General features: G+C 46.6%; 3 protein-coding genes and 1 pseudogene across 7 annotated transcripts in view; 3 read left to right on the top strand and 1 right to left on the bottom strand.

Annotated features, from left to right (window-relative positions):
* The first annotated feature begins 13,366 nt into the window (after window positions 1-13,366).
* XAF1 (XIAP associated factor 1) lies at window positions 13,367-24,292 on the top strand. 3 transcript variants are annotated; one of them, XM_027130774.1, is made up of 10 exons: window positions 13,367-13,474; window positions 13,794-13,867; window positions 16,439-16,559; window positions 16,754-16,798; window positions 17,099-17,155; window positions 17,516-17,711; window positions 18,880-18,965; window positions 21,821-22,162; window positions 23,909-23,981; window positions 24,095-24,292. In XM_027130774.1, exons 2-9 carry the CDS (start codon window positions 13,836-13,838, stop codon window positions 23,963-23,965), a joined length of 936 nt encoding a protein of 311 aa, XP_026986575.1. In that variant the 5' UTR covers window positions 13,367-13,474; window positions 13,794-13,835; the 3' UTR covers window positions 23,966-23,981; window positions 24,095-24,292. The 3 variants fall into 3 exon arrangements, with proteins under 3 accessions (XP_026986575.1, XP_026986574.1, XP_026986576.1); XM_027130773.1 differs by having other exon boundaries at window positions 16,754-16,882; XM_027130775.1 differs by lacking the exon at window positions 16,754-16,798.
* Window positions 23,910-31,151, top strand: FBXO39 (F-box protein 39). Of its 3 annotated transcripts, none has more exons than XM_027130771.1 (4): window positions 23,910-23,981; window positions 28,292-29,397; window positions 30,273-30,449; window positions 30,811-31,151. In XM_027130771.1, the coding sequence occupies exons 2-4, from the start codon at window positions 28,372-28,374 to the stop codon at window positions 30,937-30,939; spliced, it is 1,332 nt and encodes a 443-aa protein (XP_026986572.1). In that variant the 5' UTR covers window positions 23,910-23,981; window positions 28,292-28,371; the 3' UTR covers window positions 30,940-31,151. The 3 variants fall into 3 exon arrangements, with proteins under 3 accessions (XP_026986572.1, XP_026986573.1, XP_026986571.1); XM_027130772.1 differs by having other exon boundaries at window positions 30,831-30,947; XM_027130770.1 differs by lacking the exon at window positions 30,811-31,151 and having other exon boundaries at window positions 30,273-30,801.
* Window positions 31,152-41,868: 10,717 nt separating this feature from the next.
* LOC113632740 (proteasome maturation protein pseudogene) lies at window positions 41,869-44,217 on the bottom strand (annotated as a pseudogene).
* A 16,437-nt stretch (window positions 44,218-60,654) lies between these two features.
* Window positions 60,655-61,329, top strand: part of SMTNL2 (smoothelin like 2) — a 24,169-nt gene continuing 23,494 nt past the window's right edge. The window contains exon 1 of the mRNA XM_027130758.1: window positions 60,655-61,329. This exon is cut by the window's right edge and continues 517 nt beyond it. The gene's annotated coding sequence lies outside the window, so the exon portion shown is untranslated.

Below are 61,329 nucleotides of genomic sequence, written 5' to 3'. Positions count from 1 at the left end.
CTAAAGTTCAAACTTTTGCAAGGAGCCTAGAATAGATAAGACACTTCTGAGGAGAGGGGGGGAAATTAGTCTTATCAGAATAAGACTCACTAAGTGATAGTAACTGACGTAACCGTTAGCTATTGGCATGAAGATAGAAAAATAGATGAGTAGCGTAAAATGAAGAGCCTAGAAGTAGACCCAGGCTTAGATGGAAACTTGCTACGCAAGAAAGATTACATGGACTAACCAGTGCCTACTGGCAGCTGCTAAACTAATTAGTTTTTAGCAGTAGAGGCATTTTTCTTTCACTAAATATGTTAAACACATAACAAAAGTTTGATCATAATATGTAACAAATTAATAAAGTTATTTCTGATTTTTTAATCCACGAGTCATTCAGTTTTTCCCGATTCTCATCAATTGAAATGGGAATTCAATTGATAACGTGCAAATTTATTTACCAGAAAATACTGACAAAGTACTGATGAGGACGTGTAGCAACCGCGTCTCTCATTCATTGCTGGTGGGAATATAAAATAGTGCAAACACTCTGAAAAATAGTTTGGCGGTTTCTTATAGAGTCAAACATACATTTACCATAAAACCCAGCATCACACACCTGGGAATTTATGCTAGAGAAATGAAAACTCATGTTCACACAAAAACCTATATGTGAATGTTCAGAGGAATTTTATTTACGATAGCTCCAAGCTAGAAACAATCCATGTGCCCTTCAGCGGGTGAGTGGTAAAGAAGCTGCACTTTATCCACGCAGCTGGAATACTACTCAGCAGTATAAAACAAGAAAGAAGAAAGAAAGAAAAAGAACGTACTTGGATGGATCTTAAGGGCATTATGCGGAGAGTAAAAAGCCAATCACAAAATGTTACGTACAGCATTCCATTTATATAACATTCCGCAAGTGAAAAAAACTAGAGGGAGGTGGGACAGACCAGTAGATGCCAGGGGTCAGGGTTGGGGGAGAATGTGGCTATAAAAAGGTGACTGAGCAGTTTTATATCCTAACTGTAGTGATGGACATACTAATCTATCCACGTGATAACGTTTCATGGAACTACACCCACACCCGCATACACACACACACACACACACACACACACACACACACACACACACACACACACACACTGCATGTAAACATCATTAAAACCAAATAAAGTCTGTAGTTGAGTTGTTAGGATTGTACCAATGTCAGTTTCCTGCTTTTAATAACATGCTGTGTCTGTATGGAATGCTGTGGTGGGGCAGTCTGCAGAATGGGAACTCTCTGTACTCTTTTTGCAACTCCTTATAAATTAAACTATGTTAAAATTTAAAAACCCTTTTAAAATTGCAGTAGGTAAAAAATAAACTTTAGACTAATGAATCCCATCCCTCCCAATTCATATTTTTATGGCTGATATTGTAGCAAAGAGAATGGCATTACTGTTGAGAGGGTGACATGCATAAAACATGCCTAGGAATGCAATTGGTGAATAGTTTTTCTTAAACTTTAGATACTTTTATTCGAGTCTATTTGTGTCTATTTGGGCAGGGTGTGTAAGTATTTCTATGGATAGAGCAGCTACAAGGACTGGTCACTGCTACTAAAAGCAGGCATCGCTTGTCTCCAGGCTTTAACTTGGGAACACTGTTTTATTTGTAAACAAGTTTTGGTTGCTAAAAATTCAGCAACCAAAATTCAGCTTGATTCGCTCAGAGTATAGGATGTTGCCATTAGAAGAGAGCGTTGGTCAGCTTTCGCCAGGTTCAGCTTGCAACAGCAAATATTTACTCCAGAGCTGCAAGTCGGCTGGGAGTCTGCGGTTTTCCAACTCTGCTCCCGGCTGTGGGTAGATTGTGGGCAGCTCCACACTCTTCTCATTTCTGAACTGTGGGTCTGCTTCACTTGCTCTCTCATTCCGAGACCCAGACTGAGGAAGAGGACGCTCTCAGGACACGCTGTTCCCAAGGCGGAGAGCAGGAGCAAGAGTGCTGGTGGGAACTCGCAGCACCTCTAGAGCTTCTGCTCAGGTACAGCGTACCTCATCTCCCCGCTTCCACTAGCCAAAGCAAGTCCCATGGCCAAGTCCAAAGTCAACAGGGTGGGAATTGTACTCTGTCTGCAGGGAAGGATTGCAAAGATGGGAAGGGAATTAATAATTGTGCACAAATAATCTGACCTACCACACGTGATAAATGTTAAGTCCAGGGCACTACACTTAACATCTTTTAGAAGTGGTGTGTGTGGAAATGGGATCAACTTATTTGAGTTATATGAGCTTGGTTACTTGAGTTACAAGAATTCAGAAGTGAGATGGTTGTTACAGGGATATAAATTAACATAGCTCTTCAAACTGGAAAGTGAAATCAGACTTTTTTTCATACAAAATAAGTCTTATTTGTATGATTACTTTGACAATAAATACTGACTTTGCCAATTAGGTTATATAGAGGATGTTTCCCATAAGCCAACTGTGCTAAATTTGTAGCTTCAATATTTTGACACATGTATAGTTGAATCTCATGATAACAGAAAATAACTGTCCATTGTAACAGATGTATTGAAATTGTAAGATGTATTACAATTAACAATATTTTCATTTTCCCAAGTCTTTCTGAGTATATTGAGTCTTAAGAGATGCTTCTATGGTGAAAGAGGTATTTAATTATCATTTGAAAATCCTAATACAGACTTTTTGGTGGAATTCTTGAAAGTTGAACAGGAAAATGACCCTAAAAGTCTGAGCAGCAAATGCTTTTCTGAGCCAGGTGCTTTCCAGTTCTTTGCTGTCAGTGAAATTGAGTGAGAACCAAATCAGGCTGCCAAACGATACAGCATCCAAAACAATTTTCTATGATAGATCATTATGCGATTTTTAGTGAATTTGGTGCAACTTGGGAAAGTTCATTGAAGTAAGAAACTCTGCTCTTAAAAATCTTCTATTCCTATCTATTTACCTCAGCAAAGTTGCTCAGAGCCTACATCTATAACAGAAAATGAGGATAGAATTGATGCTGAATCTTGCCTCCACCAGGTAATAAGTAACATTCATCCATGGCTAACCGCTAACAAATTAAGCGCCATCGACCTTATTGAACTGCCTTTGCAAACAAATTTCACTTTTTATATATAATAATTATTTATAAAAATCTCTTATATTTATGTTGCTTTGGTTAAGTATATACTAATAATTACTGTCATAACTTAAAGCAGAAGAAAATTTTAACTCTTAGAGCCTTACTTTCATAAAAAATTTTGAAACATGAGTATTTCAATTTGTACACATATTTTTATTGTGGAAAAATATGGTTGGGAGAGCAGTAGAAGACTTCAAATAAAAAATATGTTAACAGAGATTTTATTAACTAAATGGAATGGAAATATAAGATAAATGAGAAACATAACTAGATAAAATTTTGGTCTGTCAAGGAAGAGTTTATTTGAGTAATTTTAAAGTGGAGGGCTTCCCTAGTGGCTCAGTGGTTAAGAATCCACCTGTCAATGCAGGGGACACGGGTTCTTGCCCTGGTCCGGGAAGATCCCACATGCCGCGGAGCAACTACGCCCGTGCACCACAACTACTGAAGCCCGTGTGCCTGGAGCCTGTACTCCACAACAAGAAAAGCCGCCGCAGTGAGAACCCCACGTGCACCGCAACAAAGAGCAGCCCCCGCTCGCCGCAACTAGAGAAAGCCCGAACGCAGCAACGACGACCCAACGCAGCCAAAAATAAATTTAAAAAAATAAATAAAGTGGATAATAGCATGTATCAAATTACTATGATATTTAGATTCCATTGGATACATGTCGAAAAGTGAAGTAACAATTTTATTTTTAAATGATATTTATAATAACCAGACATGACGTTCTTTGCAACTATCAGTTTGAACTATATGAAATTGTTAATATTCAACCATTTTCAACCTACAAATATGGCAGATTCATATGGCTCAAATTAGTATTTAAACTTATGCTATAATAACCTAAATGAGAAAAGAACTTGAAAAAGAATAGATACATGTATATGTATAACTGAATCACTTTGCTGTACACCTGAAACTAACAAAACATTGTTAATCAACTATACTCCAATATAAAATAAAATTTTTTTAAATAAATAAAAAATATATACATAAAAACATTTTTTAATAAACTTATGATAAAAAATTTAGATGACAACTTAAAATGTGGAAAGAGATACATAATTTTTTCAAAATTACCTTAGGGTAATTTTGGGTAATTTTAGGGTAATGAGTGCACAAGAAGTTCAAAGATCATTGTCCTAGGGAAAAAAATCTGCACATATGTACAGGAGACATATAAAAGAAAGTTAGAGTAATAGTGTTTTCAAGAACAAAAAATTTGAAAAATCCAATAACAAGAGAATAAATAAATAAATTGGGATATTTTCATGCCAGATTTTTATATAGCACGAAAAATGAAGGAATTAGAGGTATACACATAAATATAAATGAAACTTATAAGTATTTGGTGAAAACTTTATAATATTTGGTGAAAGAAGTAAGTTACAGAAGGAGACTTACAGAGTGATAATGCTTATAACATTTTAAATATGCAATATTATACTATATTTTGCTTAAGGATACAAACAGAAATAGTAGAAGTATAAAGACTAGAGGGATAAATGAACACCATATTCAGTCTGGTTTTAACCTGGTAGGGAGGAGGCCTGTGATAGAGAGGAGAGCTCCAACTATATCTGAAATGTTTTATCATTTTAACTGTGTGTGAATACAGAGATGTTTATCATATTTTCCTTTATAGTTTTTAACGTATTTTAAATATTGCAAAATAAATGCTCATAATATTTTTAAAGGGGCCTGCATATATTTAACACTAGAAAAACATTCGTGATGTTCCAGGTATAAAATAAAGGAAAAAAAAATATTTCAGACAAAGAAGAATAGCTAATGTCCCACTTGTTGAATATTTAGTCTCCAAAGGTCATCTTTGGGGGGAGGGGTATAGAGGGATAGTTAGGGCAGCATAGGGATGAAAAAGAACTGGGTGTTTTTAAGTTAGGGATCTTTTTATCACTGTGTATACAAGGGAGGTCTGAATGAAAATGTGAACTTTGATCCCTTTTCCAAATGGATGCTGGGTCCAAAGTTTTGTGCCATGAAATAGTAATGGTGGCCTTGATTGGCAAATCTGAAAACACAGATTTGCTGAGTGAGGATTCAAAATTTCCCCTTTGCTCTAATTATTCAGTTCCCTTCTTGCTGAATGGCAAGTCCTTTTTTGCCCCCTCTCTCTTTCTTTCAGATACATCCATCAATAGAAAAGATAAAAATATTTGTTGGGAGGGTCCTCCCTTTAGTAAAATGCGCCCCTTTTATAGCACATTGCATTTCGTTGTTAAAGATGCCGTATAGAGTGCTTCCCTGGTGGCGCAGTGGTTGAGAGTCCGCCTGCCGATGCAGGGGACACGGGTTCGTGCCCTGGTCCGGGAAGATCCCACATGCCTCAGAGCGGCTAGGCCTGTGAGCCATGGCCGCTGAGCCTGCGCGTCCGGAGCCTGTGCTCCGCAACGGGAGAGGCCACAGCAGTGGGAGGCCCGCGTACCGGAAAAAAAAAAAAAAAAAAAAAGATGCCGTATAGAGTTCTATCCCTCTGAATTAAGTTGTATAATTCTTTTTATATAAAGTTGTTCAGAATCCCCACAGTGCAGATTGTCAAGTGGACAATAAGGTAACTGTAGATGGAATGGGGTTCAGCAGAGGCAGAAGCCAGACTGCAGTAGGGTAAGGAGAGGACGGGAGATGACGCATGGAAACAAGCAAGATGAGACTTCTCTTTACAGAAGTTCAACTGTAAAAAAAAAAAAGAGATTTACTTGAAAGGGCTAGAGGGTCAAAGGAGTTTTTAATTTGTTTATTTGTAGTATTATATACATTTTAACTCGACTTATACAAGGTTTAGCAGTATGCAAAAACAATATTATGTGTTGTTTATGGGTCCAAACATACGTAGTAAATGTCTAAAGGCCATGCCAAGGAATAATAAGCTCCAAATTTAGGAGAGTAGTTATATATGGGAATGCAGGGCAACAGACCTGGAGGACACAGGGGACTTCAACTATTATTTCTAATATTTTCTTAAGCTGAGTAGTGGGTGAACAGATTTTTTTTTTTACTTTGACATTTTAAAATATTAATAATAATGCTTTTACTTATACAAAATAAGTGAGGGGATTATTTCAAAAAATAAACAAAATTTATAGAAAAATCAAATTTTATTTAAAGTAGAAATAGGAAACTGGAAAGTCAGGTCTTTGCTTAGAAATTTCAGAAAAGAAGAAAAAAATAGAGGGATAGCAGAGAAGATATCAACAGAACCCCAGCTGTCATTTACAATATGTAAGTAAATAATCTAGTGTTGCTTAACTCCAACCAAAAAGGGACAGAGACTGGAATATAACAGTTAAAAAAAAAAAATCAAGAGGAATGCAACAGAAGGGAAATTGCGCAAGCAGAAGGGAAGGTTTCCCAGTAGGCCTAAACGACTTCCCTTACTATATTTGCAAAAGGTGGTTATATGGACCTAATCTGGAAGTCTGTATGTGTGGTTCTTTTCATCTGCCCTGAGGATGGTACAGCCGTCCCTCCAAGTATGGGCGGAGGAGGAAGGAGACAGAGGTGGAGCTTTGGATTGTATATAAATGTGAGTGTTCTCCCAACTGTGTGCCCTAGAATTTCTTGATTACCCTGAATATCTGGTGTTTCTTCCTGCCAAGCAGGCTACTGTTGAGGTCAAATCAGCCAGTGTGGTCTGATCTGCATTGCCTTACTTGCTCTTCCCATCAGCGGCCATACATGGAAGTGGCCCTGGAATGAAGGATAACAGAGTTCATTTTCCTAATGACATTTCCATCTGGCTGTTGACGGTCATCATTGAGGCAACCTGTTATCTCTTTGGCTCTCCCAGCGCCCTCGTACCACTAGAAAGGGCCAAGATGGCGACAAGAAGGAATTAAAGGGGCTTCCCTGGTGGCGCAGTGGTTGGGAATCTGCCTGCCAATGCAGCGGACGTGGGTTGGTTCCCTGGTCCGAGAAGATCCCACATGATGCGGAGCAGCTAGGCCCGTGCACCACAACTACTGAGCCTGTGCTCTGGAGCCCATGAGCCACAACTACTGAGCCCACATGCCACAACTACTGAAGCCTGTGTGCCTAGAGCCCATGCTGCACAACAAGGGAAGCCACTGCAATGAGAAGCCCGCGCACCACAATGAAGAGTAGCCCCCTCTCGCTGCAACTAGAGAAGGCCCGCGCGCAGCAACGAAGACCCAACACAGCCAAAAATAAATAAAATAAAAAGAAGGAACTAAAGCAAGATGTTCAACAGCACTAAACAGATATTTCAACAACCAATTAATCACCCTACCTACCCCACCTCTTCCCATCCCCCAGAGGTACACACTTGCAACACTACTTCTAGCACTTTATTCCAGTATTTACCTCTATATTTCTTTTCTTTTCTTTTCTTTGGCCTGCGCCATGCAGCACGTGGGATCTTAGTTCCCCGACCAGGGGTGGAACGCGTGCCCCCTGCAGTGGAAGGGTGGAGTCCTAACCACTGGACCACCAGGGAATTCCCCATATTTCTGAGTAAAATAAACTGCGATTTTGCGACTTCCCAAGTTTATAAAATATTTCTTGACTTCCTATCATAAAAGATGAGCATGCAGCCCTCTTACACAAATCCTACCACATCACTGCCAGCCATTTCTCCTTTCCCTCCCCAGGTCTTCTCAACATTTTATATATCAACGTTCTAACTGGTTATCATACACCTGCCCGCTGCGTGGGTGGCTCATCCCTAAGGACATGAAAGCTCTTCGTCTGGGAGCCTCCAGACCTCATCCTGTGCGTCTCTTCATTTGGCTGGGCCGGGTTTGTATCCTTTATGATACACTGTCATCGTAAGTATAGCACTTTCCTGAGTTCTATGATTCATTCTAGTGGATTCTCGTACCTGAGGGAGTCGTGGGAACTCCCAGACTTGTAGCCAGCTGATAAGAAGTGAGGGTAACCTGGGGACCCCCAAGCTTGTGGCTGGTATCCTTAGTAGCTAGTGGGAACCCCAGGATTTGTAGCCAGTCAGGAGTGTGGGAGGGTTTGGAGTCTCTGAACTTGCAACTAGTGACTGAAGTGATGTGGGGCTCAAGGGGAATGTGCCTTTATCCGGTCAAATTTGATCTAACTCTGGTAGTTAGGCTTAGAATTGTATTGTGTATGGATAAATACAAAAGACCATTCTTCTCCCTCTTGATTTCTTTAGAATTCCTATGGCTTTTTAATGCACAATTTACAACATTGTCAGATGGTGTCAGGACTGAATTGTATCCTCTCAAATTCATATTTTGAAGCTCTAACCCCCAAAGTGTCTGTATCTGGAGACAAGATTCTTAGGAGATAATTAATGTTAAATGAGGTCGTAAGGGGGGGGGTCCATTTTTAAAAACTAAAAGACACTAATTATTCTCTAAAACGAGTGGCTGTTCGTCAGCATGACTTATACGAAGTAAGCTTTTCTGATAGCAGAAAGATGCTCAGGGTCTAAATTTTTTCTCTTTCATTTCCCCGCCCGCCCCCCCAGAAAAGTGACAATAAAAGATTTAATGTACGTGGTCATTTGTCCTGGGTCACATGAGATTTGGCAGCAACTAAGGTGGCCATTCCGTGATTGAGATTTAGAAAGTCACCAGCAAGAGGCAGAAAACCCCAGAACACTGACCCTGAGATGTGCCTTTGGGGCACTGAAGCAATGACCATCTGGAGACAAAGAGGAGAGCTGGGATTGCCGATTGCATGGGGATGGGTAGGGGGAGAAGGTGAGGAGGTGCTTTGACCAGGAAAAGAGCTGAGAATGTGTGGAAACAGACCTCCGAAGGAATGGAAGGGAAAAATACTTGGGACCACAATTGCAGACAGAATGCGATGAAGTTGCTGTTTCTTGCCCATGAGTTTAATGACAAGCTTCCTCCCCTTTGGATGCCAACTAAGCAGGAGCCGGCAGGGCATCCCCTGACTTTGCAGCCCAGCCAGGCCTGGAATCTGCCCCAAACACAATCACAGATATTCCCAAGGCTTGAAGTCCATCCAGAGACTAGTCATTTGATGCAATTGCCTGTGGTCTGAAAAACAAACTCCCACCCAAACATATTGTACCTGGGGAGACTGCAATCTCAATGATCATGTCTCCCAGGACCCAGGCCCACTCTGACCACAGGATCTTTCTAAAGGCGTGACCGACAGAAGTGTGCACAATTCCACCATGTAATTTTTGTCTGGGAGGTAAAATACGTGTGTCGTTACATCATTTTCCTTAGCGTAGCGATCCCTTAAGAGAAGAAAGCCTGACCAAATCCCTTCTCAAAGTCAACCACAGAAATAACGTTTTAATATTCTCTCCTGTCTTCCGTGACCTCGTACAGCTTTCACACACAATTTCTCATTTTATCCTCAAAACAACGCATCGAGGTATGTACTGTTATTCCTGCTTCCTGGGCCAGCCTAGAATTTCTGCTTCCCCCTTTCCGTCCTCCCGTTGGAAGGTCACGCTGGGCAACCCAGCCAAGTCACGTCGGAGGGATTAGTTCCCTGTGACACCCCTTCCCCCACTCCCCTGACCCACAGGCCGGACACAAAAGAGGCTGCCGGAAACTCCTGACCGCTGCCAAGCCGGTAGCCGCAGTGCCCTGGAGAGGAGTTCTCAGCTCACAACAGAGCATTTCTCATCTAGTTTTTTTATGGGTTTGGGGTTGGGGAGGGGTTGGTGACCAGCCAAAGACGGGTGGCAGAATGATGAAATCAGGCAAGCCCGCAGCACTGATTCATGTAACGGTGGGAACGGGGACAGGCTTTTGTGCCAACCAGAATGTGCCTTGGTTACACACTCCAGTTAAAAATAGTGGTGGCTCAGGATCGGCCATGGTGGTCCAAAAGAAATTTTCCTTCGTCCGTAATATTCTAACTGCTTTCAAAGCAAACATATTTCTGCATTAGTTACAGAATATAAGTTATCTTTAAAATTCAGAAGGAAATGGCCTCCGCTTCTCTTTGGAGGGCCCTCAGGTTCTGGGGTGGGGTGGGGTGGAGGTGAGGGTGCAGGGAGATTTCTAACTTCTGCTCTGATTATCTCAGACCCGCACCGTGCACACCCGTTCAGCTCAGCCAGCGTTTACCTGCCCACTACTGCACAGCCCAGGGCTTCACGGCCTACCAGGCACAAGCACATGGGACCCTCTGGAAGAAGGTGATGAATCAGAAAGAGTCTGATGAAAGAGGTGATGAATCTCAAATCACCTACACCCGTGGTTGGCTGAGGGCAAGTTGGGGCAACAGACAGACAAGCAGCCAACCATAACCAGAGACAGAGGAGGTAGGTCCTGTATCAGTCATAATGTCAGAGTTGGCCTTGAAGAACTTGTGGAATTTTGAGATGTAAGGAAGGGATGGTGCAGGGGTGGGCCAGCCCGGGAAGAGGAAACATCTTGGAAGACAATTAGGATGTAGATGAAAAAACTCATGGTCATTTCCAATTCCACCGCCATAGCCCCCATCACTGATCCTTGTGCCCCTGGAACATCTCACCTGTGCAGCCCTCTTTGACATCTCTACCACCCCCTCCATTCTGGGGGATCTCAACAGGAGACAATGTGTGTGAAAGCACAGTTGTTTCCACTGTTGTTGCTATTCATAAAACTGCCTGGAGATAGACAGAAGTGGGAAGCAAAGGTCAGAGGGATTAAAGAATTTGCCCAGGGCTTCCCTGGTGGCGCAGTGGTTGAGAGTCCGCCTGCCGATGCAGGGGATGCGGGTTCGTGCCCCGGTCTGGGAAGATCCCACGTGCCGCGGAGCGGCTGGGCCCGTGAGCCATGGCCGCTGAGCCTGCGCGTCCAGAGCCTGTGCTCCGCAACGGGAGAGGCCACAACAGTGAGAGGCCCATGTACCGCAAAAAAAAAAAAAAAAAAAAGAATTTGCCCAGCTGGTGAGGAAGGGAATCAGGAAGTTAACCCGGGTCACCCCCATCCCCGCCAGCTGTCAAATAAGGTAGATGGTGTCTGGGTTTATAGACCCCTAAGTGAGATCACCCTGGTTTCAATCCCAGTTCTGACATCACTGTGTGACCTTGAGCAAAGTACTTAACCTCTCTGTGCCTCCATTTCCATTGGTACAAAATGGGGTAATAATCCTTACACCAGAGCCATCGGGCAGATTAAAAAGGATCCTGCCTGTAAAATGTTTAGTATAATGTCTGGAACACAGGAAATGTTTAAGCATTCATTTGCCACTGCTATCTCCTATCACTGATAGTTATTGTCCCCACCCACTGTCTCTCATTCGGTACCTGAATTTTGGAGGCTGGTAGTTGGCTGGAGACCACGTCTGAACCCTTTCCTTAATCCCACTATCCTCCTCAGAAAAGCTGCTCTCACTCCATTTGCAGACTTCACAAGAATTCTCTCAGCCTGCTTGTGCCATCACTCAGTATGGTGCTTTGGAATCCTTCTGTTAGCACAGCTGTGTCTGGGGTCTGGGAAAGCTCTGAGGACCCCGGGGGTGGGAGATGCACATGAGAGAGGGTCTCTCGAGCAAGTGGAGGTGGGGGGTATGTAAGCAGCCTCCCATCCTGTTCCTCTGTCTGGCAGGCCGGCACCCCTTCTCTTCCTGTGTGCTACCCAGGGCTGGCCCGGACGAAGAGCTTGTCTGCACCTTGGCTTAGATGGGCTTTCTTGCAAGCTCACCCGCAGGGGAACATGAGAGCTGCATGCTCACTGAATCCTAGACCCTCCCGGCCTCACTGCTGGGGCCAGGTCCCCTCCATCCCTGACAGGTTCATCCAGGGACTGGGTCATAACCAGGAGGAAGTTCGGGGCCTCCTGGGACTTCCACCCACAGATCCCCGCTCTCCTCCTGCAGAAACCCAGCCCCGTCTTTCTTCCATGGTGGGTCCCACACTTCTGGAATCTTGAGTGAAGCTCATGTGCCCCATCCTCTTATTGTTCATATGAGAAGGCAAAGGGCCAAGGCTAGAACTCAGAGCCAGCCCTTTCCCCCTGCATCAGTGGCTCCCAACTTCTTTCCACGTTAGAATCACCTGGGACCTTTCAAAAACTCCAAAGTCACAGCCACATGCCAGACCAGGGAAATCACGCTCTCTGGAGTTGGGCAGGTAAGTTTCCCAAGTGATTCCAATATGTGGGCAAGTTTTGGAGCTACCGTCCTTGCAGCCCCAAGAATCCCGATAAATGGCCACACGTCAGGCTAAGTGCCCTGAGTCAGGATTACCCATTACCTCAGTGGTCCCTTTTCGATTGCTGACCTTCTGAACATCAGGAGGGACTTACTCATGTGTTAGTGAGAAGCTGCTACACGTTGCGCAAGTACTGTAGAGTTATGTAGTCGGCATGCTCACTAAAGTTTAAATAAATTAATATGCTTAGACAAATGTGCAAAGCCACGATCAAAATTCTCCAATTATTCACTAATATCTTAATCGTGTTTATAAAAAATAAAGGTGAATATTGAAGCTAATTAAATCTCCTTAAAAATGCCAAGGTGAAGTATATAAAATCCAAATGTCTCTGATGAGGTTGCAATTATTTGCAAATTTTTCAATTCCCACTGAGCGATTAGATACAGTTTTATCATTTTTATTTATCTAACTAATTACATCCTGCTTCTCCCCCTGAAAAGAACACAAGTAGACAAACAACTGTTCTATATTCACTTGATCCAATTATGTGTGTATAATTTTGGACACGTGTTGCCTTTAGCAGAGTTTGATTTCTTTGAATCTCAAATTTTGGGGTCAATTAGTCCAGTCATTTATAACTGTCTGGGTCCTGGACTCCTTTTGAGTCCACGTACTCTGATGAAAACACAGTTTCTGGGAGCACCTGGACTCCCAAAGTCCCCCAGGTCCCCAGCTGAGTCCAGAAAAATGAGGAAACAAGCCCAGAGGCTAAAGTGACTCAAGCTGCCAGTCAGTTCCACTCTCAGGATTGGAACTCCCATCTCCCGACCCTCTGGCCATTCTGGGAGAGACAAGCCTAGGGCCTCCTTGCCTGGGTTCAAAGCCTGATTCTTCTGCCTGTTAGCTGGCGATGTGTGCAAGTTATATCACCCCTCAGTGCAGTGGTTTCTGTGTCTGAAGACGTCCTCATTTGCCTGCCCGCTTGTTGTGTTTGCTGTAATTATTTACAAGCGAGAAAAGAGGCGCTCGGGGGATAGGCAGTTGCCCTAGGTCACCAAGCTGCTAAGCGATGTGTCTCCAAAGCCTGTAGTCTTGGCACATACCACGCTGCATCCCCAATTTCTCCCGGCCCTGACCGGGACGGAGTAGGATGCAGGAAGTCCAGGAGCCACTCTCAGGGAACAGCCTTCAAGTTCAACAGGGCACGCCAGCTCTCTCCCCGGCAGAGAAAGGACCAGCAAGAGGACCAGGAAGGAGAGGGAGGTCAGTGTTTTATGCAAGGGGATGGAGAGACATGCACGCAGTGAGGCCAGCCTGGGTGAGGGGAGGGGCTGCTGCCCAGTGGGAGGCCTGGCCTCTGGCTCCCACCCCAGGGGTCGTAGAAACAGCTGGTGGCAGCAGCACAGGCTGAGGGAGGCGGCAGGGGCCGGCTGGGCTGGCCGAGCTACAGAGGGGTTTCCTGGAGTATCCAGCCACAGGTACCTTGGAGCAGCCCTGGGCTGAGAAATCTGAAAACCCCTCCCTTCCTGGGCTGTGGGCCGGGTTGTTGGAACACTTTCAGTTTTGTTTCTCTGCCCTCAAGAACCGAAACTCCTCGAAACAGAAAGACTCCGCAGACCAGAACATGGAGGGAAACTTCCAGGCGTGCAGGAACTGGTAAGAAGTTGCTTTCCCAGCGGCCGACCTGAGGCTGGCTAGTGAGAGGGGCAGACGGGATAAGGCTGCTTCTGAAGTTAAGAGAAAAGGGCCCTTGTACCCAGGAGGGCTAGGGTGGAAGATTTAAACTCAGGAGATGTAGGAAGATGATGAGAGATGGTCAGGGTTGGCTAACACCCCACCCCAGATATTTCAGTCTTTCTGGGACAGTTCTAAAGCCAAACAGCCAGGCTAACTGTCCCTGCTGGGCTATTCATATTTTTCAGAACTTGGGTCCTAACTTGGAGTTCTGATCATATGCTCTTCACACCAGTCTTAGACAGAAAGGGGCCCACGGAGGTTGTCCGGGACCACACCCGCCCTCACCTTGAGAGGGTGCTGTGGAGCAGGGTGAGGGGATAGAGCAGGGGTCCCAGACCACACGTCTAACTCGGGGAGACCTGGCCCCTTGAAGTACCTCACTCTCGAAGCTCCCTACCTGTGGTGGGAACCAGGGGGATCCCTCCCAGAGAGCTTCCTCCAGGCAGACCCTCCTGGCTGGACCAGCTCAGGAAGAAGAGCTGAAGGGCCAGGCCGGACAGAAGGAGAAAGGGGCCAGGCCGGGCAGAGGGGCAAGAATAGAGGAAGGGAGTGGGAAGCAGCTTTTGTGCCACCTGCTTGGGCTCTGCAGAAGCCAAGACCTTGTTCAGACCAAGCAGAGTGAGGCTCTGGCTACTCCCCTCTGGCCACATCCCACGTGCCCAGGACATGGGCGGGCAGCTCTCATCATCCTTTAGGCCTTCAGAGCTGTGGCCACTACGTGTCCTCTCTCCCAAGCTGCCACGAGCAAGAGCTGGTTGACATGAAAGGAGGAGTATTAAGAAACGCCCTGCCTGGGAACTGGGAGGGTCAGAAGCTTGTGTTTTTCGGGGTCTCCAAGGAGGGTCTCAACCTCTCTGTGGGTCGCACAGGTGAGCCTTAAGGCAGGGAAAGGTAGATGGCTTCTCGTTCTGGGAGACCTGGGAAGCTCTCCCTATGGGGATTCTGAAAGTTGGCATTGCCCTTGCAAGGCTCTGAGTGGGCATGCAGGCCTGGATTTCCAACTGGCTGTGGGCCAAGCAGGGGAGTGCTTGAAAATAGACAAAATATTTGAAAGAATTTGAGATTTGTTATTTCATTTTAAAAACAGCTTTACCAAGGTATAATTGACATAAACTGCATTTATGGTACCTTTTAAAAAATATTTATTTTATTTATTTAGTTGGTTGCACCAGGTCTTAGTCGAGGCAGGTGGCCTCCTTAGTTGCCGCTCACCGGCTCCTTAGTTGTGGCATGTGAACTCTTAGTTGTGGCATGCATGTGGGATCTAGTTCCCTGACCAGGGGTTGAACCAGGGCCTTCTGCATTGAGAGTGCGGAGTCTTAACCACTGCGCCACCAGGGAACTCCCTGTGGTACACTTTTAAAGTGCGCCATTTGACATGTTTGACATAGATATATACCCATGAAACCATCACCGTGACTACTAAAATTCAATAAGCTATCAAGTTAGGAAGAACAAAAGGGAATTTTATTCAAGCCACGCTGAGAATGATGACCCAGGAAGCAGATTCTCAGAAAGCTCTGAGAACAGTCCCACCAGTTAAAAGTCGAAGGCACAGTCATGTACATTTTTGAGACAAAGGATCATACATAAAAATGACATACTGGGGCTTCCCTGGTGGCGCAGTGGTTGAGAGTCCGCCTGACGACGCATGGGACGCGGGTTCGTGCCCCGGTCCGGGAGGATCCCACATGCAGCGGAGCGGCTGGGCCCGTGAGCCATGGCCGCTGAGCCTGCGCGTCCAGAGCCTGTGCTCCGCAACGGGAGAGGCCACAGCAGTGAGAGGCCCGCGAACCGCAAAAAAAAAAAAAAAAAAAAAAAAAGATATACTGATATTTCACAAAAAATTCACCAAGGATACATAGTCCAAGTAAGCACGTACAAAGTGTACGAAGCAAACAGCGAGTCACGGTCACTAGGACCCCGTACGGAGCTGGGAAAGAACCCTATTCTTTTATAAAGTTCCATTGCTAGCTTCAGAAGAAAGAAAGAAAAAATTGATCTTTACCATCGAGCAGGCACTCCCATCTTTGAGGAGCTCTGGTTAATGTGTAATACAGATGCACACCGTACATTAGGGAGGGAGGAGGCCCAAACAAACACAGAGAGAATTTTATGTTTAATTTTTTCTTGTCCTGCCTCAAAATATAAATTATATTTCATCAAATCACAATCAAGATGATGAACGTATCCATTCCCCCCAAAAGTTTCCTCCGGCCGCTTTGTAATGTCTGCCTCCCGCCCCTCCTTGCCCACCCCCTCTCACCCCAGGCAGTAGAAGAGTTTACAGAGCATCCTTACACTTATTTTATGATTTTGCACTGTTCTGATCTAGGACCAACATGGGGAAGGGGGGCAGGTGGTATCGTCGTCATATTTTCAGTGCTTGAGGCCTTGAATGATCTTAATCCAGCAGCTGTGGAGATGAAATACGGCTCCATGCTTTCTACCATGAAATAAGCCTGTTTTTCCTCCCTCTTGATCCTGCAGCAAAAGAAGCGGGGCCCCTGGCCACTTGGCCCTCCCTGGGGCCCACTGTCTGCACTTCAAGGTCCTCTGTCCGGAGTGCAAGGAACCGATGGAAGAGCACAGCGGGGGCGGGCACCAGCAGGTGGGGAGGCGGAAGCAGGGATGGGGGTGGGGGCACCAGGTGGCCAGCCGGAGCCCGGCCCGCACTGCAGCCCGTCTCAGGTGGGCACCCCGCGCCCAGCACCCCCTGTGAAGTGGAAAGGGTAGTTAAATCTGCCTTTCTTATACTGCACTGAGTCAACCCTGGTTTTCCCATCCCCTATCCTTTCCCTACAGGCGAATGGGTCCAGCCAAGGCAAGGGAGTCCCTGTTTCAGGAAAGGTAAAATTTTCCCTCGAGATGTGTCAAGAGGAGAAACAGGAAAGGAGAGCTCTAGAAGGCACTCATGGCCAAGGCTGGTCAAAGGTTAACCTTTCTCTCCTGCTGTTTCTGGAGATACTCAAGCTCAGGCATCCATTTCAACTCAGCGGGTCCCACAGATGCGCCTTGAGCACAGGGCTGGTGCTGCAGGGAGACGAGGGAACCTGACTCCTGCCCCCAGGCGCTCACAGACCCGCACCTGACACACACAGCCAGGGCCACTGAGCTGGGTGGGACTCCAGCGTCTCCCTCCGTGTTTAGGTGGGGTGCGCAGCGTGTCAGCAGAGCCTGCCGAAGCACTTGCTGGAGATTCAAGAGGTGAGAGTCAGCTGTGATTTCTTCTCCCAAGCCCAGGAGGAGGGGAAGGGGCCAGTAATAAAGATTTCCCCCCCTCCTCCTCCCCCAGCTCTCTCTTCTTGCCCAAGGAGGCCTGGGGCACAATGGGGAACTAGCTCATCACAGGGCCTCCTGCCCCCAGATGCCCGTCAGAAGGGCCTGCCATGGTCCACAAGCCCAAGAGAGCTCGTGTTTGCCAAGGAGAGTCCCCCCACCCCCTGGCCTTTCCCACCTGCTTTCTCTTACTGGCTTCAGTCCCCCAGGGAAATAAGCTCATATCCCCAACGTGACTGCAGTCACTGCAGGCCAGTGACCATGCCTGTCCCGCCTGCTTCCCCGCAGGCCAAGGAATGCCAGGAGCGCCCCGTTGAGTGCCAGTTCTGTGAGCTGGCCGTGCGCCTCAACAAGGTGGACATCCACGAGCACCCCTGCGGCAGGCGGACGGAGGTCTGCCCAGACTGCGGCCAGCGCATCGTGCTCCACATGCTGGCCCGGCACAGAGACGAGTGCTGCGGTGAGCAGACCCGGCTCCAGAAAGGTGAGCAGGGGTGGCAAGGAATGTAAGCTCTCAGCAGGACAGGTGACATGTGTGATGACAGATACACGTGTCTCAAATTCATCTGGCTACTCTGGACCACATACTAGAGTGGCCTTCTTGTGTGTCTGCTGTGGTCTCTAAATGACTGGTCCAGGGACACCAAGACGCCAGGAGCTGCGGGCCTGGGAGCTACACAGATGAGTGCAGAGGCAATGGGGGCCCGACAAAATGGGAGGCTTCCTTGGAACCCCTCAAGCACAATCCCAGCCTGGCAGAGACCCACCTGCATCCTTTTACAGATGAGAAACCTATGCATAGAATGAAACAGGGGCTTGCTAGAGGCACAAACCAGACAGGACATCCGAGTTCCCTGACACCAAATCAGGAGATTTCACCACCATCAGCAGCGGACAGAAGGGATCTAGTTGTAACTCCTGACCTTCGAGCCTATGTGTTGGCCGCCTGGTAGCACTGTGTGTTGTCTTGACCTGGTTACCTCTTCATGAGATGTGTTTACGGAGGACAGCAATGTGACAGGTCTTGTGTTCACTGGTTGTTTTAGTAACACAGTAACACATGGAGAGAGCCTAAAATGCTTTGTGTGGTAAGTCTCTCCTGGTAAACGATTTTATTAAAATCGGCAAATGAAAAACTGGAGCGCTTGAGATGCGTGGACATTTCCAGCATGGCTGGGCTTCAACACAGCCCACAAACGGCTCTTCAGCACAACTTCACCAACACAACACAACTTCAACAAGACAACACAACACAGCTTCAACACAGTCAACAAAGATGTGTGCAAGAACTCCTCGTTTGATCACAGAGCTCAGAGACTGGTGAAATGAAAGAGCAGTCAGACCGGACGGGGCTGGCATCTGTGGTAACGGCTCCTTCTGTCTCCTTAGAAACCAGTCCTGCGCCAGGAAAATGTCTCTTCATCAGGGCTGTGTGCTGCCCCGAGTGCACTTTTGCAGCTTAAAGGAAATGATGTGGGTGATTCCTGCTGTGGGTGGCCTGTGTGGCCAAGGACCCTGGCCGTGCAGGACACTCACGGCAGGCCGGGGACAGTTCATCATCAGGACTGCAGGCCATGTACGCGGTTGTGGGACAGTCGGGCTAGCCATTGTCAAGGGCAATCATTTGTGCTGTTGTTTCCATGCTTTTTCAGGGAAGAGAATTCCAGCTCCTGAAAGCAACATCTGCTGTCATTATTGCAACCAAATGATCCCAGGAAATAAGTATTTCCACCATGTGGTGAGTAGAAATTAGTTATTTTCTAATGGTGCCAATAGCTAGTCCATATTCCAAAAAGAGTGATATGAAAGGTAGATTCTGGGTCCAATTTTACACAGCATGGATAACAGAGGTTCCCATATTTAGTTTTGCTTTGTTCAAAAAGGGATGTTGTGAATTGGTGTAGGCTAATTTAGCACACATAATTGGTCTCCCATCATGCCAGCCCTTCAAGGAGCCTCCCTGACCAGTCCAGCTATCGTTGATCACCTCCAAACATCTTCAGCCTTCAGGGCCTGGCCATGGCAATTTGGTCCTTAATAGGACCTGCCTTATTATTTTCTGTCCCATGTGGGAGTCTTCTCAATTAGACTGTGAGCTCCCTCGAAAAAGTTAACAACTTTCTCCATCTTCCCACAGTGAAACTGGTATCAGGGCTAGGTACCAAAAGGGGGACTCTGTAAAGATGTCACGATGTGATTGATTGCTTTTGCCTGGGAACATTCACAGTCTCCTCCCTCCATCACTTGGAGCACGTTTTAGTGCATTAGCCCGTGCCAAGCTGCTCCCTTCTTTTGCAGGATGGAGCATTTTCTTTCTGGGGAAACTTCCTAAGGCTTCTCTCCAAAGAACTCATTTCCTTCTGCTTCGATGGAGCGCTGTTTGTTCTTTCTTTACCCTTCAATTCAGACAAACATGAATATCAGAACTAAAGAGACCCTAGGGATGATCTAGACCTTTTTGTTTATTGTGGGACAATACATATAAAGTTTACCATTAGTGACATTTAGTGCATTTTAATAGGAATACTTGACTTAATAAAGTCTAAATTAATCATATTCCCTACCCTCCTTACAAACAATATATGGATTTGAGAACACGTTGACTCCGATTCTCTTTTCCCGCCTTATATGTAAATGCTATGGAATTTAGTTTCACCTTGGTTTTTTTTTTTTTTTTTTTTTTTTTTTGCGGTTGCCGGCCCCTCCTTTTTTTTGCCTCTCCCGCTCCGGAGCACAGGCTCCGGACACGCAGGCTCAGCGGCCATGGCTCACAGGCCCAGCCGCTCCGCGGCATGTGGGACCCTCCCAGACCGGGGCACGAACCCGTGTCCCCTGCATCGGCAGGCGGACTCTCAACCACTGCGCCACCAGGGAAGCCCCTCACCTTGTTTTCATACTATCCCTCTTTAGTCATTATTATCGTTGTCATTTTATGCAATTCATGCCTGCTTGGATATACTCACACATTCACCTTTCTCTTTGCTCACGTTCTTTCTTAAATCCCAAGCTTTCCGTCTGGGTAGGATTTCTCTCTTCCTGAAATACACGTCTAGGTAGTTCCCTCAGCAAGAAGCTGTGAGGAGTAAATTTTTAGTTGCCTGCACAGGTACTTTTTTCCTGCATTACTGAATGGTAGTTTAACTGGGTGTCCAATTCTACGTTAACCGTTATGTTCTCTTAGCGTTTTGAAGTTTATTCCACCGTCTTCCCACCTCCATGATTGCTGTTGATAAGTCTGCTCTCAGTGTAACTGCCATTCTTTTGTGGATAACCCTTTTTCTTTGGTTGATTTCAAGATCCTCTTTGCCTTTGATCTTCCTGGTTCCACTGCAATGCATCCAAGAGAAGATGTATTTTTATTCATCCTGCTTAAAACAATATGCTCAAGTGTGTTTATTTTTTTCTTTCTTCTTCAGAATTTCTCCTGCCCAAATCTAAAGATTTAGTTCTGCCTTAATCAGTTCTGAAAAGTCTCAGCTCTAATCTCTTGGAATCCCCAGTCTTCCCTAACCCCTCCATGTTCTCCCAACTCTTTCTGTGGAACATATTAGATGTACATCAGGCCTTCTCGTTCTATCCTCGTGTCCCTTAACCTTTCACATTTTCTCTTCCTCTCTCCTATGTTCTGAATAATTTCCTCAAATCCTATTTTCAAGTTCATTCTTTCTTGGCCAAATCTAACTTGCTATTTTTAAGCCTATCCATTGAGGTTCAGTGTCTGTATTTTTCATTTCAAGAAGTTCTGTTTATCTCTCTTTCAAATTCACCTACTCTTTTTTTCATAGGGTCATATTCTTTTCTCTTGTTTGAATCATTTTTAATTAATGTATTTTATAGTCTCTCTCCTATAGTTCTGTTATCTGAACTCCTTGGAGTCTAATCCTGCTAATGGTTGTGTCTGTGACTCTTACCCAAGGTAGAGTGTTTCCTTGTGTGTACATCTGAATCACGAGCTTCTATTTGGTGAGACTCTATCTGTGAGAATCCTGTGTGACCTAGTTTGGGATTATGTAACCTCCAGAGGGATTTTGTGATTGCTTCTGCCATACATCCCAAATTTTACATGAATTCTTCTGCTTGGGTATTCCCAGAGCCTGAGGATTTTGTAAATCTGAACCCCAAATACAAGAATGGCATGAGCCTTGGATTTTGAGTTTTCAGGAGTGTCAGTTTCGCTTCTGCACCCTCAATTTCTAGTCCAAGGTAGACAAGCTCTCTTGCCACTTTCCTTTTCCAATTAGCCGATTCTTTTCTCTTAGCCACCACAGGTTTGCCTTCAAGGTTCCCAGCTTTACGCAGGGAAAGGGGAATCTTACTTCCAATTCCACATCTTGTGTGGGACTCTTCTCTTATCCAAGCTCTTAGATACAAGATTGGCCCCACATCTCCTCCTGAAGTGTCAGCTCATGTGCTTAACAGGTCAGGTCTTCATCCTGGAACACGGAGCTTGCTTGCTTGCAAAGTCAGCTCAGTGAACGTCATATTTTATCCAGCATTTCAGAGTGGGAATATTTCAGGTTATCTTGCCTATTGTACTGTCCACCATTAAAGCTGAGGTCATTTTAATATTTGAAGTATGACTCATAATTGCAGGACAGATGCCGTCCAATCTCAGACTCTGTGACATATTCTCCAGTTGGGAAACCAGATATTCCTCCTTCATCCCTTTCAAGTCAGGCTGCTGAAGATCAAACTTCCACAGCAGAGAAAGACGTCCGTCCAAAGACGAAAAATACAAGCAGATTTCGCCTTCTTTCTGAAAAGTCAACGCGGCAAGCACCAAGAGGCACAAACAAAACCACGGATCTGCCTTTGAAGTCTGATGGCAAGCTCAGGGGCTCCTCTCCTGTAGAAGACGAGACAGCCTATGACATTCTGAGGAGGTGTTCTCAGTGTGGCATCGTACTTCCCCTGCCAACCCTAACCCAACATCAGGTACCCAGCCTCTATTCTCTCCTCATCCGGCTGGGAGCCATCTGGACAGTGTTTAAAGAAATCCAAGACCTGCAGGATATTCTCAGACATCTTTATCTCCCCTTTCTCTGTGTGTCCAAATCCATTCTCATAGCACCTATCACCTGGTTATATATGTGCATCATCTCCCACCTCTGAAGGCAGAGCCAGATCTTTCATCTCTGTATCTCCAGTTCGCAGCCCAGGGAATAACCACAGCAAATGCCCCAAAACTGTGGAGCAAACAAATGGACAGAGCATACCCAATCTAGCTGTCTAGCTCATAGCGTAGATAAGGCAATCCAGGCCCAGAGATGAGAGCCTTGGTCAAGATACTAAGTCAGTTGGTATCTTACCTCCAGCAGATCAGGATTTGCAGCCTCAAAAGCCTGATTTTTTACATCCTAGATTATTTTCCAGTAATAATAAGAATTAGTATGAGGTAGTTAACCATTATGCGCCAGTTACAATGCAAAGCTCTTTACAAATGGTTAATCATTATAAAAAACATGCAGGTATTTTATCCCTATCTTACAGATAAGGAAGCCAGACAGAAAGGTTGAGTAGCTTCCCCAGGATTATACAACTAGAGAGTGGCAGAATCCAGCCTAAAATACATGTGTATATAGTTCCAAAGCTTATGCTTTGGAACTTATGCCCCAAACAGGATGCCTCACTCAAAAAAAAAAAGAGCTTTCATTATTTGATGTTTTTCAAAATACAAAAGTACTAGATACTACTAAATACTAGATTTTGTCGTAACCAGTTGACATGATACCATACAAACAAATAGAAAGATAAAGCTCATCCTCCCCCCCCCCCCCCCCCCTTCCCCAGTCCCACGCCCTGAGATACTAGTTTCAGTATCCTGGTGGGTGTCCTTCCAAAGCTTTAACTCCGTTCACACAAACGCGAACAAGCCTCTATGGGGTTTGAATTGTTTTTTCTTTTCCCCTATGTATCATCTTCCTATATCCATTACTCTGCCATTTGCCTTTTTCACTGAATATATGATGCACACTCCTTACAAAAAAGTAGACCTAGATCTTGTTTTTTCTAACTTCTTCTCTATATGCACACAGCACCTGATTTTACAAAGCTGAGTGAATTTCATACTTGCTGGGGGTGTTATTAGTGCCATATTTCCTTGCCCCCCACACTTTGAAATTTCCTTCCATACTTCCCTCCATCCTTACATAATAGGGTCGCCGAATTTAGCAAATAAAAATTCATTACTTGGGACAAAAATAACTACAAAATAATTGCATGAGACATACAAAAAAAATTCTTTGTTTCTCTGAAATTAACTGGACATCTTGTATTTTATCTGGCAACTCTGTTGTATAACCAGTCACACACATACACATTTGGAGTCCAATTATACACATTTCTTTGCATCTTAATGTTATGATTCATCAATACCCAAGGACATCCCTCCAAGTCAAATGATGTTGCCCCCCGCTTTTTAATGGCATAAGAGTCCATGGTGTGGGTATCCTCTAAACTGTTCATCCACCCGCCTCATGGTGATAGATAGGCCTCTATTAAACATTGTCCCAAGCCTCCCATAGACCCCTCATGGCTCACTGGGCTCCATACATTTTCTATGCCATCTGTAGCTCAGGGTTCCTGCTCCGGGAACTGGGGATAGGATTGCCCAGAGATATCCTAGGAACTAACACTCCCCACTTTAAACACACTGAACTTTTTTAATGTCCATTTCTTTAGGAGAAATGCTGGTGGTTAGCTTCATCAAAAGGAAAACAAGCGAGAAGTTCCAGCTAGCTTTGGAAAAGAAAAGGTACAACGGATTTAGAAGATTTTGTTTTTACACTGGTTTTTCTGCTTGCTTTCTGTGCTAGTCTTTCCTTGTGAAAAGAGATGGGTTTTATTCACTGGGTTTCTTTCTTGTAGAAGAAAAGGTTTGGATTCTGTTTTCCTCCTTTTGAGCCGAGATGTTGGTTTCCCCAAGAGCTCCAGATAAACCAGAAGAAAAAAGGGCTCTGACTCTTCTGCCTGAGAATTCTGATCAAGCGTCTAGGCTCCACACAGCCTGGACACCTTAGGGAACCCAGCTTTGTCCCCGAAGAATAAAAAAGCCCTCCCTGAAAACTTGTCCTCCACCTTTTTGTAGATTTTTCATTGGTTTTCCAGGGCCACAGATGGCAGCGGCTAGCACGGCAAGGAAAGGGGAGTGGCAGCAAAGAAGAAAGGGGAGAAAGGAAGAGAAAAATGAGGCTGGGTGGCAGGGGAGAGCCAGAAAGCACAAAGACGTGCTAGTGAGGGCTGTTAGTTGGGAGACACCTAGAGATGCAGCCCACCTCCCAGCAAACAGCACACCCTACCTTTCTGCCTGGCCCGTGGGGAGACCCCAGACCCCACCAGGGAAGGAAGGGCCCAGGACACCCCACCCTCCCGAAACTGGAAAAGTGGGGCATTTCTCAAGCTTTGTCAAGTTGTCGAAGTCAGGTTTGCTTAAGACTTTCCTTAGGTCGGCAGCGACAGTGGTTTCCCGAAGAGAGGCCCCGCACGCTGGGTCCCCGGGACTGGACAGGACCCCGAGGATGGGTCAGGACAGGAAAGGTGGCGACTGCGCGGGCCTGCGCCCCAAGTCTGGGGGCAGAACCTCTTCCTCGCAAGAGGAGGGACGGGCAGGGGTCGCGGGGCCCAGCCTTCCGCCTCTGGTCCCCCGCGGCCAGGGCGCCTTCCCGGGCCACCTGCGCGGGGACCCGTCTTGCCCCGCACGCGCACGATCGGTTGAGCTGGCAGCCCCAGGTTTGGGCCCCGCGGCCGCGGGCTTGAGCAGAGCCCGGCAAGTGGGGGCGCGTCACAAAGGCGGCCGGCCCCTCGGCCTCTAGCCCCTGCGGGGCCGGGCGCGGAGCCCACCGCCGGTGGCGTCGGAGCCGAGGCGGCGCGGGCGCAGCAGGCCGGCGCTCGAGGTCCCAGCAGCCCGAGCAGCGAGCGGCGGGTAAGGCGACGCGAGCGGGCGCAGGCCGGGAACGCCCCGAGGCCAGCGCGGGGGTGCGGGGCTGCCCTCCTCACCTGCCGCCCACGCAAGGCTCCTGGGCCACCTCCCCTCCCCGGGTGATCGGACACGTAGGTTTCCTCCCAGGCTCGGCAGCTGTGTGACGTGGTAAACCCAGCCTAGGTTCCAGCGTCCTTAGGCTGGGTTGGAATCCCGCTCCCCACCTAGCACGCCATCTCACCGGGACACTTTCCTAACCTCCCATTTGTAAATACCTTCCCTACAGGGATGTTTTGGAAGCACCTTGCCACCCACATTCTGATGGCAGCAAACACTTGTATAACATTTACTGTGTGCCAGGCACTGTTCTGGTGCTTTCAGTATATCAGCCCGTTTAATCCCCCCAACGCTAGGAGAAAGGTACTATTATTACCCATATTTACAGATGTGGAGACTGAGGCATAAATAAATTAATTAACTTGCCTAAGGTCACATACCGCAGTTGACAGAACCAAGATCCAATCCACTAAGCTACAGAGGGGAGGTTCCAGGCGGTGACATGACTTTTGGACCACTTGCAACACCTTTTCCAGCCCACCAAAGATGTTCTTCCAATCCCCCTGCCCCCCATGGCTTAAAGTGTCGTATAATTCTTCAGACCCTGTGACCTTGCTGGGTCAAAGGGCTTCGATTAGCTTTCTAACTGGTTTAGCTTTTTTCTTTTCTTTTCTTTTCTTTTCTTTTTTCTTTTCTTTTCTTTTCTTTTCTTTTCTTTTCCCTTGACCGCTCTGGGAGGCTTGTGGGATCTTAGTTCCCTGAACAGGGATCTAACTGGTGCCGCCTGCAGTGGAAGTGAGGAGTCCTAACCATTAGACCGCCAGGGAAGTCCCTGGTTTAGCTTTTCTTGAGCATCTCTTAGGTGCCTTGCTCCTTACTAAGTGCCGTGGAGTCCCCTAGCCCCGGGCAGTTTATATGTGATTGAAGACACAATCTTATTTCTTCATTAGTTAAATGTTTAAGAACTTCCTCAAAAGAAGAATGAGGCTGTCCCTAGTCTCAAGGAGTGTGTGGGTTTCTGGGAGAGAAAGGCTTAGATTATACTAAGATTATAGTAAGGATGGACACAGAGAGAGGGGAAAGAGAAGGGGAGCCGGCTGACCCCACTGGAGCCCTGTGTCCTGGGTGGGGGCAGGCTGCTACCAGTTCCCGTGTGGAAGTCTGTCTGGGTGGAAGATGGGAGGGCCGGCTGGAGGCAGGGGCCAAACTGTTCTGTAGGTGATCATGGGGTAGGGAGGACAGAGGCACGGGGGAAGACCCCCAAATAGGTCCCCTACGGGAGTTTGCTTGAGGATGCTCATCGCCACCGTGCTGTTGTGGGGAGCTGGAAGTAGCCTGGGGGTCCATCACAGGGAGAGTGGGTAAGAGAGAGAAGGGGATACCCACCGCCGGGTCTATTCAGATGACAGATACCGTGTGAGACGTACACAGGGCAACGTGAATGATGCTTACGGACGCTGAACACACATTTGGCAAGCGTGCACACAACCAAAAAGCAGCGCATCAAACACGCTGGAATAGTTGCCTGTGGTGGGGAGCAATGGAGTGGGACATAGAATTAAAAGGGAATAAATGAATAAATAGAATCAAAGAGCGGTCTTGCACAGACAAGTGTCTGTCCTGAACTGAAAATTATGATTAACTTGTCCCTCTGAACCCAAGGCCTGAAAAGTGGACGTAGGAAAAAAGTATAAGAGAAAGAGTAAGAAAGCCCAGGTCTAGCCTGAGTCTTGTTACTAACTTGCTGTGTGACCATAGGCAAGCCCCTTCACCTCTCTGTGCCTAGTTTCCATGGGTTAAAAAAAAAAAAAAATCAATTCTCAGATCTCTTCCAGCTCTGAGTTTTTGTGAACCACAATGAATGATCTTGGGTTACCTGGTAAAGAAGCCAATAAAAGCTTTATGGAGTGGTAGGGCTTGAACTTTAAAAATGGGGGGTTTGGGAGACATAAAGAAAAGGAGGGTAGTTCTCAGGCAGGGGAAACATTGAAAGCAAAGCCATGAAGATTACAGCAGATGGCTATGAAAAGTCTGACCGAGGGCTCAGTGTATCTGGGGGGGCCTTAGCCCAGTTCTTCCCTGGGACTCCCTAGCCTGGCTGGGGATACCACCTGCAATCCAACAGCCAAGTCAGAGACCTTTCAGTCCTCCCAGTTCAGGTGTTCACCAGTTACCAAATCATGTCTACCCACCCCGATTCCCACTATAATGCCACCCTAGTCCCAGGCTTCAAGCCTGGCCTCTACTATGGACCATCCTTCCTCCATTCCCCCAGAGTATTCTTTCTTTACCTCAAGACTGACCACGTCGCTTCTGGGCGTGTGATCCTTCGACCTGCCCTGACCTCAGCTGATGTTCTCCACTTTTGTTCTGCTGCTGCACCTTTTGAATATAAACAGAGCCATCAGCAATGTTGCTCAACACAGACACTGATTCTCATCCAGAGAAGATGTCAGAATTCCAAAGTCTTAGGGAGAGGGGACAGTGAGAATCCCTGGCTGTAGGACACAGCCTTTATCACATCATTCAGAACATCTTGAATGATGCCCTTGAACCAGCACTTCCCACTGCTCCAGCTCCAGTTCCATCACTCCCTGACCCTCACAAGTTAAGCTCCAAGCAATTTTTAGTTCCGTCAATGTGAACACATCACGCATACTCACAGTTCTGTGGCTTTGCCCATCTTGTTCCCTCTGCCTGGAATATACCAGTTCCTCCACCACCAACCTGTCTGCCTTGCAAATCCTACTCACCCTGCAAAACCCAGCTCAGATGCCACCTCCTCTGAGCAGCCCTCTCTACTTCTTCTTACACAGACAGAACTAATACCCCCGTTTGTGCCACCCTGCACCATGAATATGCCTGAGGATTTTCATGCCTCCCACAGTGCTGTCATTGAGTCCTGGTCTATGTCCCTGATAGACCCCTGATAGGCTGTGACTCCTTGCAGGTGTGCACAGTATGGTGGATTTATCATTGCATCCCCTGCACCAGCCCACTACCAACACATGGGGCCATAGTGCAAGTTTGTTCCATTGGGTTTAATATGTGTTTGGCAGGTAATGGTTCTTCCTTTTTACTCCCCACAGAAAACAAGTGATTGCTTTTCTTTCCTCATTTTTGGAAGCCCTGCCTACCACACAGCTGCAGTGGACATCCCGGTTCCTTGATGGACGAAGAAGGCCAACTGACCCAGCCTCAAGACCAGAGCTGCTGGGCCACCCTGCCCGATGTGTGCCTACATCGTATTTTCTGGTGGCTGGGAGACAAGGACAGGTCCAGAGCAGCGCTTGTCTGCAGAAGGTGGAACCAGATGATGTATTCGGCCGACCTCTGGCGATACAGGGCCATCACGTTTAGTGGGAGACATTCCAGGGTACACGCGTACGAATTTGAGTCGGCTGTTTGGTATGTTAAGAAATTTGGTCGTTACCTGGAGCACCTGGAGATCAAATTCCTGACTCCTTACAGCGTTGTCCTGACCAAGAAGTTCCAGGTCACCATGCAAGGCCTTCTGTCGTGTCTGGGCAAGAGAAACAACCGTCTGAAATCTCTCTCCATCCAGTACCTGGAACTGGACCGCCTGGTCTGGAGGAACAGCGTCAGAAGCTTGTTCTTGAAAAGCTTGAGCTCCTTCTTGAAGAAAATGGGCAAACACCTGGATCATCTCAACCTAAAAGGGGCCAGGCTCACCGTGGAGCAGGGCTGCCACATCCTCAACTCCCTGAGCTACTTACGGACAGAGAGTGCGGTGTCAGAGCTCAACATCGAGGACTATTTCAGCCACCGCCTCGCTGTCTACAGCAGCCCCCAGTTCAACCAGACCATGGCCACGTTCCGCAACCTGGTGTCCCTGACCCTCAACTACAACTGCATCTCCGATGAGCTGCTGGAGAACTTGGGTGAGAACAATGCCGGCACCCTCTGGAGCATGAACATCAAGTGCCACGTTCATGACCCCCACGGGCAGGTCGTCTGGGGCATGTCCTGGGCCAAGCTGGCCAGGTTCGCCACCAAGCTGAAAGTCAACTTCGTCTTTGAGAAAGTCGTGCAGTATGAGCGCTTGGCCCGGATCCTCCTACAGGAGATCCCGATCAGGAGCATTAGTCTGAGAAACTGCTCTTTCAGCAACCCCGACTGGTCCATGAAGCCCACTCTGACGGATCTCCTGCCCACCTTCCGGCACACTCTGCAGGTAGGTATGAGCTGAGGGCTGGGAGGCTTGTGAGGAGCGGCTGCCCCTCAGGTTCCTGCTCCCTGCTCTTGCCTGGGCTTGCACACACTCACTCAAGGTCAAATTGAGGTTCTGGGAAACGTCTCCAAACTAAGCCTCCCCCGGTCCCCAAGACCGCAGCAGAGGACAAAATCTACTGCTCACTTCCTAGACGTGGAAGCAATTCCTGATTGTCAACCAAGGAGAGCGCCTATATCCCTGGCTCAGAGCTGTGAGGCCTGAGCACGCAGGTGCCTCTACAGGTGAGAAGCAGGGCAGCAGCTTCTACTTCTCCACCCAGTCACAGCAGCACACAGGCCCCAGTGTGACTCCAAACCAGGCAAAAAGCCAAATTTGACCCAAGTTACAGAAGAGCTCAGAGGTGTGGGCAGCTCCCCATCTATAAAATCGGGATCATTTTGTCCCCCACGCCAAAGACCTCTCAGCTGTGAGGATTGATACTCAAGCGTATAAGTACCACTACGAACGGTGAGGGATGACAAAGTGCTAAGAGCTCATTTACGTTCACACAGCCCTGAAGTGGGCAGGCTGACATCATAGCCATTCGGTGCTGCCCATGGCCACCTGGCTAGTCCATCGCAGGGCCAGGACCACCACTTTGGTCTCCAGACTCCAGATACATTGCCTTGAAACTCCAAGTCTCATAAATTTGGATGAGATCACTTTCATTCCCAAATCCCTTCTTCCGACCACTGCTTGTCCAGTGCCCCTTATCTAAAGCACTTGAACCACCATGGGCTACCAGGCCAAAGCCGGGTCATGAAAGTGTTATGGAATGATCCAACCAGTCCCAGCATCTCTGTCCACATCCGTCTTCCCCTCTGGTGCTTTTCCAGAAACTAAGTTTTGAGTTCAACAACAACCATGAGTCTCTGGACGAGGAGCTGCACCTCCTCATCTTATCCTGCAGGGAGTTGTTTTACTTCAACATCTGGGCTTTCCTTGATGTTAACTTTGTGGAGCAGATCCTGAAGAGTCAGGAAGAAGGGCGGTGTGCCCTGCGCACACTCAAGGTAAGAGCCCGCCCGGGGTGGGTTCCACGGGGATCGGGCAAGGGCATCCAGGCCCCTGGGCGGGCAGGCGTCCAGCCCCAGCGTTCCTGCTCTGGGATGAAGGTCAGGAGCGAGGCAGGGCATGGGGGCAGGATGTCTCACAAGTCCGTCCATTGGAAGTTAACAATTTCACGGAAGGGAATCTGGAGGTTTCATCCTTAGTTGGGCTTGGGCTTTTCCTGGTTCTGACAACAATTGTACGTGTACATCACTCAGATTGTCTTTGGGGTCTGGGGGATGTAGCCGCTGTGTGTGTGTGTGTGTGTGTGTGTGTGTGTGTGTGTGCGTGCGCACACGCGGGGGTGTTTGTCTATCGGCACAGGTGAGAATTTATACAAACAGATATGAGACGCCTGAAGAGGACAGGACACTGCGGCATATTTACAGGAAGTACAGAATGCTGATCGATTCAGAGTTTAACTATTTTTCCGTCGCTTACTGCATGACATAAGGAGCGCTCTCCAGAGGAAGAAAACCAAGAGCACTTTGACCTTGACAATCCGAGCCTCACAGAATGACACTTCGGGCATCCCTTACCCCAGCCCTCTTTCTCCTCTCTCTCCTCTTTGCTAGTTTCACACCAACATGACACCCCAGCAACGGCTGGGACTTCTGGTCATGTGAAGACCCCAGGTGACTTTAAAGTGCTATATTTACCAACTATCTGGGTGTGATTTCTTTTTTTTGTCATTTGGTTTTGCTTTTTGACCCTCACTCAGCCACAGAACTGAAAGCCCAAAGCCGCTTGGAGCAGTGTCTTACTCGGGGACCCTGACTCTTGCTAATCTCCCTCCGGAAAAGGTGTAAGTAGCCAGAGAGCAAATGGAGCTGCATTTTCCACTGACTGTCAGCGTCAGTTCAGAAACACTTTCTATCCCGGCTGACCTTCACATCAGAGCCTTCTGCCATTGACGCTGGCCAGGCCTGATCTCAGATGAAAGAAATTCACCAGCACATCCTAGAGTGAAGTAGGGAAATTCCCTCCTTTAGAAGGAGCCTGCTCAGAGCAGGAACTCCCTCCCACAGGAGATCAGCCCCTAATTTATCAGTGTTGTGGACTTGGGTCTCCCACATCTGCTTTTCTGGGGTCTCCTTTATTCCCCATCCAGGCAGCATGGCGCCCAGCCTGCTACAAACGTTCAGTTCTCATGTGGGGCTGAACCAGAAGTGGCCTTTACACTCATATTCACAAAGAATCTGTAATGTCCTGGAGAACTATTCCTAATGTGATGTTAAGTGAAACTGTGTTTAGCGTGATACCGATCATGTAAAAACACAAACACAGTTCTGTGGGGTTTTTTGCAGTACGCGGGCCTCCCACTGTTGTGGCCTCTCCCATTGCGGAGCACAGGCTCCGGACACGCAGGCCCAGCGGCCGTGGCTCACGGGCCCAGCCGCTCCGCGGCATGTGGGATCTTCCCGGACCGGGGCACGAACCCGCGTCCCGTGCATCTGCAGGCGGACTCTCAACCACTGCGCCACCAGGGAAGCCCTACAGGGTTTTTTTTAAGCATAGAAGAGATATACCAAAAATCTTAATAGTTATCTCTGGGTGGTGGGATTATGGGTGATTTTTATTTCCCTTTTCATGATTTCCCCTATCTCTCATTTTCTACAAAGACCATGTGTTATTTTTATAGTCACAGGGAAATCTGATGGGTTTTAAACAGGGAATAAGGGTAAATTCCTGAGCCCATGCCATTGACATAGATTGCTTTTGGTCTTTTGAGATTTTTGTGCATATAGTTGCTTATAGGGGGGGTTTCCAATAGATAAAAATGAATATATCTCAGAACATTTTGACAAGTGTTTCACTTGCGATATTATCTTATCTTTTGTGTGTTGTGTCCATATTTATGCTTAGCTTTTCAGGTCTTTGTTCAAGTTCATATTTATCCAGTGCTTTTCAATTTTCACAGGATTTCCACATTCACTGTCATATCTGAATGTCCCCGCAATGCTGTTGGGTGCCTATGGTTCCTGTTTCATGAACATTCAGAAAAGATCGACACTGGCAAGTGGTGTGGAGTCCCTATCTTGTTACCAAACTTGGGTTCTGCTGCTTGTCACTCAGGAATCCAATACTGAGAGACAAGTGTTGGGTAAAAGGAAAGATAGCTTTGTTGAGGAAGCCAGCAATCCTGGGGAGAAGGTGGACTCATGTCCCAAAGAACCAACTCCCTACTGTTGATCAGGGGCAAGAGCTTTTAAAGGGGAGTTTTAGGGGTGCACAGGTGGGTGGGGGGCTACGTGCAGAACAGCACAGTCAGCTCCAACAGTCACCTTGAAATTGGTCATGCAGAGGTCTGATCAGCCTCATCTTGATTGTTTTAAGTACAGTTAATCTTCAGTTCCAGGGTCGCTTTGTTCCCATTTCCTTGAGGCCAGTTCTTGGAATTGTGCAAGATGGAGCAGCTCATGTCATGGCCACAGTCTGGTCATCATGTAGGTTACTTCTTCCACCTGGTGGAGGTTTCAGTATCTGTAAAACAGCTCAAAGGATATGGCTCAGAATATTATCTGTAGCCCTTGAGGAGGAACTATATGTCCTTGACTTTCCTTAATGGTTAAACTATGATTATTTTGTCTTCTTTGACTGTTTGCATTTCTTTCTGCATTTTCTTGTCTGATTAAATTTATTCTTTGGCTAAAGTTTTTCTACAGACAAGAGAAAGGCCCCTATCTGTCCCAGAAAGGCCCCATAGGGTCCTGCTTGGTTATAATCTAATGAGAGCTCCCAGGTCTTAGTTGCTGAAACCAGAAGGGCCCTTGGGAGCCATCTAGTGCCTGTGGACCAGAGATGAGGCAGCTTGCTTTAGGGGAGAGGGAAGGCTCAGCTGGAGTGCAGACCACCTGGGAGACTGACTGATTGATTGATTGGTGTAATGATTTATTCATGCTGTGGACCAGTTCTGGTTAGTTTCCTTTCGTCCCCAAACACAGGATCTAAGCATAGAGGACTCTTTTATGGAAAACATGTTAACAGAAGTAACATTTTTATGAACATGTTTTCCATAAAAGAGTGGATTTGTTTTCCAGTTTTGCAAATCTCTTGCACATCCCGCTTAATAGCAGACAGCTGGGTTCTCATCCGGGTTTCTGCGGTCTGTCATAACGTCAGACGCCGTGCGGGGAGCCTCCGCAAAACTCCAGAGAGAATTAAAGTGAAAAAGGCACGTAACGTCTTGCTATTAGTGGATCTCTTGAAAACATGTCTCAAGGACCCTCAAAGATTCCCCTGACCACACAGAGAGCTACCGCACAGACCTTCCTGTTCCCCGAGGAATCGAAACAGCAACAAGCCCGGGAGAGTCCTAGTGGGAACGTGCAGAGCACACGAGGTTTCCGAACCCACGGATTTTTAACAGGTATCCGCTTTTTAATTTACCGCGTTCAGAGGCGCCGTGGTAGGTGGAGACACAGACCTGTGGCCTGGCTGGGTGACAGCTTATCCACGCCTGTCCTGCAGTGCAGGGCAAGAGGCCGGAGGGCTGCTCCCACACGCCTCCCCCTGCTGAGGGTCCACAGAGAGCATGCGGTTCTTTGCAGAAACGCGCAGAAGAAACTGGCACGTCCTGTCTTGTATGGATGGGCAGGAAGCACATTCTGACTCCCCAGTGCCTCCTCTCAGCTGTTGGCGGGGCTGATGAAGCCCCGGCCACCAAGTGACTGGGGTCAGCTCCTCAGAATTTACGAAAATAGGAGGAAAGTAGGGCTGTGATCAGACTAAGGTGTAAACAGTTACCCCAGGCAAACTGACAATGAAAGTGCAGTTTTTCGTTTTTGAAAAGACTCTCAGGGGCGGACCTCTGACTCTCTGGGCTGGAAGGGTTCTGAGACTTGGGTTCCTGGTCCACTTAGGCCACTAATTTGTGTGACCCTGCATAAGTTCTTTATCCTGCTCAGATCTTAGTTTCTGCTGTCTGTCAAATGGGAAAAGCTGAACAGTGTATCACTAAGGTCCTTGAAAGACTAATAATGCTGGGATGGGGTGTGTGACACTGAACCTGGTGTGAATGGCCACATTCCTCAGCCTGGGCTTCCAAGCCAGGCTGCCTGGGTTTGAGTTCTGAGCTGCCCCTCACTTGCTGTGTGCCCTTTGGCAAGTATTCCCTGTCCCCCAGAGTGTTAACAGCTCTGTTTGTGCATGGAAAAATAATAGCGCCTCCCACCCGGGTCTGCTGTGAGGGATCAGTGATTTAATACATGTAATGCCACACATAAGCCTATCCCTTGGACGTTCAACAAATGTTGGCTTTTATCTTGTTTAATAAATGAGGAAACAGACTCAGCAAAGGAAGGTCACTTGCCCAAAGTCATACAGCCATTTTGTGGCAGGACCAATACTACGGTTTTCTGATTCAGAACCCAGAACTCTTTCTCCCAACCCTAAGGATAAAACGGGAAGAACCCAGTTCCCCTCCCCGTCCCTACTCAGCCCATGCCAGACAGATAATTAACGTGATCACTGGTTGAGTGTTTACTATGTGATAGGTATTAATTCACAGTTTCATTTAATCCTCACTACAGCTCTTGAAGGTAGAGACTGTTACATCCCTCTTTTAGAGAGAGAAGAAAACTGAGGCTTAGCATGATGAACCTGCCCAAGGTCACACGCTTAGGAAGCTTTGGAAGTGAGCCTCAAACCCAACCCAACTCCAAAGCCATTCTCTTACTTACCACGTATCGCCTCCCACAGCAAAAAGATTTGGAGTCAATCATACTGTAATTCCATTTAGCACAGGAGCGTGTGGAGGAGAGGATCAATGAAAACTTTTGTTTTACTGTGTTTAGCTTAGAAATGCTGCCGGGTCCAACAGATCTCTTAAGAACCAAGTATTTGAGTAAAACAGAACAATATGAATTCATCGTTATGATGTTTTTAGGATGATGTCATTGTTTCAGAAAAAAACGTCACCAGCGGTAACTTGATAGAAACAATCTTTTATTAACACAAAATAGTCCGCTTCTTTGATGGATACTTACGCCTTTATACAAGTGACCCAAACAGCTATTCCAGAGAGGGGACCTACAGAAAATTTGATTTGCAGTTGGAGGCCACAGAATTGTATTAGTTCACTGGATGAATATCACACACAGAGATATATCACACACAGAGATTGCCTGCCTTCCCTGGGTGGTGTTTAGAAAATTAATCTGATTCCTATTCCTCTACATTTGCAAAAGTACAGATTTTAAAAAACAGTCTAGACAGCCACACAGAAAATCTCAAATGCTCAGGTGGTGTGTAAGCCCCTTGAGAGCATACATTTTTGCTTTGTTCGTTGTGTATCCTGCGTGCGTAGAACTGTGCCAGGCACAGCAGAGGCACTCACCATTGAATGATTTAAAATAAGATCTTGTCGAGGTGTGAGTCCACCTTCGTTTACAGTAAATAATTGCTTTTTAAAATATTTATTTATTTGGTTGCACCGGGTCTTAGTTGCGGCAGGCAAGCTCCTTAGTTGCGGCTTGCCAGCTCCTTGGTTGTGGTATGCAAACTCTTAGTTGTGGCATGCATGTGGGATCTAGTTCCCTGACCAGGGATCGAACCCCGGCCCCCTGCATTGGGAGCATGGAGTCCCCTGCACCACCAGGGAAGTCCCTAAATAATTGTTTCAAAGTAAAATGTTTACAGATTTTAAAAATATTTCTTAAAAGTTAATGTGCATAATAGGAAACTGAAAAACACAACAAGCAAAAATAGTCACCCATAATCACAGTTTACAGTTTGACGTGTCCTTCTAGGTCCCATGTATGTACCTACACAACTAAACATCCATTTTTATGTAATTAAGATTGTATAGTTATGTATCATGCTTTTTCACACATCATGAATATTCACTGTTTCAAAGACCCAAAGCTATTCAATATATGAGTATTTTGATAACCAAGAATACACTATACCAACTCAATCAAGAAGAAAAAAATGTAATCCTGCCTTTCTTGGCGACAAACATTTCATAAAAGACAAAATTGGCAACAGGCCTCTAGCTAAAGATATTGTCAGAGTTATGATTAAAATACTGCATTCCCTTAATGTTCAATTAAAAATGAGATATAGGGACTTCCCTGGTGGTCCAGTGGTTAAGACTCCATGCTTCTCCTGCGGGGGGCACAGGTTCAATCCCTAGGTGGGGAACTAAGATCTCTGCGTGCCACGTGGCTTGGCGACCCTCCCCCCTCAAAAAAAAAAATGAGAGATAAAGCAACAGAGTACACAAAGTATAATGCTTCTGAGAGAATTCATTATCCAATGTATACTATTAAAATATTAGCAAGGAGATATGTTTCCATTGAATTACTCAGCAATGTATCTCTATAGTACAGCCGAAAGAGATACACACACATCAGTGGTCAGCCTCAACATGTAAATACGAACACATCCACACACATCCCTCCCTCTCGAGCCAGCGCACAGCCACAGTGCTTACTGTTCAGAAAGGTGGTTTGGCCAATCCCTTCCCCCCTAAAATAACAATATTTCATATGAATCTTAACAAAAAGATACTTTCAAAATGTCTTTTTACTACCTCTACTTTTAACATATATCAGGCGCTTCAGAACATCCACTAGATACTTCAGAAAAGTACTTAGCATTGTCAACTATTTATACAGCAGTGAGGAATAAATTGCACACACAGAACAAAGGTTATGACATGGAAATGTCTCCCAAGTGTGACCAGTCTGGCACAGAAGCTTCTTTCCTTCCTCCTCAAGGTCTGCCACTCCATGTCCTCTAACCCACGTATGTGTGGGACATACGTGGACCTGGATCACCCCGATGTCACCTCTAGAGGTGATTTAACTGTTCCATTTCAAAATGTCATTTCCAGAAGACATTTCTTTCCTACGACTTTTTAAAAAAACAAATGGGCATTTACAAGGTGTGCGATTTTCTAACTGTTATCCGTGGGCAACCTCTTTACATCTAGAAGGCCTAGATGGGGCAAGTTTTCTTTTGAAAAGTGGTGCGGGTGGAGGGTGGTGAGTTGCGAGTAGCTTTTTCGTATTATATAGACAGGCCTTCTATAAACAGCCAGTAACTCTAACCGAAAGGTGGTGCGCACTTCCTGTTGGCCAAATATGGTCTGTTATTCTACCATTTCTATCTCCTGAGATCAAGGTCTGGTAGAAATGACAACCACTGCCCTTCAGCCCCTCCTCACCCGGGGCTCTGCTCACCCATTAAGGCCTTTGTCAGATGTTGTCTGGTCCAGGTGAGGCACCCGTTGTCGACCAGGGCTCCACTCACCTGACAGGCCCATTAAGGTGTCCGGACGAGGGGAGGTCTCGTCCAGTTGGGACAGAGTGGTCACCCCAGGTCCAGGACCTACACAGCTCCAAGGCCTGAGGGTGGCCAAGCTGTTGTCCAGGTAGACCCACCTTCTCGGGCCCTCAGAGTTCTGACAGCCCCCGTGGGGTTCGAGTGGCCACTGTTCTCGCCCTGCCCCACCCAACTCCCAGAAGTGCCGCGGCTGGGCGGGGGCTTCACCTGAGCCCCCAGCTTTGGGCCGAGAGATCAGGCAGTCAGCAGGGTCTGGCTAGGAGATGGGGGCAGGGGAGAGGTCTGGGCCCAGCCAGTGGGCAGCCTGTCCCCGGCCCTCAGGTGACCTGCTGGCCGAAGGCCCGAGGACCTGGATGGAGGGCCCCACGGGAGAAGGCTCTCTGCCCGAACTCCAAAGTAAAATGTTTTGTTTTGCCCACCTTACTGAGAAATAAGGCAAATGTCTTCTTTCTTTTCTAAGCCACCAATAAGAACACACATTATGGCACCGATACAACTGTGCAATCATTTTAGTCAACTCTCTCGTGTACTTTTAGACCACAGGCTGGTAATATAAGGCCTTCTCAGTGCAACAGACCTTACAAATCACTCTGCCAGCCCCTCCCACCACCACCCCAGTGTCCCCTCTTCACAGATGAGGAAAATAAGGCCCCGGGGGGCTGGGGGTCCCGCCTACCAGTCTTCAATAAGTGACTGTCAAAACTGGAAGCAGAAGCATGTCTAACCCCAAGGCCTTCGTGTTTTGTCGGCCACAGCCATTCCTAGGGAATTTATCCAACCCCCTTCCCCTCCTCCCCAGGGGAAACCTTCTAAGTCACAGCCGAACTTCGTCACTCACCTATGTAACTGATGGCCTGCCTGTGACTGAGGAATTAGACAACTTTAGAGAAATACAGGTACAAGAAGAATGACAAAGATGTTTCCTGAAGGACCATTAGTTATAGCAGAAAAGTAAAATCAACTAAAGAGTCCATTAGCTTGGGAGTGGGTGACATGAGCACTGGAAATTCTGCATCATGCAGCAATTTAAAGACGGAGGTGGGTCTTCATGTGTCCACGTGGACACCCTTCAAGACGTACTAAGCGAAAAAAGCAAGCTGCAGGTCTCTCCTGTCCAGGCCAGGGCTGTCCCGTGGCCTCCCACCTCGGGCTTCTGCGGCCCCTCTGGCTCTGGGGCTCATCAAACTCCCTGCTACACCCCCGGCCGCCGCCTCGACCCCCCACCGCAGACAAGACCAGACACCGGGGAAAGCGATCCCGGAGGGTGGGAGCCAGCGTCCGCCTGCTTCCTTCAGGGGCCCGGACGCTGAAGACCAGGGTTTCCTTTCGTGGTGGTCGAGGAAACCGGAGAACAACCGGTTTCATTTGAGGAGGTGAGAGTTAGAAGCGACGAGGAACAGGTAGGCCACAGGGGTCGCCGACTAGCTGCTGGCTCTGGCCCCGCCCCCAGGCTCTGATTGGCTAAAGCCAAAGCTTCGGGCCGCGCCGCCCACTCGCGGGAGCATTTCAATGAATGGACCTGGACCTCTCTTCAGCTGCCTCCTGGGAAGCCCCACCTAGGTCGCCCGTGCCTAATTACCTGCCTTTCTCCAGAACTTGAACTTGACCGTGGTCTACAGGGTCTTACATGATGTGACCCCAGTCCACCTCCCTGGGCTCTTCTTGTACCACCTTCCCCTTTTCTCCAGCCACACTGGCCTTTTCTCTTTTCACTAAAAAGGCCAGATGAGATTGTTTCCCCCAGATACTCACATGACTGCCACCTTCTTGTTGTTCACCTTTATCTCAGCTCATCCGAAAGGCCTTCTCCCATCACTCAATCTAAAGTGGCAGCCCGTCCTGTCACCGGTATCTCATCATCGTATTTCCATCACCACACTTTCCACTATCTAAAATGACTTTGTGGTTTAACTGTACCGTCTGCCTCTGGATTGAGCTCCACGAGGACAGGAAGCTCTGTCTAATTCATCTCTAATCTCAGTGCCTAACACAGTCCCTGACACTGTAAACTGGAGCCCAGCAAGTATTTGATGTTACTGAACAAACAACCGTACCCCACCCAACACACACACACCAATGATGTGCAATAGATATGAGTATACCTGTGCTGACTGGCCAAAGAGTCAGTGGGTTTCCCTGTGCAGGGGGCATTGCTGGAGGCATCGAGGTCTATAGTAGCTTCTCTATGGAGAATGTGACAACCCAGCTACAGTTAGCGAATCCTCCCGCTTCAAGGGAGTAGGTGAGATTCTTCCTAATTTTTACATTTTTTAAAGGCTTGCAAAAATTTATAGATGAATTTTGAAGTAAAAAATACTTTTAGGCAACAGATCCTGGTTTCAGGATCTGGAAGCCCGAGGTCCAAGTAAGCCTCGGTCACTCATTAGCCACGTGCCCTCTGGCGAGTCAGTTCCTGCTTCTGTGCCCTCATTTCATCATTTGAGATCCCGTCAGTGATAACGCGTTACAAATTGTAAAGCTCTTTTGCTGGATGGGAGAGCTCTCCGATCACAGTTGGAGCCTGTGATCCCTTGCCACCTCTGCCCCAGATCACCTGGTGCACCCCCCTGCCTCTTCCCAGGCCTCAGTTTTCCCATCTGTACAATGAGGACGATGGATAAGTTGTTTTCAAACTGTTCTCCCTGGGCTCCCCTGGGGAACGCTACAGAGAGAGACTGTTGGTGAAGCTGTGTTCTCAGACATCCTGCTTTGGGCAAAGGAGCTCTCCCTCCAATTTTTGCTTAACCACAATTATCCCATAAGATTGTGTTTGACAAAGCACACATGTGACCTAAGCTCAGCCAGATAGATAATTGATCTCAGGTCTTTTCATTTGTGTGAGTGACTTCAGTATTTGGAGATGAGGATCATGGACCAGTTTGGCCCTTCCAAGAGACATTGCCATGCTTCTGGCTTCTTGGTCTTTTAGAACAGGTTTTGTCAACCAGGACACTCTTCTGAACCACAGAACACAGAAAATGATTGAGTGACAATTTCCCCCATCTTTCCAAAAGCCTTTGCCTTTCCTCTTTCTTCCTGCCTGGACCCAGACTCTAGACCTAGACCATGGGGGTGGTGGAGCTACACTAGGATGGTATGGTAAGGAGCCTGTGCTTTGAGGACTTTTCAACCTGTTGTATTAGCCCCGGACTGTATATCTTTATTTTTTAAATGGAATTATAATTTACATACAATATTTGTTTCAGGTGTACAACATAGTGATTCAATATTTTTATGTTTTATGAAATGATCACCGTAAGTCTGGTTACCATATGTCAACATACAGAGTTGTTATAATATTATTGACTATATTCCCTATGCTGTGCATTACATCCCAGTGAATTATTTATTTGGCTGCGTTGGGTCTTCGTTGCTGCACGCGGGCTTTCTCTAGTTGTGGCGAGTGGGGGCTACTTTTCGTTGCGGTGTGCGGGCTTCTCATTGCAGTGGCTTCTCTTGTTGCGGAGCACAGGCTCTAGGCGCGCAGGCTTCAGTAGTTGTGGCTCGCAGGCTCTAGAGCGTAGGCTCAGTAGTTGTGGCGCATGGGCTTAGTTGCTCCGCGGCATGTGGGATCTTCCCGGACTAGGGCTCGAACCCGTGTCCCCTGCATTGGCAGGCAGATTCTTAACCACTGCACCACCAGGGAAACCCCTGAATTATTTATTTATAGCTGGAAAGTTGTACCTCTTAAACCCCTTCACCTATTTTGTCCATTCCCCGACTCTCCTCCTCTCTGGCAATCACCCATTTATTCTCTGTATTTATGAGTCTGTTTCTGTTTTATTTGTCTGTTTTGTTTTTTTAGATTCCACATATAAGTGGAATCATGTAGTATTTGTTTTCTCTGTCTGACTTATTTCACTTAGCGTAATACCCTCTAGGTCCATCCATGTTGTCGCAAGTGGCAAGATTTCATTCTTTGTTATGGCTGAATAATATTCCATTGCATATATTTGTACCACATCTTCTTAAACCAGTTGTCTGTTGATGGGCACTTGGGTTTTTTCTATGTCTTGGCTATTGTAAATAATGCTGCAATGAATGTAGGGGTGCATGTATCTTTCGGAATTAGTGCTTTTGTTTTCCTCTGGTAAATACCCAGAAGTGGAATTGCTGGATCATATGGTAGTTCTATTTTTAGTTTTTTAGTTTCAGTTGGGGAGGAAGAAAAGCTTCTGGAGATGGATGCATAACAATGTAAGTGTACTTGCTGCCACTGAATTATACATTTTAAAATGGTTAAAATGGTAAATTTTATGTTATGTATATTTTACCACAATAAAAAATGCAAAAAAAGTACAAGTCAAAAAAATTAAAAGTTTAAGGTTAAAAATGTCTCCCTTGCACCTTCCCGATGTGTTTTGGGTAGACAGCATGCAGCTGGAAAAAGTGTGCATAAGTGGTGGCGGGGGGAGGGGAAATGCGTGTGTCTGACAAATGCCTGTTTCCATTCTCCCATTGCTCTTACACCCTGAGATCCTCTTCCTCACTCACTCACTAGGCTGCTTTTGCTTTCTCTGGAGTTGAAATGAGGGCGGGAGAGGGAGGAGGAAAGGGGCAAGAAAGGTAAAGGTCTTATTCTGACTAGTGCTGTGTGACCTGCCACACAATCTCCCCGGGTCTGGCATGTGTATAAAGCTGACTGTTCATCTAGCGGGGCTCTTTTGTAAGTTCTTCCCAACCCTCTAGCCCACACCATTACCTGGGTCTGTCACCCATAAGACTCATCCTTGGTCTGGACTGGCAGCTGACCTCTCCTAGGCCCACGGGCAGGCCTAGGCTTCAGCTTCTTGCTGCTAAGTCTCAGCTGCCCTCCTGGTGGCGCCCTTGGACAGGTTTTATTATGGCTCTATGCAGGTCTTCGCTCTCCAATGGCTCACATCTGGTCCAAGGGAAACAGTCACACATACTTTCCTTCCTACAGATTTTAGGGGAACCGTTTCCAGTGCAGCAAACTGTCTTCACTTTACTATCAAAACCAGTGGTAGAACTAACACAACATTGTAAAGCAATTATACTCCAATAAAGATGTTAAAAAACAAACAAACAAACAAAAACCAGTGGTAGCCAGCAAGTCTGTCATGCATTCTATTTTAAAAATCGGATGAATTGAGGTATAATTTACTTAAAGTAAAATTCACCAATTTTAACTATATACCACCGTTGACCAACACCACAATCAGCATAAAGAACATTTCCCTCGACTAAAAAGGTTCATTGTGCCCTTTGCCTCACCTCTCACCTCTGGCCTTTAGCAACCACCAATCTGATTTCTATCCTTATACATTTGCCTTCACCAAAGGAATCATGTTTTGAGGATTTACAGATTATAAATGGAATCATACAACAAATAATCACTCAGATTTGGTTTCTTTCTCTTAACATTAATGTTGAGAAACATTCATATTGTTGCATGTATTACTAGATTTTTTTTTTTGCTGAGTAGTGTTCATTGTATCTATATACTACAATTTGTTTATTCACCCACTGATGGAGTTGTTTCCAAATTTTTATCGTTACGAATATAGCTACTATAAACATTTGTGTACAAGTCTTTGTGTGAATACATATTTTTATTCCTCTTAAGTAAATATCTAAGAGTGGGATTTCTGGTTCATATGGTAAGTGTATGGTTAACTTGATTTAAAAAAAAACAAAACAACTACCAAATTACTTTCCAGAGTGACTGCACCATTTTGCATTCCCACCAGCAATGGATGAAAGCTCCAGTTGCTCTATATTCTTGACAACACTTAGTATCGTCAGTTTTAACAAATTTTAGCCACTCCAGGGTATGTGTATGTGGGTTTGTTGGGTTTTTTTTTCTAATGTGTCAGTACTTTTAATGTTGTGTACACCAAATTATAGTAAATAGATGACTATAAACAAGAAGAAGTCCCTCCGTTTTCATGAATAGCACACTGCGTTACAGGAAATTGAGTTTATATTCCACCAAGTGTGGTTCTCCCATTAGTTCACTTTGTGATGTGTCATTAAAAATATCTTCAAATCCAATAGGCTCGTCATTATTCCTCAAATATCCAGTGAAAGGTTTGAGCTTGGAAGAAATGGAAGATGCAGAACATGCTGCATTGCTTTGAATTCCATTTGTAAATTTAGTGGAGCAAATAGACCCCAGAGTTTCTCAGTGTAGAAAAATTCATTTTGTCTTGGTTGAGCTGGAAATTTTATTTCTGACAGTTTAAGAGGATGACTGGGAAAACGTTCATTTTTCACACAAGAAAAAAACCTTTTCAAAGAAGATCATGGCTTTCAAAATGTCCACTTGCTGAAAGTTCAGTAACTGGAATACTGTCCTTTAGCTGAGATCCAAGCCCAAGTCGCCCTGCACACAGCCTCTCAGCACCATTACTGTCAGCCGGCCCTGCTGCTCGCTTCCATTTCATGTGGTTTTAATTTGCATTTCCCTAAGGTCTAATAATGCTGAACATCATTTTATTTGCTTATTTTCCATTCATATATCTTCTTTGGTGAAGTGTCTGTTCACATCTTTTGCCCATTAAAAAAAGTAAGCTGTTTTTATTGAGTTTTAAGAATTCCTTGTACATTCTAGATACAGGTCCTTTACTGGATAAATGTATTTTGCAAATATGGCTTGCCTTTTCATTTTTCTTGATGATATCTTTTGAAGATCAGAATTTTTTATTTTTGATAAAGTTCTATTTATCATTTTGCTTTTGTTTCCTATCTAAGTAGTACTTGCCAAGGGGGTGGCCTGGTGGTTAGGATTCCAGGCTTTCACTGCTGTGTCCCAGGTTCAATCCCTGGTTGGGGAACTGAGATCCTGCAAGCCATGCAGCACGGCCAAAAAAGAAAAAAAAAGGATCACAAAGATTTTTGTCCTATGTTTTCTTCTAGAAGTGTTATAGTCTTAGCTCTTATAATTAGGTCTATGATTAATTTTGAATTAATTTGGGGGTATGGTGTGAGGTACAGATCAAGGTTCATTTTATTTTTGCATATAGGTATCCAGTTATTCCAGCACCATTTGTAGCAAAGACAATCCCTTTCACACTTTCCAGCCTTTGTTGAAAATCAATTTGCTACGGACTTGGACTCGGGTCCTTGGACTCTTTAATCAATAGAAATTGAAAAGAGGCCAGATGAGAAATTCAGGCTTCATCAAGAGGGAGCGAAAACAAGGAACAGGTGCCCTTGCTTACTCCTGGAGGAGCCGCTAGCTGGCTCCTTAAATTGGATAACAACAGGGGTGGGTCCATGGGTTGGGCAGGAGGTGTAGCTTAGGTGGTCCACCAACCCCTTTGTGGTGCTGTATGCAGGGATCATGCGTAGTACCCTGCTTTTCTCCCAGCACCTCAGAAGTGGCAGTTGGTTTGTGGCCTCTTTGTATCTTATTGTTCATAATTCGCCCCAACTGCACATGCATGAACTTATTTTTAGTCCCTTATAGTTTCTTTGTATTCGGTTGCTCCAGGAGAGGAGGTGAGATTTGTCCAGCTGCAAGTGCAAGCACTCCAGTAAAGGGTCCCAGGTCCCACGTCCCAGCCTTGACTCTGTGTGTGTGAGCCTGTTTATGGACTTTCTATTCTGTGCCATTGATGTCTCTGTACCCTTATACTGAGCTATCTTGATAACGGTAGCTCTCAAAATTGGGTAGTTTGAGTCCTCTAATATATTTCTTCTTTTTAAAACATTTTTTGGCTAAATTTTAGAATTATCTCATCAATTTTCAAGAAAGAAAGCATGCAGGAATTTTGACTGGGATAGTTACACTCTACAGATCCATTTGGGGTGAATCAACAATAATACTGTCTTATGATTCATCAACTTGGTCTATCTCTCTGTTTATTTAGAACTTCTTTAATTTATCTCAGCAATATTTTGTAATTTTCTATGTTTGGTATATATTTTGTTAAATATATTCTTAAGTGTTTTGAGTTTTCCTCTATTGTGTGTGGTATTGCATTGTCTGCTATCGTAAATACTACGTAAATGATATTTTAAAAATTCAATGTCCCACTAATGTCTCACTAATATAAAGAAATACAGTTGCGTTTTGTATATTAACCTTGATCCTTTGATCCTGAGACCTTGCTAAATTCATTTAGTTGTTACAGTAGTATTTTGGTAGATTGCTTAAGATTTTCTACCCGGACAATCATGTTTTGTGAACAAAGACTTTTACTTCTTATCCAATCTGTATGCCTTTTCTTTCCCTTGCCTTATTGCACTGGCTAAGACTTCCAGTACAGTTTTGAATAGAAGAGGTGAGACAGATATCTGAAATTGGGGGAGGAAAAAAAATCAGATATTCTGATTTTTTTCTCCCCTGATCTTAGGGGAAAAGCATTCAGCCTTTTATATTAAAGTATAATGTTAATTGTAGGCTTATCTTGATTGTCCTCTGTAAGGCTGAGGAAGTTCCTTTCTGTTCCTAGTTTGCTGAGGTGGGTTTTTTTCCCCCTAAATCATTAGTGGATGTTGCATATTGTCAAATGCTCTTTCTGCGTCTTTTGAGAGAATCCTGTAGTTCTTATTTGCACTGTTAATTTGGATTATATTGATTAATTTTCAAATGTTAAACCAAGCTTGCACTCCTGGGATAAACCCCTTATGGTCCTGATGCCTTATTTTGTTATATATTACTGAATTTGATTTGGTAAAATCCTGTTAAGGATTTTGTATCTATGTGCGTAAGGGATATTGTTCTGTAGTTTTGTTGTAATGTTCTTAGCTGGTTTTGGTATCAGGAAAAACCAGGCCAGGAGCTGGCCTCATAGAGTGAGTTGGGAAGTATTTCCTTCTCTACAGATTTCTGGAAGAGTCTGTGCACAATTTTTAGTATTTCTTTCTTAACTGTTTGGTAGAATTCATCTGTGAAGTCATTTGTGCCTTGAGTTTTTTGTTTCTGTTTTTTTTGGAAAGGTTAGCTATTCTTTTTGAGTGAACTTTGATAGCATGTGTCTTTCAAAGAATGTATACAATTTATACAAGTTTATTGGCATGAAGTATTTCATAATATTCCTTATTATCCTTTTGATGTCTGTAGGATCTGTAGAAATGTCCTCTTTTCATTCCTGATAATTTGTGTCTTCCCTCCTTTTCCTTTTTCCTGATCAATCTGCCTATATTCCCCCACCCCATTTTATAGATAATTTCAAAGCTTTTGAATTCATTTCTGACATAACTGACTTTATTGTTTTTCTGTTTTCTACTTAAATTCTGCTTGTTATATTATTTTCTTCTTATTTCACACTTTACTTGTTCCCATTTATCGTCCTTTTGTGACTTCTTTGGATCAATCAAATATTTCTTATGATTCCATTTTATCCCCTTTGTTAGTTTATTGGCTATAGCTTGCTGTTACTGGTTGGTTTCAGGCTTATAGGTTACGGTCATGTTATACCATTTCATGTATAACATAAGAACCTTACAATAGTACATCCAAATCCATGAACTGGAGCAATTGTAGAGTTCACCTAATTTTTCCCCATCTTTCAGAGATCACTGTCCTTTGTTGCCTGAAATCAAGTGTCTTGAAAATTGTTATTTCATATATTTTGTCTGTTCTTAGATTGTTTCAGTAAGAGGGTAAATCCAATCCTCATTATTCCATCTTGGTTAGAAGTCGAATCTTTTCGGCAGCTTTTAAGATTTTCTTTTTATCATTGGTATTAGCAATCTGATTGCGATGTGCCTTGGTGTGGTTTTCTTTGTTTCTCTGCTTGGGTTTCATTGAGATTCTTGGATCTATGGGTTTATAGTCTTCATCTAATTTGGAAAATTTTAAGCCACGATTTCTTCAAATATTTGTTCTGGGGACTTCCCTGGTGGTCCAGTGGCTAAGACTCCGCACTCCCAATGCAGGGGGCCTGGGTTCAATCCCTGGTCAGGGAACTAGATCCCACATGCGGCAACTAAGAATTCACATACCACAACTAAAGATCCCACCTGCCACAACTAAAAGATCCCGCATGCCACAACTAAGACCTGGCGCAGCCAAATAAATAAATAAACAAACAAATACTTGTTCTGTTCCCCCATTTTCTCCTCTTCTTCTGGGATTCCAGTTTGTAATTGGAATATGTTAGATTGCTTGATATTGTCCTACAGCCCACCACGACTCTGCTGACTTCTTTTTCAGTGTCTTTTCTCGTAGTGCTTTATCTTGGGTAGCTTATATTGCAATTTCTTCAAGGAAACTGATCTCTTCTGTAATATTTCATCTGCTCTTAAGCCCATCCAGTGTATATTTCATTTTGGATATTGTGTATTTAAGCTTTAGAAGTTCCATTTTGGTCTCTTTTTTTTTTTTTTTTTTTTTGCGGTACGCAGGCCTCTCACTGTTGTGGCCTCTCCCGTTGCAAGAGAACAGGTTCCGGACGCGCAGGCTCGGCGGCCATGGCTCACGGGCCCAGCCGCTCCGCGGCATGTGGGATCTTCCCAGACCGGGGCACGAACCCATGTCCCTGCCTCGGCAGGCGGACTCTCAACCACCGCGCCACCAGGGAAGCCCTGGTCTCTTTTATATATCTTTTATTTCTGTCCCTATCATGGCCAGATTTTCCTTGATTATATTTTAAGATTTAAAATAGCTGTTTTAGCAGAAACTAACATACATTGTAAAGCAATTATACTCTCATAAAGCTGTTTTAAAAAATAAAAATAAATAAAATAAAATAGCTGTTTTAAAGTCTTTATCTATTAATTCCATAATCTCTGTCATCTCTGGGTCTGTTTCTTATTATTCGTTTTTCTCCTAGGTATGGGTCAGGTTTTTCTGTTTCATTACATATGTCTTGTAATTTTCTAATGGGTGCTGACTATTGTGGATTTTATCTTGTTGAATCTTACGTGCTGTGTTTTATTGTTTTCCTTTAAAGAGTGCTGGGTGCTGTTCTGGCATACGGTTAACTCACCTGTGACTCAGTTTGTCCTTTCAGGCTTCTTTTTATACTTTGTTATGGCAGGAAGGCTTTATTTTGGGACTAATTAGCCCTACTCCTAATGCATCATCCTTATTCCCCTCCCCACCAGCTTTACTGACATATAGTTGACGAATTAAATTGTAATATATTTAAAGTGTACAACATTATTTGATATACATAGACATTGTGACAGGATTCCCACAGTCAAGCGAATTAACACATCCTTCACCGCACATAGTTACCTTTGTTGGGGGTGGGGGGGAAGCTTAAGGTCTGCTGAGAGAGTAACTATACAATAGTGTGTTATCGGCTGTAGTCACCATGCTGTGCATTAGATCCTCAGAACTCATCCATCTTACAACTGAAAGTTTGTACCCTTTTACCAACCTCTCCCCATTCCCCCCTCTCTCCAGCCCCTGGCAACCACCACTGTATTCTGTTTCTATGAGTTGGAGTTTTTTTTTTTTTTAACGTGTAAGTGATATTATGCAGTACTTGTCTCTCTCTGTCTGGCTTATTTCACTTAGCTTAATGCCCTCCGGGTTCATCCATGAATCTGCAAATGACAGGATTTCCTTCCTTTCTTTTTTTTAAATAGATCTTTATTGGCGTGTCATTGCTTCACCATACTGTGTTAGTTTCTGTTGCACAACGAAGCGAATCAGCCACATGCGTACACATGTCCCCATATCCCCTCCCTCTTGAGCCTCCCTCCCATCCTCCCTATCCCACCCCTCGAGGTACTGAATAATATTCCATCGTGTGCGTGTGTACACGCACATATGTGTGTGTGTGTGTAATTTTGTTTATCCATTCATCTGTCAGCAGACACCTAGGTTCTTTCTATATCTTTGCTATCGTGAATAATGCTACAACGAACATGGGAGTACAGTTATCTCTTAGAGACAGTGCTTTCATTTCCTTTGGATGTGAATCTCCCAGAAGTGAGATTGCTGGATCATATAGTAGTTCTATTTTTAATTTTTTGAGGAACCCCTGTACTGTTTTCCATAGTGACTGTACCAGTTTACATTCCCACCAACTGAGTGCTAGAATTCACTTTTCTCAACATCCTCATCAACGTTGGTTATCTCTTTTTTTTTTTTTTTTTTTAATGGCTGCATTGGGTCTTTGCTGCTGCGCGCTGGGCTTTTCTCTAGTTGCGGCGAGCAGGGGCTACTCTTTGTTGCGGTGCGCAGGCTTCTCATTGTGGTGGCTTCTCTCGTTGTGGAGCATGGGCTTTAGGCGCGTGGGCTTCAGTAGTTGTGGCTCTTGGGCTCTAGAGAGCAGGCTCAGTAGTTGCGGCGCACGGGCTTAGTTGCTCCGTGGCATGTGGGATCTTCCTGGACCAGGGGTCGAACCCATGTCCCCTGCATTGGCAGGCGGATTCTTAACCACTGCGCCACCAGGGAAGTCCCTCGTGTCTTTTTGATAATAAACATCCTAACAGGTGTGAAATGATATCTCATTGTGGTTTCGACTTGCATTTCTCTGATAATTAGTGATGTCAATCATCTTTTCATATTGGCCATTTGTATATCTTCTTTGGAAAAATATCTATTCAGGTCCTTTGCCCATTTTATAATTGGGTTTTTTTTGCTCTTGCGTTGTATGCATTCCTTATCCTTTTTGGATATCAACCCCTTTGGATATGTGGTTTGCAAATATTTTCTCCCGTTCCATGGGTTGCCTTTTTATTTTGTTGAAATGCATGACCCATCTGAAGACTCTACCCAATGCTTGGTATATTACGAGGCCTCTCCGTTCTGACTATTCCTACTCCTGTGTGAGCCCCAGAAATGTTTGGTCTACTCCTCTATGATGGTTCTTTCCCTTGCCTTGGGTAGTTTCCTCTCACACACAAGCACATCAGTTCTTAGCCCCAGTCCTCTGGGGATCCCAGTCCCCTAGCCTTAACCCAGGTGGAGGTCTGGGGCCCTGGGGGAAATGGCAGGGACCGGAGGGGAAATGGGGGGGGTGGGACAGACACTAGGAAGCCCTGTGGAGGGTTGGAGAGACTGGGAGGATGGGTGAGGTTGAGGGACTGGGGGTCTGGGAAGGGATGGGGGAGCTGGGAGGAATTTGGAGGAATTGCGTGGTGATAGGACAGATGGGAAGGGAGGCAACCAGGGCTGGCCATCTTGATAAATCACAGCCCTTCCAAAAACAGACCCCTCTGGTCCCCCGCTCTGTGGCCACCTGCTGCAGCAGGCCCCATGCTCTGGCTGGGTCTGTGTGGCGGCAGCCGCTAGGAGCCTCCGCTGGCTGGACCTGGAGCTCCCTGGCTGCCAGGATGGGCCCTGCCCCCACCCTGTGATCAGCATGCTCTCATCCTGCTTGGGGTAAGAAATGAAAGGGAGCCTGGGGGACCCTGCCCTTCCTCCTCACTGGGTCCGGGGGTGGCTGGAGGTGGCATTAAAACTGTGTTTGTGTTTTACTCATATCTGGCCAACCAAGGGTCTCAGTGTGAGGGCCCTTCTGGCAAGTGGGAAATAATGGAAAATAAATAAAGATGCTCTGGTCCCACATGAGGAACTAGAAAATGAGTCTCTAAGCAGACGGACCAAACGGGGAGCGGGGGTCCTGGAGGGACTCTGGGAAATGGGAGGAAGTTGGTGGGGTTCAGGGCTGGGGGTATAAAAAGACTGAGTGTCTGGGAGGGTTAGGCAAGGACTAGGGGAGCTATGAAATAGAACTGGGGGTGATTTGGGGATTTGAGTTGCTAGGGAGAGACTGGGAATGGAAGGAACTAAGGAGGTGAGAGGAGCTGAGATTCCAAAAGGGGTAATAGGGGGCGTAGGAGGGAAGAGGTGAATTGGGAGAGCCTGGGAGAGGCCAGGAAGGCTGGGGGCTCACTGGAAGGATGTTAGGGCCTGGAAGAACCGTCAGTGACGTTCAGGGGCTGGGAGGCGCTAGAGGCTCTGGGAAGAAGAGAGAGGTGATATGAAGACGTGGGTGAGGCGTGGGAGGGATAGCCGCAGGGGGCCGGGGAAAAAGTGGGGGCTACAGGGCAACACGGGCGGGGCTGAGAGACTCTCTTTCACCCAGAGGTTAAAACTGCCCGCTGTGATTAATAGATTTCTCAACTTCTCCTTGTAGAGCTACCAGGTTTGGCATTCCCCACTTCAGGGCTGAGTTAGGTACATGCCTTACTGCAATCCCCACCTTCACGCTGGCCCTGTTGAAATCCACCTTCCACGTGGCAGTAAAGGAGACCAGGTCCTCCCCTTACTTGACACCTTCCAGAGCTCCCTCCCCTGCACCACTGCCCTCAAGGCCACCCTTCATATGGACCCACCCCCTCACCGCTGCCTCCCTCTCTGTCCTCAAGCCTCTGCCCATCTTTCTGCTGTCCACCAGCCTCACCGTCCTCAAAGCATTTTAACGCTCCAGACTGGATCCAGGCTCGGGCTTCTTTGCTCCTGCTGCTGCTTCTGCCTGGAATGTTCTTTCCTATACAGGTCTTAGCCACCATCTTACTTTTCAGGTCTCAACACAAGTTTCACCTTCTTTGGACAGGCCTTTTCAGACCCTCCTGGATAAAACAGCCCCCAGCTCACTACAGTCGCTCATGGACCACAGGGTTCATCTTCCTCATGGCACTGACCAGCACCTGCTGTCACGTGACTGCACCATTTGTCTGCATATTGAGTCCCTCCACTAGAATATAAGCCTCTGGAGGGCAGACTGCTGTCTTGTTCACTGCTGTATTCCCCACGCCTGGAGCCATACCTAGAAGACAGTGAGGTTTCAATAAGTGACCATTGGTTGACTACTGATGGACACATGCGTTCACACTCATGTTCATAGCAGCGTTATTCACAATAGCCACGGGGCAGAAGCAGTCCGTGTCCATGGATGGAGGATGGATAGACAAGATGTGGTACGTACATACAGTGGAATATTATTTGGCCTTAAAAAGGAAGGAAATTCTGACATACACTGTCAGAATGTGGATGAACCTTGAGGACATTATGCTAAGTAAAATATGCCAGTCACAAAAAGACAAATACTGTACGATTCCACTTTCATAAGGTACTTAGAGCAATCAGGTTCTGAGACAGAAAATAGAATGGTGGTTTCCAGAGGCTAGAGGGAGGGGGACATGGGGATTTATTGTTTAACGGGTACAGAGTTTCGGTTTTGCAAGAGGAAAGAGTTTGAAGATGGATGGTGGTGGTGATTGCACGACAATGTGAATGTCCTTAACACCACTGAACTGTACACTTAGAAATGGTTAAGGTGGTAATTTTTTTTTTTTTTTTTTTTTTTTTGCGGTACGCGGGCCTCTCACTGTTGTGGCCTCTCCCGTTGCGGAGCATAGGCTCCGGACACGCAGGCTCAGCAGCCATGGCCCATGGGCCTAGCCGCTCCCCGGCATGTGGGATCTTCCCGGACCGGGGCACGAACCCGTGTCCCCTGCAGCGGCAGGCGGACTCTCAACCACTGCGCCACCAGGGAAGCCCCGAGGTGGTAAATTTTGTTATGTGTTTTGTACCACAGTAAAACAAGAACATGATTGACGCACTCATGACTGCTGAATCCTGTTAGCAGATTGTTCATTTTATCAGTATGAAATAGCCACCTTAATCTTAATGCCTTTTGTTCTGAATTCTGTGTTGTCTGACCTCACTATTGCCACAACAGCTTTCCTCTTTCTTTTGTTCTTGCCTGAGAAGGATATTTTTGTCCATCCTTCCTATGTCAGTATTTCCATATTATAGTTGCTTTTTAGCAACAAGTTTGCTCTTGTTAGTAGAATATGATTGGATTTTATGCATTCTGAAAGGCTTCGTTTTCTTAATAGGTAAATTTAAGTCACTTAAATGCATTGTGATGGGTATATTTGGACTTACTTTGACATCTTATTTTGTATCTTCTATTTACCATGTTTTTTTCCTTTTCTTTTTCTAATTTTAGTTTTTATTTCCATTAGTTATGCATGCACATAAAGAATGAGGTCATTTCCTTCAATGTTTGTTTAGAAAAAGATGTTTGTTGGGTTACGGTTTTTTTTTTGGCAATCACTTTCTTATTTCCTCTGGAGTTGATTTTTGAAATATTTACTCCTACACAGTAGAAATCTTTCATTTTATAAAGTCCACAATATTACTTTTTTCTTTTGTGGATTGGCTTTTTGTGTTGTGTATTAAAACTCAAAGCTCATGATCTACAGACCAAACCCAAGGTCATGTAGATTTTCTATGTTGATCTCTATCATTTTGATAGTTTCGCATTTTAAATGTCTGTTAATGAATTTGATTGAATTTGGTGTAAAAAATAAAGTAAAATATTTACTCCTGTATTTCTAGATGACATGTTTGTGTTACTACTTCCTGATTATTAAACCATCTTGCAGCTTCATCCTGTCCTCCATATTTTGCTCTGCCATACAATGGAATATCATTCAGCCATGAAAAGGAATGAAGGACCACAATACATGTTGCATGGTTGGACCTTGGAAACATGCCAAATGGAAGACGCCAGTCACGTAAGACCACGTGTTCTATGATTCCATGTATATGAAATATACAGAATGGGCAAATCCAGAGAGACAGAAAGTAGGTTCGTGGTGGAATTGGGGAATGGCTGCTAGTGGGTACAGGATTTCTGCTTGGAGTGATGAAAATGTTTTGGAACTAGATAGCGGTCATGGTTGCACACCTTTGTGGATATATGAAAAACCACTGACTTTACATCTGCAAAATTTACTTAATGGATGTAAACTATCTCAGTAAAAAAGCAATCTGCATCTCTATGATCCTTCTGAAGAAGACAAGAACCTTAGTGTCTTAGCTCAGAGTCCTACTGAAAGCAAAACTTGTGATAAGGACTCTTGCGTTAGAAGGTTGATCTGGGAATCACGGCAGGAAGCTGGAGAGAGAGACCGGGAGAGTGAGGGATGGAGAAAGCACCACTATGAGTGTGATACTGAGGTCTCTGCCATGGGCAATTTGGGCTCAGTTCCAGTGGGGACCTTCTGAGGAGCCTGTAGAAAGCCTCTCAAAATTGTCCACATGAAGAGCTAGTGGGAGAAGCATTTATCCGTCAGCTCCCATGCCCCCTGGTTGAGGGCCGCCTCTGGAGGCGTTAACTCCAGAAGCCCTGGAGCAAAAACTGAGCCTGTCATCCAGAGCCCCCCAGGAAGAGTTGTTGCAGCTTTAGCTGAAATCAGAGGAGAGGCAGGGAGGATGTGAGTGAGGACGCCAGCAGCATCTGATACATGGAAATCTTTTTTTTTTTTTTAACTGAAGAGTTGTTTATTTACAATGCTGTGTTAGTTTCAGGTGCACAGCAAAATGATTCAGTTGTGTATATATATAAATGTTCACATTAGTTTCCCTTATAGGTTATTACAAAATATTGAGTATGGTTCCCTGTGCTATATAGTAGGTCCTTGTTGGTTGTCTATTTTATGTATAGTAGCATGTATATGTTAATCCCAACCTCCTAATTTATCCCTCCCCCACCTTTCCCCTTTGGTAACCATAAGTTTGCTTTCTGTGTCTGTGGGTCTATTTCTGTTTTGTAAATAAGTTCATTTGGGATACATGATACTCATGACTGCTCTCCATACTCTTCCCTTCCAGCTCCCATGTTCTTGTGATCTGAAATTTTAGGACCAGGAACTAAACATAATAACATTAATGATAGTTATTTAGATTTGCCAATATATTTAGCTGATTTATTTGCTCACTCTTTCTTTTTTTTTTTTTTTTTTTTTGCGGTCCGCGGGCCTCTCACTGTTGTGGCCTCTCCCGTCGCGGAGCACAGGCTCCGGACGCGCAGGCTCAGCGGCCATGGCTCACGGGCCCAGCTGCTCCGCGGCATGTGGGATCCTCCCGGACCAGGGCACGAACCCGTGTCCCCTGCATCGGCAGGCGGACTCTCAACCACTGCGCCACCAGAGAAGCCCTTCTCACTCTTTCTTATTCCAACCCACTGCTTCTTTCCAAGTTCGTTTTTCCGTTTAAGTGATGTCTGAAAATGTACTTAATCTGCCATTACTCTTAAACGATAGTATTGCCGTGTTCACAACTCTAGGTTCAACTTTGTTGTCCTTTACTCCTTTGAAAATATTTTATCGTCTTCTGGCTTCTAGTACTGTTGATGAAGACTCTGGTGTCATATTCTTATTCCTTGTTTTCTGGTACTAGGATTTTTTTGTCTTGATCCTTGATGTTCTGAAGTTTTACTAAAATGTGAAACTAGTATAGATTTTTTTGTTTTTTGTTCACCGTGCTTAGGATGTGCTAAGAGTTTTCCCAGTCTAAGGATTTATGGATTTTTTTTTTCATTTCTGGAAAGTCCTCAGCCATGACCTCTTTAGCAATTCTCTCCATCACTCTTTCTATGTATCTGTTCCGGATACATCTGTTTCTATTCTCCTCGTGTCTAATTTTTTTCTTTCATATTTTCCACCTCTCGATCTCTTAGTCATATGTTCTTGGAGATTTCCTCAACTCGAAACTTCTAATTCATTATGTCTCTCTCCAGCTCTATTCAGTTAAGATATTCAGCTCACCTTTTCAGTTTTTTATTATCTGTAATTTTAATTTCCCATGTTTGTAATGTATTCTGTCATCTGTCCTACTCTTATTTCACGACCTCCTTTTGTTGTTTTGTGGTTGCGGTTTCTTTGAGGACCTTAAAGATACCTACTTTAAAGGCTTTTCAGATTGCTCTAAAACTTTGTTTTCTCAGCTATCAGTTCTTCCACTTGCCAAGTGTGTTGGCTTCCTCAGTGCTCTGTGATTCTTGGTTGTGAGGTTATCTGGAGGTTCTGCAAAACCCAAGGCCATCTGCTAGTGGCCTCAGCTTGGTCTGTATCTGGCTGGGCTCCAGACCAGGGTTTTCTCAGAAGTATCCACTGTGGGCCTCCAACCTCATGTGGATGACACATTTCTGGGACAGTCCCTTGAAGCCTCGTGGCTCTGCTGAGGGCCCAACCACAGGTATGTGGCTTCGGTTTTTGCCACGACCTTGAAGTGTGGACAGAGCTGCTCTGGTTTATCATCACAACTGGCACCACAGATCCTGACACCAGCCAGGCTTAGGTCCCAGCCTGGCTTAGCATTTACACCATGGCCCACACCCTACAGCCCTGCTCTCTTCCCAGCCCCTGGGGACTGCCAGCTTCAGCCCCTTCTCTCCCTGCGGCCTCCTGTCTTCTTTCTTTTACGGAGTAGTCTCCGTTTCTTGTCTACAGACGCGTCCCCCTCATTAATTTTTAACAATCTCACGTCTACGTGTCTGGAGCAGAAGGAGATGGTTTCCACCGTCTTCAACCAGAAGCAATGGCGACTTCTCCACATGTCATACAGCTGCTATTAATGACATGTGGTTCCACAAGCAGATCTGTAGAAAGGCACACACCCAGAGCTATATGTTTTTCCTGTACTTGAATTAACAACTACTCACATCAAGATTGTTTGGACCTGCTGGTGACCAGGGTCTGGCTCAGCCTGGGGCAACAGGATAAAGGTGAAAGCAACGTGTAATTTTTATTGAGAGTCAAGTTTGAAGCATGCATGCATATTTATTAATTTTATTAATTTTATGTAACAGATAGGTAGACAGACAGACAGATAGGGCGCTTACTGTGTGCCAGACATAGGGCGTTTGTTTGTAAGGGCCTTACAGGCATGAACTAATTGAATGCTTCTTAACAATCCCAGAACACAGATACTATTTTTATAATCCCCATTTTACAGATAGGAAAACTGAGGTCCAAAGATGAGTGAGCCATGACTGAGATGCAGAGTCCTATGCTCTGAGCCACTCCCCTATGCTGTGTGTGTGTGTGACACCAGCTTGCACATGGGAGTGGGGGCTAGGAAGTCAAACTCTGGCTGTGGTATGACTTTCCACAACTAGGCGTGGAATGAGGAAGAGGGACAGAGGAGTGGCAGACTCAGGGATCTGGCCCACTGACACAGCCTCCCGCCCCAGACCAGCTCTGCCCACTTCTTCTCTGTCTGCTCATGTGGCTGTGGGGCTGACCTAGGTCTGGCTCAGACAACAGCAGCTGAGGGTACCAGGGAGGCCTAGCTGCAGCAGGGGCACTGGGTTCTGTTCTCTCCCATCCTCTCCCAGCCCAGTCCCAGCAACAGGAAAAATCTGTTCACTGCAGACCGAAGGGCTAACACACCACTCCATAGTTCCACTTCATGTCCAGGGAACAGAGAGATGGAAAAAGACACAGGAGTAAGGACTGAGGGGAGAACAAAAAATACAGAGAAACACAGAAATACGGAGTCTAGACAGAAAGGTGCAAAGACAGAAACAGACGCAGATGCTGGGAGACAGAGAAACGTATGTTTCAGACACCTGGAGGGTGTCTGAGATGGGAGCTGCTGGGAGATGGGGTGGCGATGAGTCAGAACTGATGTGTGTGGAGGGGTGGCAGTACAGGGAGCCAAGCCCCTGAGGCCCTGAGGGGCTTGGGGTCCTTGGGGATTCTGGAACAGAAGGGCCTAGAGCCAGGGGTTCCCGACCTACCGGTGCGGCCCTTCATCGGAGAGTGGGGCTGGGGCTGGAGTAGGTGTGTGGAAGCGTTTCCAGCCTCCTCCCTGGGCTTCTGACCTGGTGTCTGTGGAGCTGGGGACAAATGCCCTGCCTCTCAGTGTCCTCCTCAACAGCACCAGCTGGTCCAACCCCCCACCCTGGGCCAGTGTCAGGTTCCGGGCTGTTCCCTGGGGGGAACTTTGATCTGGAAAGAATGAGAGTGACCGAGCTGGCTGCTGCCCAGGGCCGAGCAGTGTCACTGAGACCTGGCCTGGGCTGTCCCTGTCACCTTCCTGCCCACTGGGACACCAGGCAGTCCCTCCAGGGCTCAGGAGACACAGAAGGGATCTTTCCTGCTTTCTTTCCCCGCTGGTTCTCTTCATCTCCATTTGCTGTTCAATCACTAGTTCCTGCGCTCACGCATCCAGTGCCCCTCGCCGTCACTCACTCATTCAACAGGACTTGGCTGTGGAGCTGCGGGCTGGGCGATGGGGCAGAGGGCTGAGTGAGGTGGGGCCCTGACCTTCCAGGAGCCCCAAACCGAGATCACTGCTCAAGAGAGACACAAGCCACACATTGGAGGAGGGAGCCAGGGCGGGAGAGGAGGGATGTATTCCAGTGGGCAGTGTGGGGCAGGGAGGAGAGACGGGGAGTGCTGCAGGCTTCCCAGAGGAGGTGGCATTTTAACTGGGCTCTGAAGGTCTAAAGAAGGAGTGGGGAGGTTGTCAGACAGGATGACAAGTGGAAAGGATGCTTCAGACAGCGGGACCAGTGCAGCCACAATGGCAGAAATGTGAGAGTTTGTGCATTTTGCTGGAAGGGCCTTGAATGGCACCCTAAGCCATTCACTTGTTGGCGGAGCAGATCCATGGGCCAGAGGGACCGTTTTGTTAGAGGAAGGAGACTCTGGGGGCTTCCAAGGGAGGCGGCAGCCTGGTGGGCCCTCAGGTTGGCCTCCGCACTCCAGGCCTTCCCAAGGATGGCTCGTGCCCTTGTACACCTCCCTTATCCGCCCCAGCCCCAAGGAGTCTCCAGGACACTTCTGAGGAAGCCCAGCTTGTCTGTGGACTGCAAAGGACTCCAGAGGGGCCCTGGCCCAGGTCCTAGCCCAGCCTCCTGCCGTGGCCTGGCCTCCCCAGGCCCCCTGCTCACTCTGAGTGACATGGCCTTTTGCTGGGCTGAAAGCGGACCCTGCCCAGCCTGGGGAAGGCCCAGTGAGCTCTAGCCCTGGAGCTCTGGCTCCCCTTCTCCTGGAGGCCACTGAGCCAGGCCCTATAAATAGCCCGGGCAGGGGGAGGGGGAGGGGAGCGGGCCAGGCAGGGCTGGAGGGGGCAGGCTTTGGGTGGGCATTCGTGGAGGCGCGGGGAGAAGGGAGAAAAAGCCCAGAGTTCGAGCGAGGCCCCGTCCTGTCCCTGACAAAGACGGCTCGCCCCTCTGGGTCTCAGGGTCCTCTGGGCCGGGGCAGCCAGGCTGGCAGAGCACAGAGCGCGCACAGGCAGGGACTGTTGTTCTAAGAGGTCAGGAGAGACCCCTCCTCCTTCCTGGGTGGCTTTTCAGAGGCACAAGGGGCAGGATATTAGCTGTGAGGGGCCCCAGGCTGGGCCTGTCCTGCCCCAGGGACCACTTCCCCAGTCCCCGGTGGCACAAGGGGCAGGATATTAGCTGTGAGGGGCCCCAGGCTGGGCCTGTCCTGCCCCAGGGACCACTTCCCCAGTCCCCGGTGGCACAGGACCAGCTATGGTGAGGTGCCGGCTCTTCCAGCACCTCGTTTTCCCCTCTTGGCGCTGCAGATCCCAGGGTGGGGGCAGGGAGCTGGGGTGAGTCAGCGGAGACCTTTCCGGGCCCTGAGGGGGAGGCTCCTGGAAATGGAAAATGTGAGCCCACAGCCTTATCTGGGCTGGAAGCAGCTGTCTCCACCCCACACTCTCTGCAGCCCCTGCCTTTGCCGGAAGAGGCAGGCGTCTCCACCCAGGCTTGTGTGCTGTTTTTTCTTTTCTCACTGTGTAGCCTGGCTTTCAACAGAGACCCGTGGGAGATGCTCCTCCGCTGGGACCAAGAGGGCACCGTGTTGGTCCAGGAGGGCGGGAAGCTCCACCCTTTTACCCCCTTCCCCCATCAAGACCACCCTTAGAATCTTATATGCAAGTCTCTGCAGAGCACCCAGGATCCATACCTTCTAGAGACAGACTTCCAGGTCTGGTTAAAGAAGCAGAGAGAAATAGGGCACGTGACACGTGTGATCAAACTCACACGATATACACACAAACATCTGATATACGTGAGCATATGTAGACACTCGACCTACACATACAGGCATGTGCGCATCCTGTGTTGACACATGTACCGCAAGCATGCATACATGTGTGTCTAGAAACACAGTCACCACTTATGAGCAAATGCATAAAAATCCCTCCTAGCACCACGGGTGCTTGAAGATGTGCCCACACCACATACACGTGCAGGTGAGTGTGCAGGTACTGTAGACTCTGTACCTTCCACATCTTCCCTCTACACCAACACACCCACACAGGTGTTGTACACGCAAGCCTGATACGTGCACAGACGCATCCTCAGATACACGGGAGAAAGAGGAACATTACAAATTTACACGTGTGTCCGGCAGCGTGTCCCTGGGATGGAGTTTAAAGGAGGGTTCGGTAGCGGGGAGTTGGAGTGACCCAGGGGGCAGAGGTCTCTTCTGTCCTCCCTCCCAGGGACCTCAGTTTCCAGGATCGGCCCCAGTGGCTCCGATTCAGGCAGGCAGAGCTGCGGGGCAGGGGGCAGAGCCTCTGTGCCCCTCTCCTGGGTCCTGGCTGGAGATGAGGCCCGGGGCCCCCAAGAATGGCCCACCCCGGGCTCCTGCACAGCCTGTACCACACTCCTGCTTCCCTGCTTAGCGCTCCCCTTGGCTCCTGAACCCAGCAACCCGTCAGGAAAAGATAAACGCAGGCCCTGTGTCCACACCCCTATGGGTCTCATAACAAGGCAATGGTTTCCAGGGCAGAGGCTGGATTTCAGGATTTGGGAGGAGGAGCCGGGATGGTATGCTTGCCAGGAGGGAGGGGTCCAGTCCTGGAGTGTATTTCTCTGTCGGGTCCTTGTTAGCCTACTCCCTGTGGGTGCCTGCAGCTGGGGA

This window comes from Aethalodelphis obliquidens, unplaced genomic scaffold (genome assembly GCF_003676395.1).
Source record: "Aethalodelphis obliquidens isolate GAN/ISIS:26980383/991018 unplaced genomic scaffold, ASM367639v1 scaffold38, whole genome shotgun sequence".
In the NCBI taxonomy this organism is placed as follows: Eukaryota; Metazoa; Chordata; class Mammalia; order Artiodactyla; family Delphinidae; genus Aethalodelphis; species Aethalodelphis obliquidens.
The sequence above is the reverse complement of the archived record's forward strand: the minus strand, read 5'-3'. Positions and strand labels throughout refer to the sequence as shown.

Coding starts and splice junctions, on each gene's coding strand:
- XAF1 (XM_027130773.1), top strand. CDS start 13,836: ATGGAGGGAAACTTCCAGGCGTGCAGGAACTG. Junction 16,883..17,098: donor ATGGCCAAGGCTGGTCAAAG/GTTAACCTTTCT, acceptor CTCCGTGTTTAG/GTGGGGTGCGCAGCGTGTCA. Junction 17,712..18,879: donor GCAGACCCGGCTCCAGAAAG/GTGAGCAGGGGT, acceptor ATGCTTTTTCAG/GGAAGAGAATTCCAGCTCCT.
- FBXO39 (XM_027130770.1), top strand. CDS start 28,372: ATGGACGAAGAAGGCCAACTGACCCAGCCTCAAGACCAGAGCTGCTGG. Junction 29,398..30,272: donor CCTTCCGGCACACTCTGCAG/GTAGGTATGAGC, acceptor GTGCTTTTCCAG/AAACTAAGTTTTGAGTTCAA.